General features: G+C 42.8%; 5 protein-coding genes and 1 pseudogene across 6 annotated transcripts in view; 3 read left to right on the top strand and 3 right to left on the bottom strand.

Annotated features, from left to right (window-relative positions):
- Positions 1-15,646: 15,646 nt before the first annotated feature.
- On the top strand, positions 15,647-17,785 carry LOC133890673 (protein CYSTEINE-RICH TRANSMEMBRANE MODULE 13-like). The gene is made up of 3 exons (XM_062331153.1): positions 15,647-15,834; positions 15,950-16,121; positions 17,483-17,785. Exons 1-3 carry the CDS (start codon positions 15,786-15,788, stop codon positions 17,526-17,528), a joined length of 267 nt encoding a protein of 88 aa, XP_062187137.1. The 5' UTR covers positions 15,647-15,785; the 3' UTR covers positions 17,529-17,785.
- Positions 17,786-25,526: 7,741 nt separating this feature from the next.
- Positions 25,527-40,549, bottom strand: LOC133890847 (probable amino-acid acetyltransferase NAGS2, chloroplastic). Its single transcript, XM_062331451.1, has 10 exons — positions 40,145-40,549; positions 38,262-38,349; positions 37,398-37,606; positions 28,908-29,059; positions 28,297-28,681; positions 27,618-27,715; positions 27,149-27,260; positions 26,860-27,019; positions 26,366-26,438; positions 25,527-25,953 (listed from the first exon to the last, which is right to left on the bottom strand). Exons 1-10 carry the CDS (start codon positions 40,442-40,444, stop codon positions 25,800-25,802), a joined length of 1,731 nt encoding a protein of 576 aa, XP_062187435.1. The 5' UTR covers positions 40,445-40,549; the 3' UTR covers positions 25,527-25,799.
- A 3,607-nt stretch (positions 40,550-44,156) lies between these two features.
- Positions 44,157-45,319, top strand: LOC133890848 (uncharacterized). The gene has a single exon (XM_062331453.1). The coding sequence runs from the start codon at positions 44,221-44,223 to the stop codon at positions 45,202-45,204; it is 984 nt and encodes a 327-aa protein (XP_062187437.1). The 5' UTR covers positions 44,157-44,220; the 3' UTR covers positions 45,205-45,319.
- Positions 45,320-45,629: 310 nt separating this feature from the next.
- LOC133890114 (NADH dehydrogenase [ubiquinone] iron-sulfur protein 4, mitochondrial-like) lies at positions 45,630-51,812 on the bottom strand (annotated as a pseudogene).
- Positions 51,813-67,700: 15,888 nt separating this feature from the next.
- Positions 67,701-68,829, top strand: LOC133891232 (uncharacterized). The gene has a single exon (XM_062331943.1). It carries the CDS (start codon positions 67,821-67,823, stop codon positions 68,613-68,615), a length of 795 nt encoding a protein of 264 aa, XP_062187927.1. The 5' UTR covers positions 67,701-67,820; the 3' UTR covers positions 68,616-68,829.
- Positions 68,830-70,635: 1,806 nt separating this feature from the next.
- Positions 70,636-71,892, bottom strand: part of LOC133891722 (uncharacterized) — a 3,429-nt gene continuing 2,172 nt past the window's right edge. Inside the window, exons 4-5 of one of the 2 annotated variants that reach the window (XM_062332459.1) lie at positions 71,213-71,392; positions 70,636-70,842 (exon numbers count right to left, since the gene is read on the bottom strand). In XM_062332459.1, the coding sequence (XP_062188443.1) occupies positions 70,837-70,842; positions 71,213-71,392 (186 nt within the window). In that variant the 3' untranslated portion in view covers positions 70,636-70,836. Of the gene's footprint in view, positions 70,843-71,212; positions 71,393-71,892 lie in introns of those variants that run through there. The other variant, XM_062332460.1, reaches the window with a different exon arrangement.

A 71,892-nucleotide genomic window follows, 5' to 3' on the forward strand; every position in this document is an offset into this window, starting at 1 on the left:
AGGAGAGGTGAGCCAGTTGCCCAGTGGCTGATTAAATGGGTAAATTTACCTGCAGAGGATGCTAGTTGGGAGGATGTTCTTTTTATTCAGAAGGTGTTGAAGCACTTCAAACCTTGAGGACAAGGTTGGTCTCAAGGGGAAGCATTGACATGCCTGAAGAGTTCAAACCTGTTTTCGTCAGACAACTGATGAAGTTCTAAAGCAATAGGAGCAGATAAGGAAACTGGCAGCTAACGCACTGCTTCGTCGACTTCATCTAGCATCAAGTGAAGGGTAGCAAGGACTGTTGATCTGTCATCAGACGGCCCTTGTCGATCACTTTATTTACCGCTAATTGTAATCGCGATGGGACTATTTAACCGCGCTAATTCAATCTTAAGAAAATGATCTGGAAAAACAAGCCTTGTTCGTAGGATCTACCCTCCGGCCCGACCCATGTACCCTTGCGTGGTTGAAGCGCAACTATGACCGGCCCACGCCGTCTAGCCCACAACTCAGTAGGCCTCACACGGGCCTTTTGGTGCAGGCAAGAGCACTTGAGCACCACCCGCACGCACAACACGTTCAAGGTTCAAATTCCTAGAGGCAGGCAGTCGACCGGCTGGCTAGATCGAGTCAAGAGTTCTCCACCACGCGGACACGGGTTCCATGGACTATCGCGCTTCCGCACTAGCCATGAGCCCATGAGCGTGCCACGGCATGGCGGGATATGTACGGGACGCATGAGGATAGTGCACGGCCAACCTAATGCGCGTCGGGCGCGAGTGTCGGGCCAGCGTGGTGATTTGAACTCTCAGATTTATCGAGCACTAGCCATTATTAGCTCGCCAAGTAACACTACTGATCATGCAAGTTGAGAAAAAAAGTATATTTTTTTATCTCACTACTATGTTTATGTCGCGATTTAATTTTTATTCCACAACTCAAATATTAGAAATATTTCATCCTCTTTTAAAACATTAGGTTCTTGTTCCTCGATTTGTTTCGGAATAATTTTGTACATTGATGCAGCTGACTTATCATTTATTTTCCACATGTCACTGTCACACCCAAAATTCCATTTTTGGGTTATGAGTATTTTAAAATAATAAAATAATATTTTTCTGAAATTTGAAAGCTTTTTCAAAAAAATTAGAGTTTAAAAAGAATTTATTTTGTGTGATGAAAAATATATTTATAAAATATTAGAATAGATTAAGGAATTTCAAGGATGGAAAAATCCTTATTTCATTTTTCTCATATCATCCAAAAATCCTCCGTGGATAATTTCATCTCACGTCCTTTTGATTCAACCCAACGTGTACTATCTTTCCTCAATGTTTTTCTCTCTAGTCTATGACTCCAAACCAGCAGCATGCCATCAACCTTGCATCACGTTGGATTGCCAGCAGGACGACCCACATACATGCTAAAGCCAGCAAAACTAGCTCGTTTGCATGTGCATATATCTGATCATTTCCATCCACCTCCAAACGATATCGTCCCTTCGCACGACAGCCATGACCGATCAACTAAGCTCTAGTAAGTACTCAATCAAAATACATTAACATCCATCAAGTAAGAAAAACCAGTTGTCACTCTATCCTCTTTCAATTCCCAGCAATTCAGAGTGGAAACCGCCACTTTAATGGCAATAATAGCAATTGAAGCCAGCCACCGTTACTCCTCATCACCAGCCTCGTTTTCTCACGCATTTTTGGAGTTTAATACAGCCTCAAATGCAAATCTTGACAATACCAAAGTGGTAGATCTTATCAAGAGCTTCGATTTGCACCTATGAAAGTACCCATTTGGATAATGGATCTATGAGTTATTGCCCCTGAGATCAGTGCTGCGCAGATAAGGCTGAATTCAAACAGTTTATCATGTGACCCATTTTTTGAAATCAAGATGGAGTTTACAGAAGTTCCAATGAATACTACAGTTGTAGATCTTTTCGAGTACTACAAGATAGAGTCTGAAAATGTCCAATTTGATGTTCGGACGGTGGAGATATCGTCCTCAAACCTGAGCCATCCATTTCATCTTTCACCCAGTTCATGTCGTCTTCCACCTTCGGCCGTTTCCCCTTCCCATTTCATGGCCAACCGCACCTAGGCTACAATAGGAGCTTCACACCCTCCCTTGCCCATTTCCATTCCTCCCAAATCATAGACACAGCTGCTGCCCTGCCCGTGCGCCGTCGTCGCCGCCGTTCGCCACCGTGCTGACGAGTCGTCGCCCATGGAGGAGTTGCCCCGTCGCCCCACCACCATCGATGATGTCTCTGCGCTACAGTGTGTTGTCAACACCACCGAGGATCCTCTCCGTACCCCTGCTCGCTGGACTGCGCTGCTATGCCGCTGGTGCCATCGTCGCCTCCACGGATTCTTCGTCACCGATCATCGCCGCAAGGTGAGAACCTGGACCAGCCCCATTTCCTCCTATTTTCCCCTATACAGATGCCATTTGTGAGCCCTAACTGAACCCCCAGACCAGCCAAAGCCCTGGCTGCATCACCACAATCATCGTCGTCACGGACAGCCGTGCGACCGCTGATTGGCATTGGCTTTCCCCGGCCAATCAGAGGTCAGAAGACTATGCCCTTTGACCAGCACGTGCCCCTTGATGTCCCACATGCCCTCACCAAACCGATTGGCCATTAGAGCCCTGAAGCCACCGAGATCACGATCGTCGTGCCACTGCCCCAGTCTGGAGTTCTACGCGTGCAACGCAGGTTCAGATCGCTTTCCCCGGCGAACTAGCACTCTGATCCATGATTCCTTTGTCCAATACGTGTCCCTACTAGTCATGTACATCCTGCCAAATTGGCTTGTCCATAGTTGAAATAGAGCCCCCGTTCTCGACATTGCAACCCCTGCTGCCCAGTGCCTGCAAACGTCCTGTGCACCTAGAACATCAGTCACGTTCCCTGGCGGACTAGAGCTCCAATCACCGAACCCTTTCACTGAGATGTGCCCCTGGTCGTCCTAAACAACCCCTAGAAGCAGTTTGACCAGAAGAGCATTAACACCAACGATGTTGTGGTCATTGTGCCGCTGACCCCATGTATAGGTGTGTTTGGTGCGTGCACCCAGAATTCATTCGTGTTCCGGTCAATCCAATAGTGGTTTTGATGCACCAACTACGTCACTTGTGTTACATCACATCTTCTATGCGGACTCATGAGGGTTCCCTTGGATCTATAGCGACGCCACCAGGAATGCAATCCCAACTTCCAATGTCGTTGCACAATCTTACCAAAAGTTGCAACCAATCAATCTCCTTTTCAGGTGAATTTCTATCCAAATATCCACCCTAGCATTGTGTTCCTTATATATATGAAGCTCCGTGTTCAAGTACTTTCACTGAATTCATAATATATCTTTGGGAACGTGAGCGTCTTCTTCACTATGTCTGTGCGCGACCACCACCAAACCTGAGAGGATTTGTTGCTATTTTACCGCTACCTCAGAACTCCTCTACCAAGACCAACCATAAAATCGAGCTTGCCTTCTCACGTTCTACACAATGTCTCCTCAATTTGTTGAAACTCATTGCTGCTCGACGTCGACGTCAGTGACCGTCACTGTCATGGCCCGTGTCCTCCATCGCCGGTGACTCCAAGAGCCCACCACCGGTCATCACCTTGTTCCACTCTATTCCAATTGTCAGTTAGGGTTTAATAAGATCTCACATACCATCTTGATCAGACATCCTTTTTGTGTCCTATCCAGCAAGACCCTGAAATTCCGACACATCATCACCATATCATTGTCGCATGCATCGAGCACTTCATTCTATTCCCTGCCAATATCATGTCATCGTCATAGTTAGGGTTTTCCTTCAACAAATAATCGGTCGAGAATATTTTCAGGGAATATTCTAGCCCCTTTTTCTTCAACCCTAATTTAATCTTCTGAGAACATGTTCTACTCCGTATGAACTCTGATTTGAGCTGTTCTTGTGCCCAAATTCTTCTAAAATCATATTCTATCCAACCATAGCATTTTTATGATATGTTGTCTCTGTTTGGTGTATTGTTTCTTAGTTGTTTTGTGCTTTCTCTTTTGTCGGTAGATCTTGTGAGCAGAATATGACGTTTCTTTTGATTCGATGGGCTATAAGGTCGAGACTTCGAGATATGTCAGAACTGAGTTTACGAAGATAACTGAGCAGCAGTCAGACAAGTGTCCTTGAACATGTTGTGCTTATTTTAGGATTTATATACTAGTTGTTTATCCTTCATGCATGCCAGAAGTGTGTAAGTGCTTGGCTGGCACAATAACATGGAGATTATAACCTGGTAATACCGGTGATGAAATCACGACTCGTGGGTAAAATGTGCAAACTCTATAGAGTATAAAACTGATCGATCAGTCGTACTCACGGTCAAGAACAGTTTGAACTTCTTGATTAGTTGGGATCAGGGTTCTGGTATAGATGATCGGGTAGCCAAGTAATGAGATTACCTAGTGAGTTATGGTAGCCGGATATAGAATATCTGGTGAGTTTGGTAGTCGTATGGAATCCGATGAATTGTTCATCTTATTTAAGTTGTGTCTTCACACTTAGAAAATATGATGTCTAATTCTTGGAGTTATAGATTAAGGTTGCTTAGTGCAGTAAAATAATGTCTAACTTTTTCTTGACCTAAGCCCCATGTCTTGCTTTTCCACACTTGCAGAGTATATTATGTACTCACACTTGCTATTTCTAATAATAAATACTGCTCAGATAGAGAAGACTACAAGGAGATCAAGAAAGCTGAAGGCTATAATGAAGACGAAGCGTGCTATTTCACGTTGCCCCCAGTCGATTGCTTGTAGTGTGTCCTGAAATTTTCATTGGAGTTTTCTCTTGTTCTTCCGCTACTGTTTAAAAACTCTAGTATCTATTTCAACAAAGTTATTTTATTCGATATAGATCTGTATATCACTTATTATGTTACCGTATGTATGATAAAATTCATCAGATATATATATGGAATATACGTAATTATTTTTAAAAAAAACTGGACATAACAGGCACCCATACCACCCCACCCATCCCCTCTATTCTCCCTCGTTCCTCCATCCAGTCCCTTTCTTTTCTTTCCCCTAAACCCTTCATCATTTCTTCTCACCATTTGAGCAGACATCCTGACCAGATGCCTCGAGCTTGGGCAGGATTTGGTCATCTCCTCTTCCTGTGTGTGAGAGAGAGGTGAATACTATGCAGGAGAGCTTGGGTTGGATATGGCCATCTCCTTCTCCTGTGCGTGTGTGTGCTAGACTGCTAGAGAGAGTGACCATCTTCTCCTATGTGCATGTGTGCGCGTGTATGGTAGGGTGCAGCGGCGGGATTTTGGAGCGACAGATAGGACTGGGGATCTCGTCGCATGCACGGCAGTTGTCACAGCTCTAGCAAGCATCACGACACGGTGGTGGCTCCGGTCGGTGGCGTGGTAAATACGCTTGACCCCTGTGAGGTCGCCACGGGTGACAACATGCGGCAGCTCGAGGCATTACGTGTGAACGTGAGCGTGCAGCAGCTGACAACAGCAGCAGCATGGCCTGTAGCGGGGACAGCGATGGGGACAAGGAGCCCCGAGGAGGTTGGTGAAGGGAGCACGGACCATGCATGGAGGCGTGGAGGTGGCGCGGCGCGGCGCGCGCCTAGGCCCGGTCGAAGCCACCAGAGAAGTACTTACCCTTGGCGTCCAAGATGAGTCCATCGGCACCCACGGCGAGTAGAGGTGGTAGCGGCCATGCCTCTTGATTTGGTCTTCATTTGGGGATCCAGCAATGACGAGAGAGGTTTGGGCGGCAGGTACATGGAAAAAAGAAGAGATATAGAGACAACGTGAGGGAAGGAAGAGAGGGTGAGTCAGCAACTTCGCCCACGAGGCATCTGAGTTACTGCGAACGGGCATGGTGCCCAGTGGCAGAGCTTTACGCGTGAGCCAAGCTCCCCGTCAAAAAGCCTCTCCGGAAAGGGGATTCGGTGTTAAAAAAAGACATCTGAGTTAGCACCACCACATGGTCAAAAATCACTTGGAAGGGGTTCTAAGGACAAGTATCAACGGTTTTCAGACTTAGAGGATGAAATATTTTTAATATTAAAGTTGATGATCGAAAATTAAACCACAACAGCAGTTGAAGGTCGAAAATTATACTATTTCATAAAATTGACCATCCATGCAACTTCAATGGCTTGCTACCATGCTGAATGGATCATTTGGTTAGAATATATGGACTTAGCTTATTATATTTGTATAATTCAAATAAATTTTAAAGGTCTAACTATGTGAGTGAGGTGTGTTTCTTTAGTCTCGTCTTACTAATAGATATAGATGGAGACCAACTTAAAAGGATTTCTCTTCACCACCTACTTAGACCATCTCCAACAGCTACCTCAAATTTTCATCCTCAAAATACTATTACAGCATCCCCTATCACTATTACAGCATCCCCTATCTCTAACACTGTAGCAGTACTGTATCACTGGATAGAGGATCTGTTGGAGATGAATTTTCAGTGCTACAGTAGACCTCAAATTACTGTAGCACTAGAATCCTCAAATTTGGAGACTCCGTTGGAGATGGTCTTAGCATGTGTAAATGAGAGAACTAGAAGAACAGTCATGCATGCTTGCTTGCTGGGCCATGGCCAGGGCAAAGGGCCCACGCACGTCACCTACATGAATGATCTGTCGAAATTGGGTCTAGTTGCTTGCACAGGTCCGGCTTCCTTTTGCGATTTTATTATTTTTTGCTGCGTGGGCAGACATATAAATATATGAAAATCGTGTTGGTCAAGACTCTGATTATAGCGGTGTAACTGACTTTGATCGTGGTGCATCTCAACCGCGTGGCTCTCCCTCTATATATATCTGTCAGTTGCTGCACAAAGGTGAGAAGTGAGTTGCATATTCGAAATTAGGGTTTTACCAATTTTCTCTGCTACACCGTCGATCATAGACTACTCCATTCTACTGTGTTAGTGTGCACTGACGAACATGAGAGCATGTCTCTGAAACCCGTCGCTCTTTGGATCCTGCACCAGGAGACGGCGAATAAGGTTTGTAGAAGCGCTTGCCACGACTGCTCATGATCTGCTTCCTCTACATCATCGTATGCAACTTCATCTACATTGCCACTATCTTTGTCATCTGCTACATCGAGATCAACTTCGACTACTTCATCTTTGTCATCGCCTGCTACATCGACATCACGAGGGCTTCTACATCTCATGTCACCATCAGGTATGTACACTACAATCATATTCGAGTGTTTAATCGAGTGAACTAGTCAATATACTACTTGAGTGTTTTAGTTGATACATTTCTTGAGTGAGCTAGTCAAGATCTTTTTTGAGTATCTAGTCGAGCTGATTAGGGTTGATCGAATTCTAGTCGATTCTACTCGAATCTTGTCGAGCCTCATCCGAGCTAGTCGATAATTGATTATATGCATCTATTCATGTTCATGTTATATCCGAATTGAATTAAATTAAATCTGAAAGTGCTATTATTTCCAACAATCCAAAAAACTTATTGTAGGCACTTTGATTTAATGATGGCTGGTTTTGTCGATGCACTAAGGCCGGACAAGTCTACCAGTGCACACTTTAAGAGATGGTAGGTCAAAGTCACTATGTGACTTACGACTATGAACTGCTATTGTGTTGCATCTAGCATGCCTGAAGGAACTCTTTCCTCTGATGAGGAGAAGAAGTTCGAGGAAGCCAACACACTCTTTGTAAAATGTGTTCTTAGTGCTCTTGTCAATCATCTATGTGATGTATACATGCACATAAATGACACAAAGGAGTTGTGGGACGCATTGAATGCAAAATTTGGTGTGTTAGATGCATGCAATGAATTGTATATTATGAAGCAATATCATGACTATAAGATAATCGATAATCGATCAGTAGTTGAGCAGGCTCATGAGATTTAGTGCATTGTAAAAGAGCTCGAGCTCCTAAAGTGTACCTTAACCGACAAGTTTGTGGCTCCTAAATTGCCTCCCTCATGTAGGAATTTTGCCACTGCTCTAAAACACAAGAAACAAGATATTTCTGTTGAGAGTCTGATCACGTCTCTTGATGTTGAGGAGAAAGCTCAAGCTAAGGATGTGTATAACAAAGGAGGTGATGGATAGTCTAGCACAAATGTGGTGCAATAGTCCTCTAACGGCAAGTACCAAGGGAAAAATAACAAGACCAAACAAACCACCAACTTCAAAAACAAGGAGATGAACAAAGATGATAAACCTTGCTTTATGTGCGGCGAGGTTGGCCATTAAGCCAAAAATTGCCGAGACCGCAAAGGAAGAAAGGTTAATCAAGGGAAGAACACCAAGTCTGTCGACGTGACCATTGCCAACACTGGAGATGGAACTAATGGGTATGATAATCTACCTATTGTTCTTTCAGTGAATCAGTCTACCAGTTGGTGGATTGATATTAGGACTAATGTACACTTGTGTGCTGATAATTCAATATTCTCTTCTTGTCAGATCGCTAGAGATTCTTCCGTCTTAATGGGGAATATGTCTCATGCTCCTGTTCATGGTGTTGGTACAGTAGATCTAAAATTTACTTCTGGAAAGATCGTATAGATGAGGAATGTGCAGTATGTCCGTTCAATAAACAAGAATCTAGTTATTGGTTCCCTTATCTGTAGAGACGGGTTTAAGGTGGTACTCGAGTCCAATAAAGTAGTTCTGTCAAAATATGGACTTATTATTGGTAAATGTTATGAGTGCAGAGGTTTGTTCTGCTTTTCTCTTTCTGAATTCTGCAGTAAATCTGTGAACCATATTTGTGGCAATATTAATAGAGATGAGGGTAGTGTTTGGCACTCACGGTTATATCACATAAACTTTGGTTGTATGACTCGGCTTTCTAGCTTGAATTTAATTCCAAAATTTTCTATTATCAAAGGTTCTAAGTGTCAAAGTTGTGTGCAATCTAAGCAACCTCATAAGCCTCACAAGGCAGTCGAGTAGAGAAATTTGGCAACATTAGAACTTATACATTTAGATCTTTGCGAGATGAATGGTGTGTTGACGAAGGATGAAAAAAGGTATTTCATGACTTTAATCGATGATGCATCTAGATTTTGTTGTGTGTATTTGTTGAAATCAAAATATGAGGCTCTAGACTACTTTAAGATTTATAAGGCAGAAGTTGAAAATCAATTGGAAAGGAAAATCAGAAGACTTAGGTTGCATCATAGTGGAGAGTACTTCTCGAGTGATTTTGACTTATTTTGTAAGGAACATGAAATTATTCATGGTAGAACGTCTCCCTATTCGCCCCAATCAAATGGGATAGCCGAGAGGAAGAACCGCACCCTAACTGACATGGTTAATACTATGTTGGACACTGCGGGTTTATCTAAGGCATGGTGAGGACGGCCTTGTTGACTTCGTGTCATGTTCTAAATGGAGTTCCTACCAAGAATAAAGAGAAAACCCCTATGAAGAATAGGAAGGGAGAAAACCATCACTTTCTTATTTGCGCACTTGGGGATGTTTGGCGAAAGTCAATGTACTAATAACTAAAAAGCGCAAGTTGGGATCTAAGACAGTGGATTGTGTCTTTTTGGGATGTACTCATCGGACCATTGCCTATAGGTTTTTAGTAGTTAAATCTGAGGTATCTAATATGGTAGTCGATACAATTATAGAGTCTAGAGATGACAATGTCTTTGAGAGCATATTTCCAATGAAGAATATACATAACACTTCTAGTCAAACCTCTGAGATAATTCCTAAACCTATCACACCACTCGAGTATTCTGAACAATCACTCGAGCTAAATCCTGAGCAGAATGACAGTGAAGCTCCAAGAAGGAGTAAGATACAAAGTACGATAAAATCCTTTGGTGATAATTTCACTGTATACCTTGTGAATGACATTCCCAAATCGATTTTAGAAGCATATGTATCTTCATATGCAGTCTAATGGAAGGAAGCTTTTTGGAGCAAGATATATTCCATTCTCGTCAACGGGACTTGGGAAGTCACAAATCGACCCTATGGTTGTATTCCTGTAGGTTCTAAGTGGGTGTTCAAAAGGAAGCTTAGACTTGATAGTACTATTGAAATGTATAAGGCTTGACTTGTGGCTAAGGGTTATACCCAAGAAGAAGGTGAAGATTTCTTTGGTACTTATTCACCTATCGCTCGACTGACCACGATAAGAGTACTACTTTTCTTGGCTCCCTCATATGGTCTTATCGTTCATTAGATAGACGTTAAGATAGCTTTCCTTATTGCAGAGTTGGATAAGGAAATCTATATGGATCAGTATGATGGGTTTGTAGTAGAAGGTCAAGAGGACAAGGTATGTAAGTTGCTGAAATCTTTGTATGGCCTCAAGCAAGCCCCTAAGCAATAGCATGAGAAGTTTAATAGAATGTTAACATCTGTCGGCTTTGTTATTAATGAAGCTGATACATGTGTGTATTATCACCATGGTGGGGGTGAGGGGGTTATTTTGTGCATGTATGTTGATGACATCTTGATTTTTGGAACAAATCTTGATGTGATTAATGAGTTCAAATCATATCTGTTTAGAAATTTTGATATAAAAGATCTGAGAGAGGCTGATGTGATCTTAAACATTAAGTTTATTAGAGTCAAGAATGGAATTACACTTTCACAATCCCATTATATGGAAAAGATCTTGAGCCGCTTTGGCTACATGGACAATAAGATCACTCTAACACCTTATGATCCTAGCTTAATACTTCAAAAGATTAAAAGAATTACTATGGATCAACTGAGATACTCATAGATAATCGGATCACTCATGTACCTAGCTAGTGCTATAAGGTCTGGTATCTCATTTGCTATGAGCAAATTGAGCCAGTTTACTTCCAACCTGGGTGATAATCATTGGCATGCGCTTGATCAAGTCATGCGTTACTTGCTCAGTACTATGAATTTTGGACTTCACTACACTGGGTACCCATTTGTAATGGAGGGCTATAGTGATTCAAATTGGATATCTGATATTGATAAGATCAAGGCCACAAGTGAATATGTATTCACTCTTAGCGGTGTTGCTGTTTCATAGAGGTCTTATAAACAAACCATATTGATGAGGTCAACCAAGGAAGCAAAACTCACAGTGTTAGACACAACCACTGTTGAGGTAAAATGGATGTGTGAGCTCTTGATGGATTTGCCAGTGATCGATAAACCAATACTAGCTATCCTTATGAACTATGATAGTCAAACAATTACTATCAAAGTGAACAGTTCTAAGGACAATATGAAACTATCAAGACATGTAAATAGAAGATTGAAATCTATCAGGAAATTAAGAAACTCCAAAGTGATAGCGTTGGACTATATCCAAACAGCTAAAAATCTGGTAGATCAATTTACAAAGGGACTATCATGAAATGTGATAGATAATGCATCGAGAGAGAGATGGGTATGGGGCCCATGTGAGTTATACAGTAGTGGTAATCCAACCTATATGATCGGATATCCCGTGAATTAGGACATGTGAAGAACAAGCTATTGGTTAACTAAGGAGAGTATCATATAACCCACTTGAGTAAAGATTCAAGACTCTCGAAATCTGTAAGGCATGTTGGCTATTTCCTTAATGTGTTTTGTTGGTTTGAATTAACGAAGATACTAACCTACAAGGCATTCTTTGAAGAACACACCAATATGAGCTTGACTATTGGTCACAGTCTATGAGACTTAGGTGATCTCTAATAAACTCATGAAAAGATCATAGAGTACGACTTACTCTACCACTGGGGTAACCTACTAGCAGCCAAGTATCAGTTATAACTTTAAATAAAATTTGTTTGCACAATACTTGCAATTCAAGGCTTAGTCCATTGTTCCAAGTTGTGAATGAGTGTAGCTTGATGTTCTAGGTGGATGTTCAACTTAATAATCTCCACTGAAAATTGGTATAACAAACAGTATTAAGAAAAAGGCAAATCTTCATAGGACTTTGAGATATGGTTAGGGATTGTTAGAATATATGGGCTTAGCCCATTATATTTGTATAATTCCAAATAAATCTCAAAGACCTAACCATATGAGAGAGGTGTGTTTCTTTAGTCCCACCTTGCTAGTGGATGTGAATAGAGACAAACTTAAAAGGGTTTGCCTCCTCCACCCACTTAGCATGTGTGGATGAGAGGACTAGAAGTACACACGCGCGCGTGCTCGCTCGTCAGCATGTGGCCAAAGCGACGACGAAGGGTATGGACGAACGGCACTTGCGTGAATGGTCTGTTGAAATCGGGTCCAGTTACTTGCGCAAGTTCGGCTTACTTTTGCGGTTTTATTCCTTTCTACTGCATGGGAAAACGGATAAATATAAGATTTAACTCCAATCATGGTGGCATAACCGACTCTGATCATAGTGTGTCTCAACCACGTGACTCTATCTATATATATCTGCCAGCCGCCGCACAAAGGTGAGAAGTGAGTTGCATATTCAAAATTAGAGTTTTGTCAATTTCTCTCTATTGCGCCACCACTTATAGACTAATTCATCCTACTACACCTGCGTGCACTGACGAACGGGAGAGCATGTCTCCGGAACCCGTCGCTTTTGGGATCCTGCATCGGGAGAGGGCGAATAAGGTTTTTGGGAAGCGCTCATCGCGACTGCCCAAGATCTGCTTCCGCTATATCATTGTGTGCTACTTCGTCTACATTGCCACCATCGTCACCGTTTGCTATATCGAGATCAACTTCAACTGCTTCATCTTCGTCATCGCCTACTACATCGACATCACGGGGGGTTTCTGCATCTCACGTCACCATAGGGTATGTACACTGCAATCCTACTCAAGTGTTTAATCTAGTGAGAAACCGGATAACTGTCTTGGTTAATATGTGTGATGAGTCATTGATAATGCTTGAGTTGAGTTGAACTTAGTTAGCATGTGTTTGTTGATGCTTGTTCTTGTTCATGACTAACTCGAGTTGAAGGAGAATGAAATTGGAATTATTTTCTCTGAGTCCAGGTGATTTGTTCTCACCGGGTTATCCGGTGCCGGGGAAATTGGCTTCATCGGATGATCCGGTGTGATGCTGATGTTGTCACCGGAGGTTTTCAATTTGGTGGAAAATTTGAAATACGCATCGGACGGTCCAGTGTTGGCTACTTGTGTTCACCAGACTATTTCCAGCAGAGAATGATCCAAACTGAGTTCTGGTGAGTTGTACTCACCAGACAGTCCGGTGATGTGATGTGTTAACACCGGAGAGTACATCGAACCTTTTCTATCAGAGCAATTTTTCAGTGTATGGGGGACTTTTGTGCACAGGATTGTCCGGTGGTGGACAATGTGCACATCAGAGTATATCACCGAACTAATTCTTGCAGAGAGCAAATTTTCAGTATGAAGAAAGAGCTACACTCACCGGATGGTCCAGTGTTCAGATGGTGAACAAACCGGAGCATCCGGTGTTCACGATTTCTGCATGATATGCTTTCATTTGAGGATTTTTGTTTTGAGCAAACCTGGAGATGGTTTTGGAGTGGGAGAAACATATTTTCTTGTTTCATGGTATGCAGGTGATGGATGCAACTTGACAATCGATGACGGGATGATAGGGGTCAAGCGGGTGCTTAGTGCCAGACAGTCAATGAGGTTGGGCTGAGTCGATGGTGATCCTAGCAGTACATGTGGAGGTCAAGCAAAGTATGAGATGATTGATGAAGACGTCGTGTTGATAAAGTCAAGCGAAGGGGATTCCAGTGCAAGTAACAAGGTGACCCAAGGGATCAGGAGCGGGAGAGACTTGCCGGCGATCAAGATCACAAGATGAAGGATATGCATCGACATCAGAGCGCTTGCTTGAGACCTAGAAAGTGGTGGCTAGTCACGTTTTAAAAGGCATCTAGGGTTTCATGGTTTGGCCACAAAACCGTAGAAGGACTGGAGGGTCACCTGGCATCAAGGCTTGCGTTGAAGCGAAGCTAAGTCATGAAGAAGTCGTGACTGTTCGATTGACGAAGCGAAAAATGGATCAATGTCCCGATGGTAGGTAGGAGTGTATTACCGGTGAAGGGTATTTTGGGAACAAGAAAACTTAAGGGTAAGGTACCTCCCTAGGTCTATAAATAGAGGGGTATGGCTATAAAGAGAGGTTGAGGCATCCATTTGAGAGTCTAGTGATAGTTTTTAGAGAATATAAGAGGATAGACTTAATCTTTGTAATAGGTTAGAGCTTTTACGAGAGAAACAACTATGTAATTTGCCGAAATAGGGTTAACCTCTGTGCTTAATGAAGATTATTTTCTTGCATATGCTCGTGCTCATCTCCGTCTAGCCTCCTTTTAGTTCTCTGGCCTTCCTTGCAAGTTTTTCTATTTTCATGTTGATTTTCGTTTTTACCTTTGAGCTACAATACTTTTATCTTGGGAAGTTGTTTTTCTGGTTGATAGAGGTATACAATTCACATACTCATGTATATGAGATGGTCTTGAATGAAACCTAGAGTTCATATTTCTTTCGTAGAGTCATGTTACATCGAAACATTCATTTTGAACTTTCTCTCTGTTTGGTTTTCGCTTGTGCATTTTTAGGAGTGTTAGGTAAACACGGAGTAAGCCATCTGTTTTGCAAAAAATTTGTAAGGTGTCTATTCACCTCCCCTCTAGTCCTCTATCTCGATCCTACATCGAGTGAACTAGTTGATATAATACTCGTGTGTTTTAGTCGATACATTTTTTGAGTGAGCTAGTCAATATTTTTCTCGAGTATCTAGTTGAGGCTGATTAGGGTTAGTTCTCGAATTTTATCGAAGCTCGTCCGAGCTAATCGATAATTGATTATCTATATCTATTCATATTCATATTATCAGAAATTAAATTAAATCTAAAAGTGTTATTATTACCAATATATTGTAGTAGAGAAGCAAATTAAACCGGTCATTTTCATCTTCATTTTTGCGGAGAGCACCCTCCAAAGTTGGGCGTGTCGACGACGGCCCTCGCACTCGTAGGCGCACGTACGTAGCACGAGGATTAATCGATGACGAACGTTCGTCCCTGCTGCGGCTGGCGGTTGGAGCATCTTAATCCAGCAATGGCGACGACGCGGCGAAGTAACAGAGAAACGGCAACATGGCCAGCTGAATCAGGTCCACCGGGCCAGGTTGAGCTGCCCGGTTCATAATTTTAGCATATCTCTGGTCCGATGCGTCTTTGATTGATCTGGTCCTTGCTTACGAAAATTAACTACCCTGATTTCTTTAGTCGCTTTGAACAGTACCGTTTGAATCAGGCCACCAAGCCACTCCAGGTCTCCTCTCCAGACTCTGCTGCTCTCGTTTTGTTTACACCTTGTTATATTAGCGTACTCAAATTTTGGTGGCACTCAAATTAAAAAAAAGTCATATTCTCCGGATAAGAGCGAGTATAACCCACGACAGTTTCATTCCATCCCTTGGTTTGTTGCGCGAACTCCTTAAAAAAAACCGTCACGATCACGTTCTCGCCAGAGTGTGGTGTGGGTGTTACACCACGCCCCTCGGAACACGCTGCTTTTTTCGCCAAACTCTCGTGGCCGCGCGGAGCACGCAAAGCGGCCAAACAGGAACCCGAGTCAGCACCGAACGCCCGAGGCGAACCACAAAACGGCCCACCAGCAGGGGACCAGGGCCACGTTCCCCGACGCGGTTGGGAAAACAAACGGAGAGGCGCCGCAGGAACACGCGCATTCCCGTCTATAAAAGACACCCGACCTGACCGGCGCGGTGTCCGCCCAAACCAAACCTCCTGATCCACCTCCGATCGGAAGAAGAAGAAGAAGAAGAGAAGATGAGCTACTACGGCCAGCAGCCGCCCGTCGGCGTCCCGCCGCAGCAAGGTGCGGCGGCTTATTTCTTCCCGTCTCCGTCCGGCTTCTCCTTCTGTGTTTCTTTGCTTCCTTTTTGTGATTTGTAAGGCTAAAATCTTTGGCGTGCGGATCTCGGTTTCTTCAGGCTACCCGGGGAAGGACGGCTACCCGCCGACGGGGTACCCTCCGGCCGGATACCCCCCGCCGGCGCAGGGGTACCCGCCACAGGGGTACCCCCAGCAGGGCTACCCGCCGCAGTACGCGCAGCCGCCGCCCCAGCAGCAGCAGAGCAGCGGGCCTTCCTTCATGGAGGGATGGTACGCTCCCCTTCTCATCTCCTCTACTTTTGTACAGCGCAGGCTCTTCATACGTTGCTAGATTCGATGTTTCCGAAATATTTCCTAGATTAGATCAAAAGTTTAGGGCTAGTTTAGAGTGTTAGCAACTTTGTTAGGATCACTGGTCAGATCTGTCCGGGGTCGCCACCTCCGCCACCGCTGGCGGCGAGTGCTTCCGGCCGGTCCGGGCGGGGCGGTGACCGTCGCGCTCGTGCGCACGTTGGCCGCGGTGGGGCCGTGACCTGACGCGTGAACCACCCTTGGAAAAGGAAGCCGCAAGCCTAGGGGCCTTGACTACAGCCCCGTTTGGATGGACTGCTTTTAGAGCTCTAGATCGGTTGAGAAAGCTATGGTGTCGGATGAATTTTAGTTGTTGATTTTTATAATTAAATTTTAGTTTTTAAGTATATTAAAAATAGAAAAACTCATCTTAGTATGTTTCTCATGTTTTAATTTATTTCAGTTACAAGCGTTTTCTCAGTCAACTAAAGCCACATAAATCCTATCAAAAACTAGTTTTTTAGATAGTTTTTTATTTTTCTTAGTGAAAAGCTAGAAAAAACCTATCTTACGGCCCTTTTTCGATAAGATTACTTTTTGGAAAAATTTCTACTTGAGAAAGCGGAAATGAATTTTGATTGTTGATTTTTAAATAAACTTTTAGTCTTTCTGCACAATAAAACCTAGAAAAGTTCTTCTGAGTGTGTTTCTTAGACTCAATTTAGTCGTTTTTCAACTAGTTAAAAGCCATAAAAAATCGGGACAAAAACCAGTTTTAAAATAATCTCTGATTTTTTCTAAAGAAAAGACAGAAAAGAACCTATCCAACTGGACCAGTGTCGGTCGCGACACGCAAAGGCGCACACGTACGAGTGACTGTCTCCTCCCTCCTGCTAGCGCGGGCCGTCCGATCTGAGACAGGCGGCTGGGATTGCCAGTCTCAGCGGGCACACTTTTTTCCGGGCATTTTCACATGCGCTTGGTTGTGTTCCGCACCGGTGCTGTACAAAAAAATATCCAAGGAGTAGTTGTCAGTGCGAAAGGCCGAGATTCCTTCAGAGAGAGGTCACCCAGGATAATTATATTTCTCTTCTTTTTTCCCCTACAAGGATATTATATTCTCGTTGGTAGTACTTGGTAGATGTTAGTTCTAGTGTTGTACTTAAACTATCACAATTGGAAATTGGAATATGTAGATGGATGGATGGTCATTCTGAAGGAGCATATTACTTTGCATCATCATAATGATCTTTATGTTTTGGAGAGGCACTTTTTTTTTACGTTGAATCGTAGTATTAAACTTGTGCATCGAAGTGACCTTTATATCTGTGGTGTGACAGCTTGGCCGCCCTCTGCTGCTGCTGCCTCCTGGACGCCTGCTTCTGAGGGCAACGACGCCGGATGCAAGACAGCGAGGGAAGCTACCTCATGGAAGAACTGGAACTCAACTGTGCTTGAGCTGGAGAAGAACTAGCTTTCTTGTTCTGCATCATCTCCTCTCTTTCTTTTTTTCTCCTTTATGAACCCGGTCGGTGTTGATGGGATGGCTAGCCAACTAGGCTCGTATGTGTGTATTCTGTTGATTTCTATGCTTCTGGTGGAATTCAACCCGGGATTTGTGGAATGCAAATTGGTGTTTTCTATCTGCTGTTTTGGTTGGTTTCTTCGCCATTGGTATTATCACGTTTGCGGTTTGCTTGCTTTGAAATATCTGCGCGGTAGCCGCCTGGTCTTACTCGAACCTTCTTGTTTGATCCATGGAGCATGTGGATTCTTTTTCTTTTCTCCTTGGACCCAGAAGGTCAGAATGGAGGGTGCGCTGCTACCGCTGTAGACGCCGTAACCTGGGTCGCTGCTTCCTGCTTTGACTTCGGGGTTAGCACCTTCAGTCAGTTGTTGGTTCATAGGCTGTCAATGAGCCAAGCTCCCTCGAGTTCGACAAAAGATCGAGTCTAGTTTGAGCAAGATTATGATAGTTGTTGAGCTCGAATCGAGTTGAGTTCGACAAAAAATGGAGCCTAGTTTGAGCAAGATTACGATAGTGGTCGAGCTTAGAACGAGTTGAACTCGAGTAGCTTGTAAACTTGAAGCTTTTTAACAGCTCTATTGTATAAGCTATGCTATGTTTTTTGGCACGTTCATATAGTAGGCCAGTGACCACGTCTTCTTCCAGACTTCAGAGGGGAGAGGGACAGTTGGTAGCTCACCACAAATGTGGCCGGCACACGGAAACCCAGAGCCTCCAAAGATATTGGGAATTTGGAAGACCCACGCGCGCACACAAAAAAATATGAAACCTGAAGAATGTGCAATCTGTTAGTTACATAAGTAAGCCTTAAATAAGATCATTAGCTCTAAATCAAACACTAACTTAAAGCGGAAGCGTGAACACGTACCGGAGCCTGGAGAACCCATTCGGTTCTTGATTAGTTGCTGCAGTGGCGACGATCTTCGAGTCAATTCAGCGCCCTTTAGGATCGGGAAGAGTTTTTAGGGCGTTTGGGACCTCACAGGATTTTCATACTCACCGAGAGGCGCCGGGACCCTTTATTTATATGGCGCTGCTCAACTCGGGACCGCAACCAAGAGTTGGTTGCGCCTCCGATCATGGCGCGTACGGGAATCCTAACATTTCGGTCTTGTTAGTTAGGATACGTCATCCGAGATCAATTCCAACATTCTCCCCCTTGATTGTAAGGCTACCATCATAAGCCCACTCTCAATGAAATAGTACACCAAAGCAAAAGATTATAGCGGCTAATTAAATGCCACTGAAACCAAAAACCCATAGCACACTATTTCATCTTGAAATGGAAAAATTCATTATTACTAATGGGAGTTGGTTTGCATTATGGTCCTCTTATCCAGAATCATAGGCTTTCCAATAAACTCATGCCGGCAACATGATCACAAAAAATATGGGGTGGTAAGCCTTTAGTAAGCGGATCCGCAAGTATTGACTTAGTATTTATATGCTTGACACTTAGTCTGATCCTGGATTCTATCTTTCACAACATGATACTTAATGTCGATGTGTTTGGCAGCACCACTCGACTTGTTGTTACTCATATAGAAAACTGTGGGTTGATTATCGCAGTATAATGTAAGTGGTTTTGCAATGCTGTCGACCACTCTTAGTCCTGGGATAAAGTTCTTTAGCCATACAGCCTGCCCGGTAGCCTCATAACATGCCACAAACTCAGCTTGCATCGTTGAAGATACTGTGAGTGTCTGTTTTGAGCTTTTTCACGAGATAGCTCCTCCAGCGAGAGTGAAGATATAACCTGACGTGGATTTCTTAGTGTCTACACACCCCGCAAAGTCTGCATCCGAATAACCAACGACTTCAAGGTTATCGGATTCTCTAAATATGAGCATGTGGTTTTTAGTGCCTTGCAAATAGCGAAGGACTTTCTTAACGGCTTTCCAGTGGTCCGGTCCTGGATTTGACTGATATCTGCCAAGCATCCCGGTCACAAAAGCTAAGTCAGGGCGTGTACATACTTGAGCATACATGATGCTTCCGACAGCTGAAGCATAAGGAACCGTCTTCATTTGATCAATTTCATATTGATTCCTTGGACATTGATATGGCCCAAACTTATCGCCCTTAACAATAGGAGCAGGCGTGGCAGAGCACTTATGCATATTGTATTTCTTTAGTACTCTGTCAATGTATGTCTTTTGAGACAAACCTAATACTCCTTTGGACCGATCTCGATGAATTTCAATGCCAAGAACATAAGAGGCTTCACCGAGATCCTTCATATCGAAATTAGAGGAAAAATATCTCTTGGTCTCAAACAGCATATCCTTATCACTGCTGGCCAATAAGATATCATCCACATAAAGAACTAAGATGGTGAATTTTCCCCCTTTAAACTTTATATAAATGCAGTTATCAACTTCATTTTCTTTAAAGCCAAAATTTCTGATGACTTTGTCAAACTTGAGATACCACTGCCTAAACACTTGTTTTAGACCATAAATTGATTTCTTAAGGTGACATCCCAAATGTTCGTTGTCTTTCATGACAAAACCTTCCGGCTGAGCCATGTAAACATTTTCTTCCAAGTCACCATTAAGGAATGCCGTTTTTACATCCATCTGATGCAGCTCTAAATCATAATGCGTTGTGAGCGCCATAATTATTCTGAAAGAATCTTTACTTGATACAGGAGAGAAAGTTTCATTATAATTGATTCATTCTCTTTGCGAGAAGCCTTTAGCTACGAGCCTTGCTTTGAACCTTTCGATATTCCCATTAGAGTCATGTTTAGTTTTGTAGACCCATTTACAGCCTACTGTTTTAGCTCCGTCAGGAATTTCTATTAGGTCCCATACATCATTATCGCTCATAGATTTTAATTCGTCCTTCATGGCATTAAGCCACTCAGACGAATGCTTACTCATCATGGCCTCTTTATATGAGTTGGGATCTTCTGTCTTCCCTATGTCATTAACATCCTCATTTATATAAATAACATAATCGTTCAAGATGGCAGGTTTCCTGTCACGCTGTGATCTCCTGATCGGTTCATTATGCACTACAGGACAAGGACTGGGTGCTGCAGGGGACTGCTGAGGCTCATCGTTAGGTATATTGTTAGGAATTTCAGAGACCTCAACAGGGGGTGTACTGACGTTAGTTTCTACTGAAGGTGCAACCACTTGAGGCACATGGATGTATAACTCTTGTATCAGCGGAGTAGGAACATAAACCCGTTTTTCTTCAAGATCAACTTCCCTTGGCTCCATATCCTCATTCTCAAGAAACACAGCGTGTCTTGTTTCCACGAACTTAGTGATCATATCTGGACAGTAAAAGCGATACCCCTTTGATCTTTCCGGATACCCGATAAAGTGACAACTAACTGTCTTAGGATCTAATTTCCCAATATGTGGATTAAAGACTTTAGCTTCAGCTGCACAGCCCCACACGCGTAAATACTTTAAAGAGGGTTTTCTTCCTATCCATAATTCATAGGGTATTTTTGGAACTGATTTACTAGGAACTCGATTAAGAATGTGTATGGCTGTCTTAAGTGCCTCCATCCACAGTCCAACTGGTAAACTAGAATAGTTGAGCATACTTCGCACCATGTCCATAAGCTTGCGGTTGCGTCGCTCAGCTACCCCGTTTTGCTGAGGTTCACCAGGTGTAGAATATTGGGCTACTATGCCATTCTCCTGAAGGAATCTGGCAAAAGGACCAGGGATTTACCCATATGTGGCATGCCTCCCATAATATTCTCCCCCGTGATCCGATCTCACTACTTTAATCTTTAGGTTGTGCTGATTTTCTACTTCAGCCTTAAATATCTTAAATTTATCGAGAGATTCAGATCGATCTTTAATGGGGTAGATATAGCCGTAACGGGAGAAGTCATCAGTGAATGTAATGAAAGAATCAAAACCGTCAACTGATGTCATAGGAAAAGGACCACATATGTCCGTGTGAATTAATTCTAATAATCCTGTGCTCCGAGTGGCCCCTTTCTTTATTTGCTTAACGTATTTTCCTTTAATGCAATCTATGCAGTGGTCAGAGTCGGAGAAGTCTAAGGGTTGGAGAATATCTTCCTTAATGAGACGCTCCATTCTCCCCCTCGAAATGTGGCCTAAACGACAATACCACAGTTTCGAAGAAGTCTCATTAATTGTACTTCTCTTTCTCTTATGGCTTACATCATAGACATTCATCGTCACAGAGGATTCATTAAGAGGAAGCATATAAAGTTTGTCTTGTCGGATGGCAAGACCAATAACATCTGAATTAAATTTAAGAATGCATTTATTGTTTCTGAAATTACAATTAAAAACATCATCATCTAACATCGAAACTGAAATTAGATTTCTCCTCATAGAAGGAACATAAACTACATTATTTAATCTAAGAGTGAAGCCACTATTAAGAACTAATGGAAGGGATCCGATAGCTTCAACTTGAGCTTCCTTTCCATTGGCCACTCTAAGACTTCGCTCCCCCTTTCTTAATGTTCTCGCGGTAAGGAATCCCTGTAAGGAGTTGGTAACGTGCACAGTGGCACCTGAGTCAATCCACCATGAATTAAGGAAAAATCAGCATAAAGTGATTCATCAATGAATGTTATGAAATCATTACCCTTCTTTGCAAGCCACTTCAGGAAACCAACACAGTCCTTTTGGTAGTGGTCCTTCTTGTGGCAGAAGTGGCATCCGTCATCTTTAGATTCTTGAGAGGCAGGAGCAGAAGGAGCAAATGCCTTGGGCACCCTCTGTGCTGCCTTGTCGTGTTTAGCGACGAAATGCAACTTCTTCTTAGACTTGAAATCCCCTTGGAATTTTCTTTTATTCTTGGGGCTACTTACTTGATTCACAAAATCTTTATTTTTAGCCCTCACCCTCTCTTCCTCTTGGACGCACATTGCGATCAAGTCGCTCATGCTCCATTTCTCTTTCTGAGTGTTGTAATTTATCTTAAAAGGAGTAAACTCAGGAGGGAGAGATGTCATAATAAAGTGGACAAGGAAACCCTCAGAGATTTCCATATCCATGCCCTTGAGTTTGGCAGCCATGTCTGTCATTATCATGATATGTTCTCTTATGCCATCAGACCCATAATTATACTTAGTGTTGAGGAGCTTTTGAATCAGTGTACTAGCATAAACCTTGGAGGTGCCTTTAAATTGCTCCTCCACAGATGCCAAGTACGTCTTAACTTTTTCTGAGTTTGGAATTGCTTCCCTTATAGCATCTGATATTAAGTTTCTCATTATCATAAGAGATATGCGGTTGGACCGCTCCTACTTCTCAGAAAGTGAATCATAAGTTTTCTTTAATTCATCATAATTTTTTACACCAATAGCGGGAGCAGTGGGAGCGTCTACCCTGAGTGCATAATCCAGGTCCAAAACACCAAGAACAATAGTCACCTTAGCTTTCCAAGCAGGAAAATTATTACCCGTAAGTTGCTCTATGCCGTCAATAGTGGCGGTAATAGAGGAAGCGTTAAGAGCTGGAGAGAAGAATTGGGCCAGATTAGTAAATTTAACATAAGGAAATAATTTACACGAAAATAACCCTACGTTGGTCTAATTAAAATCATGCAAAAATAAAACTCCAATCCGCATCACCGTTGGGCAGAAAATGGAAAAGAATTTAAATAAACACATAAAAATAGCACATAATTACAGTCAACTTTGGTCAGAAAGTAATTATGAACCTATATAAATTGATCGTAAAATTCTCCAAAAAAATCTTCCCGTTGGATCCAATTCAACCAGAGAATTAACAATAATATTTTATGCATTAATCATCATTAACTTTGGGCTATTTTCATTAGATATTCCAGTGCATAAATGGAAAAAACGTTAGAAATCACTGAAAATTCCAAATAAATGGAAAAGCCCAAAGCTTTATAGAAAACAGCCCAAAAAGACCTTTCGGCCTGGCTTGGCCCATCAGCACGGCCCTGGCCCAATTTGTTTTCGCGCGCACGCGCCGGCCCGCCTGAGGGCACGGCCCAGCCACCGCACTCGACCCATTTTTGCTTTCGCGCGTGCGCCGGCCCGACTGAGGGAACGGCCCAGCCACCGCGAACGGCCCAGTCTACCTTCGCGCGCGCCGGCCTGGAGCTTTTCAGCCGTTCATCGCGAGCGACGGCAGGCCGACGAAATCGCCTAGTATAAAAACCCCGTCGGCCGAAACCCTAACCCTAAAATCATTTCTCCTCTTCCCTTCCGAAAAATACGGCCGTAGCGCGAGAGAGAGAGGCGGGCGTCCGAGGGTTCCGACGCCGGAAAAAATACCACCGGAGAGAGAGAGAGAGAGAGAGAGAGAGAGAGAGAGAGAGAGAGAGAGAGAGAGATAGTGCGCCACCGTGGGTCTACCCGCCGGAGCGCACGCATGAGGAAGAAGCGCGTGCCTCCGTCGGTTAAAGCTTCGGTGGTGCGGACCATGAGGTTTTGCGCGCGGCGACCTAAGAGGAGCACGCCGGAGAGACGACGTGCAAGCACGAGCAGTGGAGACGAGAAGACGTCGCCAACCGGAAGATCCGTGCGCAACCGAAAGGAAAAGGAGGGGATCCCGCCGGAGAAGAAGCCGATGGGCAACGCCGACCAAAACGCATAAGACTCAACCTTATCCCCTCTAATTTAGTGATTGACCTGAGAATGGGGGGCGGATTAGGGGATTTAGGATTTGGATTTGGGGATTTTGAGTCTCGGATTTGGGGATTTTGAGTCGGATTTGGGGGGAATGGGGATGTTCATTAGGATGTGTGTTAGAGTTTCCCCAATCCCCTCCTTCTTAATGCTACCCGAGCTCAAAACCTATCTATTTGCCCCAAACAAAGCTCCAAAACACACAAGCATGCACATAAACATGATCAAATCGGAAGAATTTAACTTTAAAACATGAATGAGTGTATAATCCGAGACTAATTTGGACTAATTCATATAATTTAAGCTTTAAACAGAAGCAATCAAGGCCTAAACTTGCTTAATTGAGAATAACAGTGCTAAAACTTAATAAAAATGGCCCTAATTAACATTAGCCGAACCAAATTGACATCAATTATACTTAGACATGATCATTCAGGACTAATTGGTCATCAATAAACATAATTAAGTCTAATAGGGGTCTGATTAGGGCTAAAGACGGCTCTGATGCCATTGTTAGTTGCATAAGTAAGCCTTAAACAAGATCATTAGCCCTAAATCAAACACCAACTTAAAGCGGAAGTGTGAACGCGTACCAGAGCCTGGAGAACCCATTCGGTTCTTGATCAGTTGCTGCAGTGGCGACGATCTTCGAGTCGATTTAGTGCCCTTTAGGATCGGGAAGAGTTTTTAGGGTATTTGGGACCTCACGGGATTTTCATACTCACCGAGAGGCGCCGGGACCATTTATTTATATGGCGCTGCTCGACTCGGGACCGCAACCAAGAGTTGGTTGCGCCTCCGATCATAGCGCGTACGGAAATCCTAACATTTCAGTATTATTAGTTAGAATACGTCAGCCGAGATCAATTCCAACACAATCCAGATCAGCTCTCATAGAAAAAGCATCGCCTCTGATTTCATCATCTCATACTCGGTAACCAATATTCTCCTTGATCTGCTCGCGGTACCAGGTAACGCAGAAAAGCCTTGCCTCTGATGTCAGCAGAAGAAAGTCATTATCGGAATAATCAGCTCCACTTTTCAAGCTTTAAAAAACTCAAGGTCTTAGTTGGCAGCAATACAAGAAAACCTGTAGATCTAGCTGGTAGGTAACAAATTTGCAAACTCTTTGCGGACCCACACACACACACAAAGAAGCACTCTCCTTCACTAGTTCTTTCACAAAAAGAACCCATGGTTTCACTAGTTTTTTCTTAGGAAAAGCCGGAGAGGTAGTCAATTCCGACTGCATTCCTCTACTCGGTGTTGTTCACATAATCATATTGCTTGTTAATAAGGTTTACGTATAATTTTAATCAGCTATTTGTTCTCTGCCTCAATTTGTGAAACGAATTTCCTTTACACACGTAAACATAAAGATAATTATCACTCAAGTACACTGTCAGCAAAAGTTATGTTTCTTTCTGAAATTATGCCTTCGGGCAAGGAGCAAAATTGATGTACTCAGAGTTGCTATCTTGTTACGTTTGCACCAAGGTTAGTGACTGTTGTGTCATCTGATGACAAAATTGTTGGTGGTAACTCCAGCATGCTTTGGCTGGAGCTGCTTTACATAATACTTGGATCCACGTGAGAGATTGATACGTTTTCTCCTCTGCTCGGGAATAGATTCAATTGAGCACTCTGAAAAGCCACGCCGCACAAACCTGCAACATTTCAAAATAAAGCACAATGTGGAAGCACACCAAAAGCCAAAAATCAAAGCATAGCTACTATCTGCACATCGCTCCAATAATTTTTTGGACACCAATATTGTTTTTCCCATGTGATGATCGTACTTCAATATTTAGTAATTGCAACAGGTCCTAAAACCATGTGAAAGCAGCATTCCAGATGCTCAGGTAGATTCTCAAAAAAAAAAGAGAAAGGGTAACCAGAGAAGACCAACCTAGACATTACACTACGCATGATATAGCCATCATGCTCTACTAACATTTTAAGTTAATAGACCCAGATAGTAACAGAGAAACATGGTGATTGAACAGAACCATTTAGTCATTAATAATCAAGGCTTCGGCCCTCAATATAATGAGTAGAGAGAAGAATGAAGGTAAATACCAGTCTGCTGTCCGTGTAGTAAGCAAGAATAATTTCTCAAGACCAAGGGATAATGCCACCTTCTCAACGTAATCTGAACATAACCATAACCATGAGTAGAAGAAAAATTAACGAGTATAGCATATTCTAGTAGAAATGAGACAAAACTGAAAGTCTTATAACAAGAGAGAGAGAAGACTTGGACTGCAAAATTGAGGAATAGAAAAAAGGTTACGCCCTAAAACCCTAGAGCAGGTAGTAGGGGCTTCCCCTACTGTATTTCCCTCAAAAGAAAAAACGAGAGCAGGAAATCCCTCTCTAAAGCCACTTTCTTGGTTGGTGGATTCTGCTGCCTCTATTTTTTAGTTTTTAGGGATTGTGTGTGCATGTGAGAAAGTGGGTACAGAAACATGTGTCCATGTGTTGGGGAAATGGTTGTGGCGACAAGGGAGAGGTGTTGCAATGACCAATCAAGAAATAACAGATTCTGTTTATCCATGTAGCAATGAACATACCAAGCAACTTATCCCCTTGACCCCTTCCTCGGCATTCTTCAGATACAGCAATTGCAGCAACTTCTCCAGATTTTTCCTCAGGAAACGGAAAAAGAGCAGCACAAGCGATGATTGATCCATCTCTTTCTACAACATAGAACGACTCCAACGCTTCAAGAAGCTGAAGAGAATAGAAAAGAAATATCCATTTTTAGCAGTAGTAGGCATGAAGAGAAAACTAAATTAAAGCATAGCTCAAGGTCCGATACAAAAGAACATTAGAATAAAACTACTTTAGCAGTTAGCACACCTCTTTATCTGTTCTCCGCACCAAAACATCAGAATCTTCCAGCGGGCGAATAATTTTTCTTATGCCAGAAAGATCTTCCTCTGTAGCCATCCTTGTTCCTTCATAAACATCCCTGAAAACATATGGTAGGGAATAAATCACAATTTCCATGACAACTTGAAGATGCTAAATTCCAAAAGATGTTTATTTCTACACAAAATAGGTAGTGAACATTTGTTGCACAACCACAGTTTCAGCCAAGGATATCACCAGACTCGAAATATATCATGATGAACAGTTATTAGAGGCTTTTTTTTCTTATATACAAACGTTTCTTTTAGCAATTAAGGACAACAAAAGGCAAGATATTATTTATGTTAGGAGACACATCTAGAATTGATAAAAGGATAAAGCAGGCACTGGAGCAAATGTATGAGCATTAAAGAAACAAATTTGAGCAAAAACTGGTAGAAGAAGAGCTTTAGAACACCTAGCTATCATTGTTCCTGCACCATCTCTTGTAAACAGTTCTAATAGCAGCGATCCATCTACAGTTCCATCTATGATATGAACTCTTTGAACGCCACCCTGGCATTTAGAAGAAACAAATGGATAGTCAAGCCTAAGAAATAGAGAGCTTCACGCAAATTGCATGCTTAACCCTCATAAACAATATGGTTTGACTGCTCAAACATGCATGCAAAGAAAGAGCAAAGGTAAAGATCACAGCGCATGTCGCCTCCAACCTCAAACTATGCTCAAGCTCTAATCTCCAGGGGGACTTCGGATTGCTATATGCATTGTACTGTAGCCTTGAGCAAGAACATATAAAATAAAAACAAAATAATGATACAATAAGGTAAGAAGCTGCATATGTACTCCAAAATGCCACCTTTCTTGCATAGGAAAACACTACAGGTAGCATGAGCATTACATGATCGATTTCTGTCAGCACTTCAAACATGCATGCAGGTCAGCACATGACAAGATTATACTAATTAATAGCCCTAAAGGAAGGTAGCGATTTCAGAAGATAATTTTGCTACTTTGTAGATGATAACACTTACAAAAGAAAGATTATAATGTAATGTTCGGAAACTATTGATCCCGAACCAGAACTGTAGATTTTAACAGAACAAAGAATGCCGTGTGAAAGGTGAAACATTTACATGGCACACATATGCTGCTGCAGCCAACTCAGAAAGATAGCCATTTGATCTGCTTAAACGCTCTTCACCACCAATAGCAAACCCTTGCCCACCAGAATAAATACCATTTCCATTGTTAAAACCCAAACCATTTTTAAAGGAAGCAGAATATCCGTTAACATGAGCTCCGCCATTCAATGATGGTTCATGGTCCTCATCCACAACCTTAACATAATTGGCGGCAATATCACTTTGCTTAACACGCTTTCTGATCAACATATCAGCTTCCTCAATAGACATGAAATGAATGACTCGTCCATGCTCATCGAATATCTGACCGTCTACAATGCAGATAAGCTTATCTGCCTCTATGGCTAAAGCACATGCGGTAGCCACCTCATAAGTGCTGAATGTTTCCAAACAAGGCAAAACAATTTAGTTTAGAATGCTAACTGTAATATACACAAATAAGTAGGTAGTGATGTACTTTTTAGGAACTTTTCAGGTAGGGCATTTGCAAATATTTTTCATATTATATTCGTGCATAGTTTAGCAATAAGAATAACATTATAAAAATGTGACATATAATCATAAACATGGAAATTATGCAGAAATAGAGAAAAATAACATACTTGCAATTTAACACTTCTCCTGAGCTCGAATATCCCATATTGCTCACAACCACTATGCTATCACTTTCAAGCCTTTCTCTTATCCGTGAAACATCTATTTTCTTAACTTCACCAGTGAATCCATAATCAATACCATTAACTACCCCTCTTCTCTGTCAAAGGAAGATAGTTACATAAAATCAGTATTGCAGGACCCCTCAACCAAGTAAAGTTCAGCAGAATTTATTAACGACAAAACAAAGCGAGGAAATAAACATAAATAACACGTGTGCTCTCAACTTTGTGAATCTGCAGTCAATGCCTTTTTCTTTTCTTTTTTTTCTTTTTTTTTTTTTGAATGGCTATTGTAGGGCAGAAACCCTACAGTCGAGAGCTTTATTAAACCAAATAAAACGCCAAAAAGGAAAGAACTATACAAGCAAGAAGGCAAGAGCGAAACCCCTATACAAAGGCCTTCTCAAAGTCCAACTTGATGATCACCAATTGCTGCATGGACTGCTGGCACTGATGAATGTATTCAAAGGCTCAGTCCAAACAGTCTTGTATGGCTCTACCCCTGATAAAACCATACTGATTGGTGTGAACCTGGTCCGTGATTCTGGCTTGAAGCCGATTGGCCAGCAACTTAGTGATAAGTTTGACAGTTGTGTTTAGGAGACATTGGTCTAAAGTCATTTGTTGACTATGGGTTATTCTTCTTCAGAACCAAGGTGATGAAAGAGTTGTTTAGGGCCTGGATGCTGAGATTCCCCTCTTGGAATTCTTTGAACAACGAATAAAAATCGTCTTTGATAATGGACTAGCACTACTTTAAGAACAAAACATTGAAACCATCCGGCCCCGAGATCTTATCATTGGGAAGATTTTTTACCACCGCATCAATTTCCTCTCTAGAGAAAGGTTTAGAGAGATGCTCCAGGTTCTCTCTGCGTGGGACAAGCTCCTGAAGGTTAAACACCATTGCAATGTCACCACTGATCCCCATTCTGTTCTTATACACATTCCAAAACATTGCCGCTTTCTCAGCGTGACCCGAGACAACTCTACCATCTTTCGTTTGGATACTAATAATAGTATTTATTCTATATCTCTCCGTTGCCACGGCATGGAAGAATTTAGTATCTTCATCACCTAGCTTGACCCATCTGATGGTGTAACGTTTCCTCCAATAATCATTCTTAGCTTTTAATAGTCTAAGAATGCGAGACTTAAGGATTGTCCTGAAATTTCTCTCCTGCACGTGCAGGGGCCTAAGCTCCTCCAATTTATCCATGACTTCTAGGGTTGTATTGCTCTCCTTGATGATGCTATTGAGATGAGATATGGACTTGCTCCATCTTTTCAAGTTTCTTCTGAGTAACTTGAGTTTTGTTGTTATTCTCGAGGCACTATTACTGACCGTCAGATTGGAGCTCCAAGAATTTTGTACCACCTCCATAAACCCGGGCTAATCAACCCAGAAGTTCTCAAACCTAAAATGCTTAGCTTTTGAGATAGGTGTGCCTATCTGAACATAGCAGGGGATATGGTCAGAGGTTGGCTTTGACATCGGAATCAGAAGGGTGTTGGGGTAGGAGAAGATCCAGTTCGCAGAGGTGAAACACCGATCCAACTGCTCAAGTAACAGATCATCTTGCATATTGCTCCAAGTGAAATTTCTGCCTTTAAGCGGGATTTCCAAGAGCCCCGGTTTGCTAATAATATCATTGAAGATGAACATATCCTACAGACTTCCCTTGGCCTACTTCTGTCACTCGGACTTCTGTAAAGATTAGAATCCCTAATCAACATCCAATCCACCTGGGCCTGAATATCCAGATTGTTCATCCAGTCAATGAAATCCTCCTTAGGCTGCTCAGTACATGGCCCACAAACAAGTGAAAGCTTCCAAGAGGCACCATTACGAATAGAGAAGCTGATGGTAATGGCATGTCTCGGGATATGCTCAGTAGATCCAACGAGAATAGAACCATTCCACCCCACCAGAATACCACCTGAAGAGCCCAAAGAGGAGGCAAAAGCAAACTGATTAAAAAACTTTGGCGCAAAATTTCTGATGTAGGCACTATCAATGAACTCCCTCTTGGTTTCCTAGAGACAAAAAACCGCGCAGGCGCTTTCTTCTATTTTAGCTCTAATTGCCCTCCTTTTTTCCTCATTATTGATTCCTCTAACATTCCAGTTCATAATATTCCAATTTCTCGAGGTCATATTCATTTCAAACCAATATAAAAGTATACCTAACCCCCGGCGATAATCCGGGCAAAGGAGCACAACGCAGTTCGCCAGCAGCAAAACTGCTGCAACATCCGACAACACAAGCAGCTATTGTCGGAAGAACAACAGATACGAAAATAGAACAAACCGGCACAGCAAGATCCAGGAACATTGCCACCAGTCACAGAGGAAGACAAAAAAACACTAATGGACCTAGGGATCATGCAAGAGGAAACAAAAGGATAGGAAGGATTGTTACACTTGCTAAGAGCCAAGAGGAACAAGAGAGGAGGGGGAAATGGGGGAGGTGGGTTGGTTAACGCTTGAGGCAAGGGAAACTAGGCTAGGATTAAAGAGAGCTTAGCCCAGCTAAATAGGTTTAGGCATCCACTTCCGCGAACTCCTTAGCTTGAGCTTAATGCACGAGTGCACTGTGTGACAATAGGCAAAACATCCTCGACATCTGATCTCATTGTGGCAAATCGCTGAACTGTGGCCCCAAGCAAGGCACCTGGAGCAAGTCTGCTGGAAAACAAGATGTGTGCGGAGCAAGGCAACTGAGAAAGAAGACTGCCTTTCCACCCTACTCCAGAACTCCAGGGCTCTTTGAGGTTTTCAAGATAGTGCCTCGAGGCTCCATCCTTCTTGCCTTGGGAAGGACATGGCATGATATCTCTAGCTACCAATCGTACTCCTTTCTCCCCTCAACTTTCTCAGAGGCACCAGGCCTAGCCATAGGGTAGTCCACACATCTCACCGACTTCTGACTGACATGACAAATCCCACCGGAGGTCAGAGAGGATTTCAAATGGGAAAACGCTAACTGACAGGGACCGAAGATGAAGCAGGCGAGAAGGAGAAGGACAACAACAACAACAACAAAGCCTTTCAGTCCCAAACAAGTTGGGGTAGGCTAGAGATGAAACCCATAAGATCTTGCAAGTCTAGTCATGGCTCTGGCACGTGGATAGCTAACTTCCACGCACCTCTGTCCATGGCTAGTTCTTTGGTGATATTCCAGTCTTTCAGATCCCTCTTTACAGACTCCTCCCATGTCAAGTTTGGTCTACCTCGACCTCTCTTGACATTATCCGCACGCTTTATTCTTCCGCTATGTACAGGCTCTTCTGAGGGCCTGCGTTGTATATGCCCAAACCATCTCAAACGATGTTGGACAAGCTTCTCTTCAATTGGTGCTACACCAACTCTATCACGTATGTCCTCATTCCGAACCCGATCCTTTCTTGTGTGGCCACACATCCATCTCAGCATGCGCATCTCCGCTACACTCAACCGTTGGACATGTTGCCTTTTAGTTGGCCAACATTCTGCGCCATACAACATCGCAGGTCTAATTGCCGTCCTATAGAACCTGCCTTTTAGCTTCTGTGGTACTCTCTTGTCGCAGAGGACGCCGGAAGCTTGGCGCCACTTCATCCACCCGGCTTTGATTCGATGGCTCACATCTTCATCGATTTCACCATCCTTCTGCAGCATCGACCCCAAATATCGAAAGGTATCCTTCTGAGGTATCACCTGCCCGTCAAGGCAAACCTCATCTTCCTCGTGCCTAGTAGTACTAAAATCGCACCTCATGTACTCAGTTTTAGTTCTACTAAGCCTAAAACCCTTCGACTCCAAGGTCTGTCTCCACAGCTCCAACTTTCCATTTACCCCCGTCCGACTATCGTCGACTAGCACCACATCATCTGCAAAGAGCATACACCATGGGATATCACCTTGTATATCCCTTGTGACCTCATCCATCACCAAAGCAAAAAGATAAGGGCTCAAAGCTGACCCTTGGTGCAGTCCTATTCTAATTGGAAAATCATCGGTGTCACCATCGCTTGTCCGAACACTTGTCACAACATTATCGTACATATCCTTGATAAGGGTAATATACTTTGTTGGGACTTTGTGCTTCTCCAAGGCCCACCACATAACATTCCGCGGTATCTTATCGTAGGCCTTCTCTAAGTCAATGAACACCATATGCAAGTCCTTCTTTTGCTCCCTGTATCTCTCCATAAGTTGTCGTACCAAGAAGATAGCTTCCATGGTCGACCTCCCAGGCATGAAACCAAACTGATTTTTGGTCACGCTTGTCATCCTTCGTAAGCGGTGTTCAATGACTCTTTCCCATAGCTTCATCGTATGGCTCATCAGCTTAATCCCACGGTAATTAGTACAACTTTGAATATCCCCCTTATTCTTGAAGATTGGTACTAATATACTCCGCCTCCATTCTTCGGGCATCTTGTTTGCCCAAAAAATAAGGTTGAAAAGCTTAGTTAGCCATACAATTGCTATGTCTTCAAGGCATCTCCACACCTCAATAGGGATACCATCAGGGCCCATTGCCTTGCCTCCTTTCATCCTTTTTAAAGCCTCCTTGACCTCAAACTCTTGAATCCTTCGTACAAAACGCCTGTTGGCATCATCAAAGGAGTCGTCCAGCTCAATGGAAGAGCTCTCACCTCCTCCATTGAACAGCTGGTCGAAGTACTCTCGCCATCTATTCTTAATCTCATCTTCCTTCACCAGAAGTCGATCTGTCCCATCCTTGATGCATTTGACTTGGTTGACATCCCTCGTCTTCCTCTCACGGATCTTGGCCATCTTATAGATGTCCCTTTCCCCTTCCTTCGTGTTTAACCGCTGGTAGAGGTCCTCATACGCCCGACCTCTTGCTTCACTCACTGCTCGCTTTGCGGTCTTCTTCGCCACCTTGTACTTCTCTACGTTGTCAACACTCCTGTCCAAGTGTAGGCGTTTGAAACATTCTTTCTTCTCCTTGATAGCCTTCTGGACATCCTCGTTCCACCACCAGGTATCTTTCGCTTCGCTTCTACTTCCCCTCGTCACCCCAAACTCCTCGGAAGCCACCTTCCGAATGCAAGTCGCCATCTTTATCCACATATTGTTTGCATCACCTCCTTCCTCCCAAGAGCCCTCCTTAATTACCCTCTCCTTGAAAGCTTGAGCCGCTTCCCCCCTGAGCTTCCACCACTTCGTTCTAGCGACTTTAGCGCGCTTATCCCGCTGGACACGTATCCGAAAGCGGAAGTCAGCCACCAAAAGCTTATGTTGAGGGACAACACTCTCTCCAGGTATCACCTTACAATCTAGGCAGGCACGCCTGTCTTCTCTTCTCGAGAGGACGAAATCGATCTGGCTAGAGTGTTGGCCACTACTAAAGGTCACTAGATGGGATTCCCTTTTTTTAAAGAGGGTGTTAGCTACGATCATGTCGTAGGCTAGAGCAAAGCTTAAGACATCCTCTCCTTCTTGATTCCTGCTTCCATACCCAAAGCCCCCATGCACCCCCTCGAAACCTGTGTTAGATGTACCCACGTGGCCATTGAGGTCTCCTCCTATGAAGAGCTTCTCGCCAATAGGTACACTCCTAACCATGTCCTCCAGGCCTTCCCAGAACTCTCTCTTGGTGCTCTCATTGTGGCCTACTTGAGGGGCATACGCGCTGATAACATTGAGAACTAAGTCCCCAACGACCAGCTTGACCAGGATAATCCGGTCCCCTTGCCTCTTGACGTATACCACTCCATACTTGAGGCTCTTGTCGATCAAGATGCCTACTCCATTTTTATTTGTAGTTGTCCCCGTGTACCACAGCTTGAAGCCGGTATCCTCCACCTCCTTCGCCTTCTGTCCTTTCCATTTGGTTTCTTGGACGCATAGGATATTAACCCGTCTCCTCACCGCTGTATCAACTAACTCCCGTAGCTTACCAGTCAGGGACCCTACGTTCCAGCTACCTAAGCGGATCCTACTTGGCTCGGCTAGCTTCCTTACCCTTCGCACTCGTCGAGTCAAATGCGAAGACCCTTGCTCATTTTTCACTACACCCGGGCGCCGATGTAGCGCGCCACTAAGGATGCGACGACCCGATCCTTGCCCACTTATCACCGTATCCAGATCAAGATACGGCGCGCCACTAAGGGGGTGACGGCCCGGCCCTTGCTCATTTAACACCACATCCGGGTTCCAATGTAGCGCGTCGCTAAGAGGGTTACGCCCCAACGATTTTCTTTCAGGTTTCATCTCCATAAGAGTGGCTGAGTTTTATGTTGGCTCGCCAAGCCTAACACAACCCTCCTCCTTTACCCGGGCTTGGGACCGGCTATGTCGAGACAACATAGGCGGAGTTAGAAGGAGAAGGACCTTCCAACAAAAGAATAGGGAAGAACAGGATGAACAATACGAGGGTGAGGAAAGGGGCAGGAGAGCAGTCCGACACTGATCGAAGCTTCACGGCCTACCGAAGCAACTCGATGAGGACAATGAGAGGGTGACGACAAAAGCCTTGGAGAAGAAGCAAAGGAGACACGTTTATGAGACGAATTGGCTTTAGGTTTCTTCCTATGGGAAACCAGGGTCTATTGACTACCTCCCTAGACCAGTGTCTGCATTCCCGGATCCAGTCCGCACCCCCATCTCTCCAGAGATGGAAGTACACATCAATAAGAAGCCCAACATGCTTAGAAGCAACTGAAAAACGGAAATGCCTATCCGATTCAAGATGAACGTGAAAACCAATTTGAGGTTCCACCCAAAACAAAGTGGAGAGCCCAACTCACGGAGGAGACCGTGAGCCTGAAAGTGTACCATCTGGAGACTGCAAGCATGAAGAAGCTGCCATTGATGGAGGAAGAGGGGTGGTGCACCGCTAAACCAAAGCAAGCTAGGACCTCCACCTAGAATTTCCTTCCCTGCGAGAAGTCCCAGTCCTCCAAGGAGGCCGACGGACGATCTCCCATGTCGGCTGCGCACTAGCGAGGTGGTAGGAGGGCTGAGCAGAGGGAGCATTTGTGGCGATGTGGTGGCAGCGTCGGCGCGAGGGCGAGGGAGAGGGCGAGAACGAGGCATTGCTACTGGGGTGAATATGGGCTATGTGAGAGTTGTTTGCCCATTATCAAACAAGATCTTATGGTGGCTGTGAACGTGATGCATAATGGGGATACTAGGAAGCGTGGGATGCTCAACTCGTAGTCAATGCCATTAACCACTCTTTATTCTCTGAAAGGAAAATAGTCACATAAATTCAGTATTGCAAGACCTCCAGCCAACTAATGTTTACCAGAACTTATGAAGGACAGAAAAAAGGGCATAATGAGCATGGGGTGTTCAGGTTAAGGCCATTACTGTTGTTCCAGTTCAATATATTACTTGTGAAACAGCATGCGGATCATTTTGCTCCCATTTAAGACCATTACTTTTGATCCTAGAATCGTACATGGTGTTCTGGAGACTTCAGTGTACAAGCAAGTAATTCCAGTTCACCCAAATACTCAAAATGCCCACCAACAATTGATTCTTCAAATGATAGTTGAAGTGTATTCTCGTAAACATGGAAAATTAGTCTTCAATGGGAAGTTAGATGATAGTGCAACTATGGTGGCAAAAAGTTATCTAGAAAGGTGATGCATAAAAGTTTCAAGTGACTCGAGCATGGTATTACTGTTAGCAGGAAACGACTAATAGTGCACGATCAAGTGAACAATGTATTGTCCACTTGTCATTCCAACCAAAGCCAGCTTAAATATCTGCCTGACTGCATCCATAATCATAAGAGCATAACATGAAGCAAAATAGTCTGAAAAGGGTGAAACGGATCATTTTAAATATAAGACTAGAAAAAATGAAAATATATATTTTTGTGTCTTTAATAAAAAAAAATCACCGCTATTTCAAAGTACATGTAGTCAAATAGGCATGATTGAAATAGACCAGGTTAATGACTAGTTTAGTAAGAAATTATTGTGGAATTGTCCAGTTTGATAAAATCTGTTCATCGGGGAAAAAAGAATTAGATGAAGAGAATAGTATTTTTACTAATGATTTTCACTTTGGATTAGATGTCTTTCTTAATTTCCAAACTTCAATGAAAAGTTCCAGTAAACAAGTGACTGGTTAAGTGAGTATCACCAATTAAATAACCATTCAAGGATCTCGTCATCTCCTCTTACAAGGAACTTTGTTTCTTTCTCCAGAGCAATTACCCTGAAGTCTCATTATAAAGACCATATGTATTATTATCTAAATTAGAACTCCAGAATTTATTCTGATGTAATAAAAGGAATGAAAGAAATGCATGGCTTTCACAGGAATGAAAGAAATGCATGGCTTTCTTTCATGTGAACAGCTATTTACAGGCACAAAAATTGCATCAAGGATATGCAGCACCAAATTTATAAAGCAATTTTTTTGAAAACTAGATATTTGGAAGCTCAGATAATTATACTTAGTCACCTTAGCACCAAGGAAGTTGCCGCTTGCAACGTTATCCACAAGACCATGCCAACGTCCAATAACACCATGTCTACGGAGATTCAACATTGGGGGACCAGGCGAAAGTTTGGCCTCTATTGTTAACCGTATTCTACCGGCTGCCTCCATTGCAGACTCTAACGAATCAGAATCAGTAACTCGGTACTGACCGACATACTTGGCCTTCCTTCCTACAGGAAACTTCATAAATTGAGCAGACGCACTACCAGGAGAATATTAGAAATATAGTTGCAGTAAAAAAAACAAACAAACCAAAGTTAGCAAAAGCTAAGGACAAAGAATTGTACAGAAAAGAATTATTTTTCATGTAACCAGAAACGGCTGAAGGCCTAATGAAGTTTTCAGCTCTTGACTAATGTGCTTCACCAAATTCTAATAAAAAGCTCACAGTTATGGCCAAGATAATATGCAAATCATATAGGATATAGTTTCCTGGAAACTTTGCAGGTGAAGTGGAGCAGTCAATAATGAGCTAAAAGGTGCACTTCCTAAACAGAAGAAACTCAGTAACAATGTCTCATGGAGCTGTTGCAGAGTTATTCCAGCTGTACTTCTTGTCAAGTTTCCGTGCAGCATAGCTATATGCTGCAGAAGATAAATGATTGTCTAAGATTTGTTATTGCAGTTTCACATAGATGCTGAATAGCCCTCCTATATGTTGTGCTGTAAAGTCTTGTGGATATAAACACACATGAAGATTAAGAATCAAATTACAAACTTTTCAATGGAATAGGCACTTTTATTAGCACATGCATGTGCAAACACGAGTGCTGGATCAAGAATGAATTGTGACGATGCCCAACAAGGGTGTTGCACAGAACTGACCTCTTTCTGACAAGAGCTTATCAATTTGAACATGTGTTCCTGGAACAAGAACGAATTTAATCCCCAGACCATGCAGAAGTGAGATGTCCTGCATATCAAGGAAAATAAAATGTAGTTGACAATGACTAATGAGGACTCAGTAACAACTGCTAATTTTGATGACAACAAAAGAATATACATCTCAATAGAAAAATCCTAACAACTTAAGCTTCAGAGTAAGACCATCACCGTACTAATTCCTAACAGGAAAACAGATGTTCCATATTCATTTTTCCTTTGTAATGCTGACAGCACTTAGGGTCGCCAATTCAACCTGTTATGAGGCCTGGAGAACCTCGATTGTCCTACCTACCATACCAAGCAAACATGGTTACTGTTTAACTTCAATATGATCCTCCATTGTCATCCCAATTAATCAAGTCTAACAAACCATTTGGATTAGCCCATGCAGCAGAATATATCATAATCTCTTGATGGTAATGACTTAGTTACTTTGTTTAGATTGTTTTTTGTACATTAAAAAATGTTACGATGGACCTTGGTTCGAAAGGGGGAAAAACTAAAATGGACATTTAGTACAGATCAGCTAAGAGCATCTCCAAGAGACTCTAAAATCCACCCCTTATATCCTCATATAGGGAGCCATACCTAAAAGATTCCCTCCCTAAATTTTCTCGTTCTCCAACAGACTCTATTTCTTGCCCCTATACTCTAACAGGCTGGTATTTGTCTTTGCACCTGAGTTGCAACCAGCCCATCTATAGGTTCGCCCATGTGCTGCAGTACCCGTTCATCTTCTTCCTCCTCTCCTCATTACTTTGATCGGTCAGGTAGCACAATGCCAGCCATGATGGCAGCACTGTGCAGGCCAACCGGCGGTGAACAGCGGAGAAACCCGTCAGGTGGTCAGCAGCAGCAGCTCCAACGCGTCAACACAAACTCGATGGCGGGGTTCCTGGGCGGTGGGCCGGCCAGAGCATGGCCGGCGGTAGGAGTACAGAGGCGACGGCGCACGGCGTGCGAAGGGCTCCTTGTCGACATCGGGTCGGACCCTAGGCGACGCACGCAAAAGACCCTACGGAATACTGTGAAGCTCACCTCGCTATCAAATTGGAGAGAGGGTCTGCAGAGGGGCGACGCGACGGTGAGGGGTGGGGGTGTCGCCAGACTCGGGGAAAAAGGAACGATGGAGTGCTCGGTCGGGCGGGAGACAGCGAAATCGAACGAGGATAGGCTTGAAGTGGTTTGGCCCTCACAGATCCATGCTTGGCAGCTCGGAATCAAGCGGCGACACGTTAGCTCCCATGGCGGCGGTGCTCTACTCGGTCACTGAGTCTGGCTCGACAGAGGGAAATAGGAGGGAGAGACTGAAAGGAGAGGGGGGGGGGGGCTGGGAGAGGATAAGGCCGAGGGGCGCCGAGTTGTGGTTGGCCGACGTGGGCGGTGGCCAGGCCACGTGGCGACTCGGCTCTATCCAGGCAACAGGAAGGGGAGGAAGGCGTGAGTGGGGGCGCGGGCAGGCGTGGGCGGGCTGGCATGGGAGCGGGAAGACAACGTGGGAGCAGCATGGAGGATAGGGAGTCGACTCCCTCTCCCCAAAAGTAGAGAGCGGAAGCGGATGGATAGGGAGTTGGTAAAAATAGGAAGGTAGATACAGAGTCTGTTAGAGAATGATTTTAACTCATAAATGCTCAAATTTGGCTATAGGGAGCCAAATAAAGAGGCTCTTAGAGATACTCAGTCAAATTCAAGGCTCAACCCCAGGACCCAATTGGAGGTCCAATGTACTCTATGAACAATTTTTTCAACGTATTTTAGTATAAATAATCAGATGAATGCTGAATATACGATAAATCCAAAAGCACGGGCAACCATCCCAATACCTGCAGAACGCCGTCCAAGTGCGGCCCGGACACGACCTCGCTTGAGATGACGACCACGAAGGTGCTCCCGTGGTGGCCCCGGATGTACGGCCACGCCTCCCGGAAGAAGCCCACGAACTCCTCCCGCGGTGCCATGCCGCCGCCGGAGCTCCCAACCGCGCAGCACCGGATGCCGCGCCGCAGCCGGCGTGGCTGGGGTAGCCGCAGGCTCCTGGGGGGAAGTCCCCTGGTGGCGGCTAACCGGGACGCATGCTGCGAGACCTCGCCGGCGAGGCGCGCCGCGGCCGTCGACGTGGCCATGTAGAAGCTTCGAACCCTACTCCCCTAGGGGATCAGTTGGAGACGGAAGGTCATGTGATTCTGCTGCGACTAGGCCGTTGTTTTGGGAAGCGGGCCTGACTGATTCCACAGCTGCTTCGAGGGGGGAGGGGGGCGGGGGGAAAATCAACATAAAAACCATATTTATTAAAATAGATATCATATCATCGTATTTATAATTTTAATATTCATATTCGGTATTTTATTTACCAAAAATTAGCTTTACACTACCGTGCATAAACAGTAACATCAACGCATTTGAATTTTATTTTCTCTCTTTTTCAAAACGGTGATCTTCTGTTACTCCAAAAAAAATTTAAAAAAAATTACGTGTTCCATAATCTATGTGCAACCCATTTTAATTAGATTCACCAAAAAATCCTTTGTATATTTAAAACTAAAATTCTCCAAAAAAAAGACTACTTTTATAAATTGTAATAATTGTTAGTGTCTCAAATAAATTCCCAAAAATCTAAAAAAATTCACTAATATTCTTCTTATATGATGTAATAATTTCTAAAATTATTTTTAGCCCTAGTTTATATGGTGAAAAAGTAAGTTTCTTTGTAATGCTTCATTTACATGAAATAATAAAAATGCATATAAATGAAGCATTACAAAGGAACTCACTTTTTCATCATATAAAGTAGGGCTGGAAATAATTTTAGAAATTATTCCATCATATAAGAAGAATATTAGTGAATTTTTCTAGATTTTTGAGAATTTATTTGAGACACTAACAATTATTACAAGTTATAAAAGTAGTCTTTTTTGGAAAATTTTAGTTTTAAATATACAAAAGATTTTTCGGTCAATCCAATTAAAATAGGTTTCACATAGATTATGAAACACGTAAAAAAATTGTAAATTTTTTGGAGTAACAGAAGACCACCGTTTTGAAAAAGAGGGAAAACGAAATTCAAACACACTGCTGTCACTGTTCATAACCGGTACTGTTCAGTTTCGTCGCATGGTATGTCGAAAATGGTACGGTGCTATAGTACTATTTTTGACACACCGTGTGCCGGATATTTTCGGTGTACGGTGTACCGACAGTTAATTTTCGGTAAACGAGGTGCCGAATACAAATGCTAAAATGTAAATACGACGATACGTTGTCTATTTCGATAAATACGGTCGCGTATATTATCTAATTTTATATTTTTGCCCTGCTTTGAGAGCTCGTCTAATTTAAATTCTTTTTTAAAAATAATTCTATATGAAAAATAATTTTTTAACTAAATTTTATAAAAAATGATCATAAGAGAATCTAGTTTATTTTGAAAAATCATTTCTAATTATACAGCATGAGTTAAATTGGGCCTTTTGTCTATTGAGCCCAATTCATTTTTGCCCATGATATGTACGTAGGCTCGACTTAATCGATTCATCCGTGTTGGCCCAAACGTTCTCTTTGGGTTTTTTTAGGCCTGAACGTGCTCTTTGTTTCTTCCTGCTGATACAAACAATACATATTGTGATATTACGAACAAACGGTCACAATATAAAATTTAATTTTCATATTTTATAAATTAAATTATACTATAAAATATCACTATTCATAATTTAATAAGAAAAGGTTCCATAAATTTTACAGGCTAAACTGCTCGTAATCTAAATCTAAATCTAACCAAACAAACCTTACCCGCCAACAGCTCGCATTAACTGTGCCGTCGCTTACTCGCCAACAGCTGTAGCGCAGCGCGCGCAGGCGGCAGGAGCCGCACCAGATCGTATTCGTACCCCATATACGCATGCAGCCTGCGTCGTTGCAGCCCCGCGCCTCCTCGCGACGCGCGCCGCGCGCCCTGACCCGCCACTCCGCCGGGCGGGAGCGCTGCATGCGTCGAGGCCACGCGCTGCCGCCGCGCTCGCTCCCCGCGCGCCCGCCCGCCAATCGCAGCGCGGCCACTCGTCGTGCCGCCTTCCTGTCCGCTCGCCACGGCGCACGGCACATGCCGCGCATGCAGCGGAAAACGATTAAAGAAACCGCGCCGGTAGCATCCAAAAGGATCGGTTCGCTTCTCGCCGGCCCCGGCTCGTCTCGTGCGGCTAGCAAGCTAGGCCCGTGGTTGGGTTGCAGTAGGAGATGCGACATGCATGCAGGCATGCATGCTCCACGTGTGTCGTTTCGTGTACAAGGAGTGTGTACGTATCGGCCTTACGTGTCCGTGAATGTGATACCAGCTGCGTATCCATCTCCTTCTCTAGGAGAAGTAACTGTAAGTACCGTAGTTACTGCTCCACTGACTCCCTGTAGATTTGAACTTGAACTTTGGATAGGGAGTACTCCTCCCGTTTCCCTAGAAAACAGTAAGCTTGAGCTTGGCTAGAGAAGGGAAGATGCATGCATCGGACACGACGTATGCAAGCGTTCCAATCTGGCTTGCTCACGCCACGCGCTCAACAGCTCAAGACTGTTCGTCACAACTTTTAATTCATCGAAGGGTGGTGCTTTGTCACTGCAGCTATATCAACAGATTTTTCTCGAAATTTTGGATCCATGTGTACAGTCTGTACGTGCTGTCATCATCACAGCACGTGCAGATATATCAAAGTCAGACGGTTTGCGTTGGTTGTGGGCGGGCAAGCTGAGTGCTCTCAACTAGATCGATGCTGAAAACCAACTCAGAAGTAGTGGTGCAGATTAGAACAAGCCTGCTAAATTTGGTCCAAAACAAGTTCCTGAAAATAAAGAACTCAGTAACAAAGTATTTCTCTCGTATCAAAATAAATGATGTTTTAAATTAGATATAAGTATTAAGGTAAACAGATAAAATAAACATCTTATCTATTATTAATATTATTTATTGTATGAGAAATAAGATTTGTATTGAAAAACAAGTTACTTAATAGAGGATAAGACTGAAAAACTTGAATTAAAGTTATCTCGAAATCGTAGAACATCTTCCGTCTCAAAATAAATGATGTTTTAGAGTTAGACATAAGTATTAAGTTGAAATATAAAATGAACACCTTACCTACTATTAACATTATTTATTGTATGAGAAATAAGATTCATATTAAAAAATAAGTTACTTAATGAAAAAGTAAGACTGAAAAATTTAGATTATAGTTATCTCAAAATCGTAGAACGTTAGTATATATTTTGAACATTATAAAAAATAATAAAACATCATCTATTTTAAGATAGAAGAAGTACTAAGCATCTACTAATGCCTATGTACTTAGCACAAGTCTATTCTTACAGAGAAGAGGAGTGTAGTGCCCGCACTTACTGGAGTACATACGTCGCTGGTTGGTGGGCAATGCCGCAATATCTGCCAATGAGACCTAACAACGCCTACACGCGGGCCGCGGCCACGCCCCATCAATGGCGCGCGCGCCTGCCAGCCAGCCAGTGCCAGCGGCCGGAACGAGCCACGGGGGACGAGGCGCCCGAGGCGGCGCGGCATGGCGAACGCGAGGGGTGAGCCGAAGCGTTCAAGCGACCCGCATGCAGCGCCTCACCCCGTCGCACGCCCAGCCCCCTCCTCCCACAGGAATCCACCCAACCCAACCCTCCAAAGCGACCCGGCTTCGCCTACGTGTCGACCGCATCCCCGCCCGGGCGCCCACGTACCCCGGCCCGCGCTCCCACGTGCCCCTTCGTCTGCGCGCGTCCGATTGGCTGCCCCGCCTTCTTAAGCCGCGCCTGCCCTGGGTCCCAATGCCGTGCTCCGGTCCGTCTCGCTCCCTCGAGTGATCGGGTCAGTGGACCTGACCCCGAGCCTCGTGAGCCCGCCGTGCAGCTCGCCATGGCCATGGTACAGCAGGCGGACATGGCCGTCAAGGCCAACGAGATCCTGGCGCGGTTCCGGCCCATCGCGCCCAAGCCCGCACTGGCGGGGGCGTCGCCGGCGCATGCGGCCGATGGCGTGGTGGCCGCGAACCGCGTGCTCTACCAGCTACAGAGCAGGCCGTGCCGTGCGCGAAAACGCAGCCGCCCGACCGTCGTGCCGGTGTCCCCGATGTCGGCGGCGCAGCCGGCTGCCAAGAGGAAGAGGGCGGCGGCGACGTACACGCCGCTCCGGTGCGCGGCGGCCACCGAAGCTGTGGACACGGCAACGAGGGCGCATGTGTCCTTTGTCGTCCCGGGTAGTGCATGCCTTCCTGTGGCATCGCTCCCGCCGGCGAGCGTGGGTGACGAGGACCTGGCGAGGCTCTCGCCGAAGGCTGCGGCGGAGGCCGAGAGGGACGTCCCCGTGGAGCGCGATCTGCTGCGTAAGCTGCTGGAGCCCAAAGTCATCTCGCCGCGGGCGTTGCGCCCCGTGGGCTCTATCATCCACGTCGAGTCCATCCACCGCACCGACTCGACCTGCACCGCCGTCGCCTCGAAGACTGCGGCAGAGGTGGAGGACGAGTTGGAGGCCGACGCGCTCCCGGCGGCGGTCTCGGACTCGAGCAACCGCGTCCGGCTGGTGAACGACGCGTACAAAGAGATGGTGGGGCAGCCCGAGTGCCCGTGGCTCGACGCCGTGGCCGCCGCATCGAAGAGGATCAGCGGCGAGGTGGTGCTGGTGGTGGCCGAGCCCGTGTCGCTGCCGAAGACCTACGGGGTGTTCACATACACGGCCAAGATCGAGTGGGAGTACGACGGCAAGTGCACCTCCATCTCTGCACCGTGCGACGTCAGCCGGCTGCAGTGCGACTCCAGAGACTACCTCTTCACCTGGAGGTTTCGCACCGCCGACGCCGGTCCAACCGTCAGCCACCGCTCCGGCGAGATGAGTGAGAGCTAGGATAAGTTTGTACCGCATCCTGTGTGTGTGACACACTGCCGTGTGCGAAACCCAAGTGCATAGGCCAAGCTGCATCTTAAACTAGATCAGGTTCTTCTTTTGCAGAGTCCATAGAATGTAGACCCAGTTCTCAAATCTGAAGTACATAAGATGTTGACTGAAGAAAATATGACTTGTACTTGCATGAAACGGCCCGTGTTAATTTCTACCTCGTTTCTCTCTCTAAAAAGGATCTTCACAATTTGCCAATTTGGCAACGACAGGTTGCGCATGGACATGCAGGATTGGTCGTGCATGGCAGTTCATGCGTAGAACTGGGCTAAAGCGTAGACATCAGCCTGACACGTTTAACCCTGGCTCAGCTGAAATATTATTTAACATGGGAATGGCATGATGTCTTCTTTCGACTACCAACCACACAGGATAGAAACACAAATGCATCCATGGACACACACTTTGGGAGGACATGTATTTTGTTTGACTGCAGCTCGTGCTTATTACAAGTCTGATAGACATGTTCGACATTGTACTTTCACAACGGATACTGATGAAAGCAAAAGCGGTGCAGGAGGAAAACATCTCATGAATGTCGGCTCAGACTAGAGCTCATGCTTGCTCCGTCTTCAGGGCACCTCTCCACTTGAAGTTTTCTGCATACGCCTTGGGCTGCATGGTCGAGAAATAATGCGATTAATCACAAACAAGCAAATTCCTTCATCAACACAGCCTGAACGGCAAGTGTTAATTCGAAATTTGCGCAAATAAAATTATTCCAGTACCACAGAAGTGCATGTGTAACAGAACACACGCGAAAAATGGAAGGTAACACCTGAGAAATCAATGCGCATAAGAATTTTAAGAAACATGAAACAGAGCAATAGCAAGCTAATCTTTTCTCCAGTAGAAGCGATTTAAATGGGTAGAGTACATTGAAATTGTCCCGAAGGTGGTCTAATATTTCTTCAAAGTTAGCTTAATTCCGGCTACTGTACTGCCTTAAACTAGCATCTGTTTCTAAGATGACGAAACTGAGTTGACAGAGCTGTAAAGTCCAACTCGCTCTTGGCTGCCGTACTAAAAGTCCAGTCATGTAAAGACTGCTGGTAATGAGCCAGTTCCATCACCTGATTGGACCTGCACGGTCACTGCGAAACGAATAACATGAACATTCCATAAAATAAATGTATTAGACGAGTACGGCTCCCGACGAGTACAGAAATAGCTAGGAAGAAGGATTATTAGGCCTTACCGTCAAACTCTGGATATTTCAGAAACATGCAAATATTTAACTTTAACACACTATCAGCCGTATTTATGTTATGATGTACTAGTAATTCACTCACTGCATATCAGTCTAGAGTTTTGCAAACTTTACTACTGTATGAGCCGTATTTGTGTTCTGCTGTACTAATTCACTCACTGCATGTCAGTCTAGAGCTTTGCATAATATACCTCAAAAGCTTAGGCAAAATAGCTAGGGTTAGGGATAACAAGCCTAATTCTTAGCAGGACATATGTAAGAATGCATGCACCGTGAAAAAGACTGCTAAAATAGTAGTCACATTGCATCAATAGACACATTATTTCAACCTCTATGGCAGCTAGCAGGCCAGCTTGTCCTTATCCATATCCTGCTAACAAACGATAGGACTTAAGAGTCGATGAGGATGCTACCAACTCTGGCAATTATTCATTGTTCACACACATTCAACGTACCTCCAAAGCTGATGCCAAGTTTGGCTTTTCTTTGGCAACTCAGTTCTGACAAATATCGAAGGACTCGACCTACTTTTCTTGAAGAGTCAAACACAGCGAACATGCAAAATGTGAACATCAAGAAATCAGTCAAGTGCTACCATCATCAGTTGATCCTTTAGCCGCCATACTCTTCTCCACCTCTCCGTTCCCAAGTACATAATCTTTTATCCTCCCTCCTCCCTTGTTCATTAAAGATGCATGGTAACATTCCACATGTGCTATACTGATATCATGTCTAAGGCAGATCATTTTATGTTCGGCATGTGCAAACATGCTGACATGCCAACACAAAAGTAACACTATTTATTTGTAGAATTGAACAAAACATGAAGTAGTTGAGGAAAATAAGTTGTGTAGTAGTTAGCAACCTGGGAACATTTGAGTGATTTTGATAAACAAAATTACAAAAGGCTTTCTGGAAAGGGAAAAACAAGGTAATTTAAGCTACAAATCTTCAATAAACAAACAAACTAAATTCCCATCACTATTTGGTTGCTGAATTTTCATGATCTAACTGATTTCTCATCCTACAGTTCAACCAAAGCAAATAGCAAATTAAGCATTAACCTATCCAACTTAGACTTGGAGTTCAGTTGTTTCTACTTGCTAGCGCTGAACATAGCTATTGAAGCCAAACCGGCAATTGAACCGGTCAGGCCCTTGGTTCACAGTTCTTTGGTCTAACCAGGTTGGACCGTCGGTTTGACAATGTATCAGAGAACTCAGGGACGGCCCTGGGTCTGGGCGAAAGGGGTGACGACCTCAGTCCCATGAAAGGTAGGGGCCCCGGCCCAGGTATACCAGCTGTGTATATACTAGATGGCCTTGTACATATTGCGCGCTGGGCTACGTAGCCAACAAACTACAAAGCAAATGTGTTGTGGCCCAATTTGGCAAGGAGAATAAAGGCCTAAGGACAACAACAGCCTAGCCAACGAAGTCCAACAGGCCCTAGCTCATTTCACTCCGCAGAGACAAACGTCACCGTCGCCGATTCTTCTTTTTTTCTCCATGCCCTAATCCACTTGATCTCTTCTCTTTTCCCCAAAGCAGCACCTGCAGCCATCTCAACAGTTAACATCTATTGATCTACAGCAAACAAACCCCACTAATTTATCATTTTTAAATTTTGGTTTCATTTGGTTCATAAGATGTACATACTAAATTCACATGAGCCGACATGTGACAAAGAAGGCTAGAAGGGCCTGGCTGGCTAATTGCCATTTCAAGTTCATAATAAGATCCATTATCTGAGTTATATCTTCTAATTTTCTAAGTATGATATGCTTATATATTTTTAGGGCCCTTCTACATATTATATTGGTTTCCATTCAAACATCAAATTCCAGGTGCTTTGTTCCTTTTTTTTTTTTGCATAAGCTAATCTTATACCACTATACCTTTCAGTGGTGAGATGTACATGTAGAGAGTTTCTACAAGTGAAATGAAGAAAGGAAAAGGAGAATAATTGCATGAATTGATAGAATCCCCCAAGGTGAGCCATATATGATTTCTTTTCAGAATTTGTGATGTGCGTTTTGAGTCTAGAGGCTAAAATCGTCCATAATGTATTAAAAAATGATAGCAAGTACTATTGCATGATTGTGTTGGAATAAAGGGCCTCCATTCTTATGTCGCCCTAGGGCCCCAAAAGTATCAGGACCGGCCCTGAGAGGACGGTATGTTCATGTTAGACACACAACACAAATACACAGCGGTCAAGTGGCTTGGTGGAACTAGTAGGTCGCGAGTTTGATCCCCACCTCCACCTATATTTATTCCTGCGTGCTAGTGGTGCCCAGACAGGCCACCCAGCCACGATCAGCCCCACGTCATTGCAGGCCAGCCCCTGGTTTCAAGTGGTTTTCCTGTAAAACCGAGCTGTCTAACCAGTTTTTCTCCAGTTCAGAAGTGGTTCGATTACAAATGCAGTCTTTTAGCAAACTAGTTACAGTTTTTTTGCTGCATGGTTAACTATCTCGCATAAACATATAAAAAGTTCAAAAGTAATAAGTGTTTCATAAACACACACTCTTTTACTGCAGGGTCTACTCCCCTCATCAACATTTTTTTACTTCACGGTTCTAATTTGACAATGTTAACAGCTTCCTATGACTATATTGCATCCACTGAAACATGCACAAACATACTTGAAATTGTATATTCTAAACTCAGAATATGAAATGTTTCAGCACAGATAGAAGACATAATCGTAAGGATTGGTGCTGAACTGGAGAAAGAGATTATTGCTTCATGCAAACATTTGGTATCCATATCAGTGATAAGTCAAAAAAAATGCATGCACTGTTAACAATATCATGGAGTGGCAAGACAAACATTACAAGAAGAAGCACAAATCAACATTGCAAAAGTTACATGCATGGTTTAAAAAAACGTTGATGGAAGTCAAATGAAGAAATGAAGGGACCAAGACAGACCTTCAAAAGAGGCGTATGGTGTTTCCGAACCTGCAGAAAAGTAAATGATGTAAGTATAGAGTTCCGATGTCTAAGAAACTTGGGGAGAAACATTCTAATAAATCTAAAGGATTACAAGTTATTGAATACCTCAACAGTAGCTAAAAAGCGATCCTACTCAACAGTAAGTTTTGCTCCACAAATATGGAATCGCAGATGTCTGGAGGGGCTTCAGTTTAGTTCAAAAATAAAATTAAACTTCATAACATCAAAACACAAGTGCCAGTAAATTTGCAAGCAGTACACTAGTACAGTGAGTTTTTGAGATAGTAATATCTCAAATGAAATTTAATGTTGACAAGTGCAAAAGATAGAACTCTAAGGCGAGGGACATAGATCACAAGATCAAATGGATGCAAGCTAATTTGCACCCAAAGAAAAAAAAGAATCTCAGTGGAGACTAAACTGAGCTTTGGACAAAATGCAACCTCAGACTAAATATTGTAATGAACCATGGGCTTTTCTCCATTGACCAATATCAATATGTGATGATGCTATTGAGGAAATAGTATATAACAGCTAACCAGTAACTAATATTTGGAAATTAACTATCACCAAAACAAAAGAATTGCTATAACTGGAAATTTGAACCATATACAAGGACCAACTTGAGGTCCATCTCCATTTGTACTTTGGTAGATGAACAAATCTAGTTTGTCTACCACCACTACTATGTTTAGACACTTAAGATCTGAACACTTAGATACAACAATGAAGAGTTGAAACATCCTACATGTTCAGAAGGTTATGCAATTTAAGTCCTGCTTCAATCTTACCAAATAGTTGAATTGAGTATCTAATTTGCCAACTCAATGTCAGCTACCAGAGAGAGAAAAAGAAGACCCACCACATAATTCCATCCATGTTTTTCAGCAAATGCCTTTGCTGACTCCGCACTGTCAAATGTAAGTCCCGCTTCACCAACATTAGCATATGGATCCCCACTAGATGTCCATCCCATTAACGGGTTCTCCCACCTATCATACATTCAAATGATAACAATTTCTCAGGAGAGGGGGCAAAGAAATTCAATAAGCAGCAGGAGTAGTAGTTATACCTGATTATATACTAGTTTACTAACCAAAAACCTATGGTACAATAATCAACACGAACTCCAAACATCCAGCACATGTGAGTACAAATTGCATCATTCATGGTTTTCAATTTGCTAGCTGCTGCACCAACAAGAACCAACAAAGCACAGTAATTATCATACTTTTGGGTTGATACAAAGTTGATTTTTCACCTCCCGACTTTGCCTGAACCTTGCTGGGATGCAGTCCTAGCTGGTGAATAAATTACAACCTGCTAATTCACACGGATAAGCTGACCAGTTGTGAAGAAAAAGGAAAGCATCCCAAGTAGGTAGCTAAGATGCGTAAACTAAAACAACAATAGATCAGATATACCAATAGTTCACATCATCCCTCGGTACCCTTTTGTTTCAAACTAAGTTCCCTAGTCGTTGGGAAACTTTAACATTCAGCAAAATTGGTGGTACATATCAAAAGCTGGAAGATAACAGTGTTATATACCCAAATGTCTCATTAATTTATTATAAAAAATATAGGTCAAAGGCCAACCGAACCATAGTGCTTATTCAGTGAAAACTTCTTCATATTAAATCTAACCCCAGATTTTGATATTTTCTCATCCTTGATTTCATAAGTTCACATGTTACATCTTAATGCTACTAAACCTGCAAGTATTTAGAACCTATCCTACTGAAAATTGGACAACTAGTATCCATACCAGCATACACTAAGCTCTGAAGATGCTCCGTTTCTTAACCCAGAACTGTCAAACTTCATTAGCAATACTTTTACTTCTAGAGCAAGCATACAGTGCACATTCCTCTTTGTCACAGAAGGCCCTGGAAAGGAATCGCATTGGGTTGACATCATATATGTGGGGAAACCCAATCTACCACACATTCCTCCAGGCCACAGTTCGAATTCGAGACCAATCTATAACAAAATACGATTAACAATTTCGCATCTCTATCCAGTATCCATTCCAAACTCCAAACACAACCGGCACATCGATCCCACCCCAGCGCCTCCGTCGTGAATCCAAAACATCTCTCAATATGCCCACATGGATCCACGAGAACTAGCATCACCCAGCTAAAAACACGAGAGCGAAGGGATGCGGAATGTTACCTTACGGCGGAGGTGCTCCTCGGGGATGCCGGAGACCATCCCGATCTCCCCGGGCTTGATCTCGACGAGGGCGTCGGAGGCCGCCGCGGGGAGCATCCGCGCCGGCGCCGGCGTCAGAAGCGTGCGGCCGAGGGAGGGGAGGCGCCGCCGGAGCGGGGCTGCCATCTCGTCGGGGCCGTACACCGGAGAGGAGACGGAAGAGGAGCTTGAGGGCGCAGGCTGCGAGTCTGCGAACCGAACGATCTTGTTGGATCCAGAAGATTTTTTTAAAGGGAAAATGCAAAAAAAAACATCCAAAATTTATTTGGATTTTGACTCTCCTCTAAAAATTGTTTTGCTAAAAAATCTCCTAAAAATTTGATTTTGTTGAAAAAAACCTAAAAAATCAAAAAAATCAAAAAATCAAAAAAAATTCTAAAAAAAACTAGAAACAAATCTAAAACCTTCTATGAAATTTATTTTCAAAAATAATATCTTTTACATCATATTTCATGAAGAGCAAGTTTGGAAAAAAAAATGTGCAGCTCATTTATTAACTCATGTTATTTTAACTTTGTTATGTCTACTATTATTTTTTCTACACAAATAATTGTTTAAGTAAACTAATAAAATTGGTTTCACTAATTTTGGGTGTTATAGATTAGTTATGAATTAATCTATCTGCAACACATTTACTCAATCCTGCATGTTACAATTACTATTTCAAAAATTTATATATTTTTAGAAGATAAAAGATCATGTAAGAAGATTAAAAAATTTGTTTAATGATTTTTTGATTAGTAAATAATTAACTATGCATTTAACTCGAATTAAAAAATGAGCTATAAGTTTTTCTTTTTTTTCAAACTTACTCTCCATGAAATATGATGCAAAGGATATTATTTTTGAAATTTTTTTCATAAAAGGTCTTAAAATTGTCTCTAGTTTTTTTAAAAAAATTTGTGATTTTTTGTGATTTTTTTATTTTTAAGGGTGTTTTTCAATAAAACTAAACCTTTAGGAGTTTTTCTAAATAAAATAATTTTTTAAGAAAGTTAAAATTTAAGTGACTTGTGAGGGGTTTTTATATTTTTCCTTTCTTTTAATAACTAGTATGATGCACGTACATTGCACGGAGCGCGCGTGAAACTGCATGAGAGCACGGGACTTAGAGGAGAGGTCACGGGACCCACATCTGGTTGCTTTTTTTAATACGTGAATGTTTTAGAAATCACTTATTTTTCAATTTTTAATAAAATAATGTTATTTTAAAAATCAGCAAAAGGTAAGGCTGATTTGGTCTTGTGGAGTAAAAAGGCAAGTTCTGTTTTGATGCATTGTGCAGGGAGTCATTTGGACGTGATGGCACATGGCCGAGATTGCTAGGCGCGCAGCTACGGTCCAGCTGGCTCGGGCGTGTGGCCAGCGGCAGCCTGCGGCCCTGGCTTTGGTGCAATGTGGCTCGGCGGATGCATGCGGCCTGACCAGATGGGCCAAGAGGACGATTGTGACGTCGTGGCCCTGGAGTAAGCCGGCCCAAATAGCCTAGGCGGACGGCTCGCGCGCGGGAGGCGCTCGGTGGCCGAAATTTTTTATTTTTACATTTCCTAACTTAAAAATTAAATAAATAGATTCTAGATAAAAAAAAATTAAAAAATAAACGTCTACCGTACCTTTAAAGGATACCACGATGGTAAGAGTAGGCCTTACCGCCCTTTAACCAAGGTTCCATTTACCGACCGGAGCTCGGTTGCCGAGCTCCGGCGGTAACCGAAAATGCGCGATAACCGCGGTTACCGGTCAAAAATTCAAAAAAATTCAGAGAAAATTTATTTGGCAAAATTTGAATTTTGGAAAAAAAATTGCGATTTTAGCTGTTCGGTAACTGCTCGGTTTTGGTCGGTTACCGAGCGGTTTGGGTCGGTTACCGAGCGATTTTCTCGCATTTTTGAATTGGTCGGTTACCGAGCGGTTTGGGTCGGTAACCGCTCGGTTTTCTCGATTTATCGAGCGGTTTTATCGAATTTCAGCGTAGTTCAACAAAAAACCCAAAAAAGGGCTCAACCTTGTAAAATCAATAACTAATTCATCTGAGCTTCAAATCAAGTGAAACAAATTTTGTTGGCTTCCTTGTAACATGATCTACATGATAAAAGTATTTATACTCATAAAAAAGTTCAAAATTTTCTGTGATAAATTGTATTTGTTAAACCAAGTTAAATGCATAGTTTACTCTTTGCTAATCCAAAAATCATGAAACTAATTTTGTTAGTCTTATTACATGATCCTATGTCTTTTAAAAATACATGAACTCATGAATTAGTTATTGTAACATGCATGATTGTGTAAATGTGTTACGACTAGATTAATTCATAACTGACCCATCACACCTCAAAAATTAGTGAAACCACTTTCATTAGCTTATTTATACTATGATTTACGTAGAAAAAATAATAATAGACATGAAAAAGTTAATTACAGTGATGTTTCTTAACATATTCACTTTATGCTTGTGAACTTTGTAAAAATCATAGAGAATTTAATAAAACTCTAAATAAAGTGAAATCAATTTTAAAGATTCTCTTAAAATACTTTTTATACAAGAAAAATATGTGTTTGTATGTTACACTTTTCCTTAACGTGAGTTAATAACTGAGCCGCACGTTTCAATTTTTTTCATTTTTTTCAAACTTTCTCCCTATAGAATATGATGCAAACGATATTATTTTTGAAAACTTTTTTCACAGAAGGTCTTAGAATTGTGTCTAGTTTTTTTTAAGATTTTTTTGAATTTTTAGAATTTTTTATTTTTTTTTATTTTTTCGAATTTTTTAAATTCAAATTTCGGTTACCGTTCGGTTTCTCAAACCGGACCGGGCCGAGAAGGTCGGTAACCGCGATTTTTGGGCGGTTACCAACGGTTTTTTAACCCTGCCTTTAACAGGGTGGTTAGCCCTTGCAGCAAGTCGGTTAGGCTACTGTTCCCGCAATGAACAGTATTTAGCCTCTTAATTTTCTCTTTTCATCTTTTTTTTTTTAAAAAAAATGGTCTTTTGTTACTCTAAAAATTCTAAATTTTTACATATTTTATAATACATGTGCAACCCATTTTATTTGGATTCAACTAAAAATCATGTCTAGAATTTAAATAAAATTCTCTAAAAAAAGGTTACTTTTATAAATTCTAGAAATTGTTAGGGCATCAAATAAATTCCTCAAAATCTAAAAAAATTCACTAATATTTTTATTATATGATAGACTAATTTCTAAAATTATTTTCAACCCTAGATTATATGCTGAAAAAGTGAGTTCCTTTCTAATGCTTCATTTATATGTATTTTTATAATTTCATGTGATATTCTTCTTTTAACTCTATTTGAATTCAAACATATACAAACCTAGGGCTGAAAATAATTTTGGAAATTATTTAATCATATAATAAGAATATTAGTGAATTTTTCTAAATTTTTGGAATTTATTTGATGGCCTAATAATTTCTATAAGTTATAAAAGTACCTTTTTTAAGAGAATTTTAGTTTAAATTCTACCCATAATTTTTAGTTGAATCCAATTAGAATGAGTTGCACATAGATTATGAAACATGTACAAATATTTTTAGGATTTTTTGAGTAACAGAAGACCATTTTTTAACAGAGGAGATTAAAAGAGAAAATTGAGCGGCTGAATACTGTTCACTATGAGTTGCGTGCAAGGGTCTGAGGGGGCGGTAAAGCCTGCGCTTACCGTGGCATCCTTACCGCTCTCTGAAAGGGTTGTAGTTCTTTGAGTGGATGGTAGATGTCTATTTTGTAAATTTTTTATCTAGAATCTATATATTAAATTTTTTAAGTTAAAAAATAAAAAAATAAAAAAACACCTCGGTGGCCTGGCAGAACATGGGAGGGGTGGAGTCAAATAATATGAAGGCTTCTAGAATCAATTCGTATTTTTTAAGTAACTAGTTATTGGGCTCGTTCATATGTGGATGTCAGCTAGGAGCTGTGAGAGGCGGTCGATGTGTATGTCGTGTAGCGCGCGAGCCAGAGGCGAAATGCGGGAGCGCCATTTTCGGGAGCGAAACACATGCAAGCGGAGTAGTAGAGATTGAGTGGCATAAGATGGGTAATTTCTGCGAAGTTTAGGGATAGTCTGTAGGACTAGAGGCAGGAGGTCCTGCTTGGTGCGAGAATCACTACGTATTTTTTAAGTAGTACTAATAAAGATAAAGATATTATTTTATTGATAAATTATAAAATAATAGCTAAATTTATAAATTTGTAAGAATAGGTAAATGTCGGCAAACGGAGTACTAATAGGACAGTCGACGTGGTACTGGGCTCGGCGACCTGTCGGTACACGGAATGTGGATAAAAGTTATGTCAGCATTTCGTGTACCAATAGGCCTACGGGCACACACCGATAAGGGTGTCGCTATAGCTGACAGCTGACAAGCCTATTGACACGTCGTATACCGACAAACCCTATTTTACTTAATTTTTTTAATAATTTAGAAAATATTATGTAATTATTATTGAGACATCATCAGAGCTCATTGTACATCATATAAAAGGAGTCCAATTCTATTGAAAATATCAATTACGGCTACATGAAGGCTGAGACAATAAGATGTGCGGATGTTGAACAACCAAAAATATTTGTTGTATAAATAGTTATCCAAACGGCACCATAAACAATAGTAGTAGTGAAGCACAATTATCATAGAACCCAGAACGAATGAAGACAACAAATATTGACATGTACAGTATATCTAAAGACTAACATAATAGTTTATCGATGCTAAATCTAACATACTTTAAGGAATGAAAATAGATCGAGTTACAATTGATGCTCTTTACTGAGTGCATTTTGGATACTTGCCTTTCATGAGAGCATCGGGGCCTGCCGCCTTAGTGCGACGGGACCTCTCCCACTTCATTTCCCTCTCAGCTTCGCTTGCATCTACCGCGGCGAGCTCATTCGCTGTCTTTCACATGTGCTCCTTCTCCTGAAACTTCAGTCGTAGTTTCTCCTGCTATTGCTCGTACTTTCGGTGTTCGTAAGCTTGCCTCCTCCACCACATGCTTATGTCGGCCCATCGTTTCTGGTCCTCGATTTGCTCCATGTCCAGCCATCCCATGAAGTCACAAATAGGTGAAGAAGACTAGACAAATGAAATAAGAGGGAAGATTAATAAGACGGTGCATGAAATCGTATGAAAACTACCAGAGGAGTGATTTATGTCGCTATATCGGTGGGTAGTCAAATGGTCCATATCGCGACGGGTCGTACTGATAGTTGGCACATATGAAGAAGCTTCTGTTATATGTGTAGGGGATGTCCTAGGACTCGCGAAGACTACAAGGGTTGTCACAGAAACACATCGGCGGTTTGACCCCCTAGTGGATGAAAATCTCCATGTTTCTTAGGTGGGCTTGGTGGAGATGAAGAAGACATTACAATTGAGAGAGCTGAGGAAAGAGTGATGTATCTATGGGTGAGTGTAGGGTTATTTATGGTGTCTGGGGGCAGGTGCATAGACTGAGTGTATGGGTATGGTTGGGGACTGAAGCATGTGAATATTGTGCACAAGTACAAATAGGCAGGGATTCATTGTGAAAGCTGAAAAAGTTATTGCATTGATGCTTGATTGAGATTCTCTGTGAAAGCTGTTGCTTGAATGATCATTTCATTATGCAAAAGTTCATTAAGGTATTATTTTTGCCTCAGTATGGAAGTAGGGAATCCTATGCGAGTATTGGGATTAGAAAAAACGTATTGGTAGAATGATAAATCTCTGTCATTTCATCGATAAAATTAAAGTACATCACATGTAGTATACAATCTACAACAAGTTACCATGTAGTACTCCATCGCTAAATGATACACACGGAGTGATGACTTTTCATCGCAGCAGGGATAAGGTTAAAGGTCCGTGTTCCGTCACCAAATTTGTGAGTTAAAAAAGGTTTGTAGAATAACGGCCAATGATAATTCATTCGAGTATGGTTACATAACACACTAGGATACTGCACACATAGAAAAGTTACATTTTTGTGACGTTAGGTATCATGGTCAATACAAAAGGTAAGCATAATATGTAGACACGTCTTAGGGAAAGTAAATCGTTGGCATATAGTGGAGTAGCATCATAGTTAATCCTCGTCACTTTATGCTTCTTTCTTACGCGCTTGTGCGTAGGCTTCTTTCTCGCACCTCAAATTTAGCTCGTCGTCATCCCACTTCTTCCTTTGATCCACCTATTCCTAGTCCTTGGGGGATATGAAGTCATCGATTCAATGGTGAAATGCACACACCCCGTTTAGTGGTTTGATGCAATTTGTTGCCTGCGGACGAGAAGTGTTAGTACATGAAGTAAATGGAAAATTGTGTCATTTCAAAGTAATTACCTAAGAAGATTCGCTCTCTTTGGAAAGTGCATCTATGTTCGAACAACATAAGTAGCTCCTCCCGAAGGTATCCAAGTCATATGAACATCGAACACTGCGTGTCTATCCACAATGGCATTCGGGCATCGACATACCTTTTGGTATTCAGTGGTTTTCGAACGCGTCCCTTCTTGGATCATTTGGTGGATGGCCTTCAAATTTTTTGCATGGCCCTTCTCCATCTACCTCTTCCCGTCATGCTTAGTGTTAGTTGTGTTCAGATGGTCGAGATGGAGGTGCCTTCTATGGACGAAGTACATCAGATACTCTAGTAAGGTCATAATCGAGCGTCACTGCAGAGGCAGGGAAAACCCTATGCATGAGTCAATGTTGCAGGTCTGCAGTGTATTTCAGTGGTACCCCTAATAGGACGGTGCAGTCTAACGAATAGAGTTTTCAGTGCTACCCCTAATAGACCAATGCAGTCTAGGCAATAAACTTTTCAGTGCTACCACATCTATCCACTATCACCGAAACTTCTTGTATATAAAGAAAACCCAATCGAATATCTGATCACACATCTCTTAACCTCGAATTGAATCTAGACAATGGCGTATACTCATCCTCTTGATGGCCCTATCGATCCACTGTCTCCACACCCCCATTTAGACGTCTATGTTTGAGATTACTATGGAAATGACAATGCTCTTTCTTGCCCATTTTGGCCGCTATGCCAGCATAGAGATGACGTTGTAGTCCAAGTTTATGAGCATTTCGGTGACGCAGGCCGTCAATTCTTCCGATGTCCACATTTCAAAGTACGAACAAATAATACTCACTTTCTTTGTGATTTTCTCCACACCTACTTATCTCATAAACCATTTTTTTCCAGACAGGTGATTGTGGTTTTTAGTACTGGATTAACCCACGGATAGAACCACACATTTAAGGACACATCTGTCACATGTACGTCATTATCGCGGAACTACATGAACAATTGCACTAAGAGAGAGCCAGCAATATCAGAAGCCGCTATATTCCGCCTCGCATGGTAGGTCAGAGGAACAACTGAAAGTAATATAGATGTGTTCTAGTAGTCGACCAAGGATTTGATTTTGTATAGGAGCCACCAAAATTTTGGTCCTCCTCCTCCTCCACAACCCTCGTTGCACTATGGTCAAGAAGGATGTTGGGAGTAAGGAAAGTCCTCATAGTTCATTCTTAGTCAGTATGACTAGAAGAAATGTATCACGATATATTGCCTTAGCCTTATGTAATGTTTCATTGTACCATGTTGTCTGTAATTGAGTAAACTGTACCCTGTCATGTAACGTTGAATTTTGTTTGCACGTGTACTAGTAGTACTAGGGTTCGTAATGCGAACAGTTTTGGTGTGGAAAATTGGAAGTCAACGATTTATTGCCCGACAGGCTGGCACGTAGATACGTTCGAAAGCGGATAAGATTGCACGATAGTAGAGCTTTGTGATGGAATGAGAACATAGGTAATAAAAACATGGCTGATAACATAGTATCGAAATAAACATCCTATATAACATGACAACCACATACTAGAAATAACATAAATATGTCCAAGTCATGTCTAATGGCGCAGTCAAGGAGTGTCACCATGGCCACGGGCATGCTTGTTGCACACACCCTCCGCCTGCCTGCCACTCTGTGATGCACCAGGTTGGTGAAGAATGTAAAGGGGTCACGCGGAGGGTGCTGAGGCCGTGCAGCATCTGTAAGGGTGGCAGGGTCGGGCTACGATGGCTGTGTCAGTGGAGGCACCCCTACCGTCTACGATGGGACCTCCTCGTCGGCTGTGAACTGCAACCAGTCATCTGGTACAGAGTGCATCGAGCCGGACACTACGTCGAAGGAGGCTGGAACTGTTGCATGCAACAATTATGTCAAAGGTCATGCATCACATTATAATTGAATTGAAAGGTGCAATACTAAGTGCTAACATTAATAGTGACGGACCTGGAACTCCACCAAAGCAAAAAGCGGGAGTCGGCATGTACCGTAATGGTGGTGGCCGAGACGACAAACTTGATTCTGTGTATAAGCGTGGCAGCGTAGCCCGAGCGCATGACGGTGACCTCATTTGTCTGGTAGCCTCAACGACATCCGGTAACCTCTGGCACGAAGCACGTCGAAACCCATCGAGGCAATACCATGCCAGCTGATGTAGACCGGTCATCAGCTCGCCCAGGTCAACCCGCGGTGGGACTGACTCCCAGTGGTCCACAAAGTTTAGTAGCTCCATGCCGACATCCCTGCACGTGTTCGAGAGGCGCGCGCGTCATGAGCGACCCATGGTCGTAAGGTGTCCAGCACACCATGTCCGTCTACAGCTTGTTGAATGCGGCAATGAACTAAGGATATGAAGCGCGTGTTGTCGCCGTCGCCCACCTTGGCTGCAAGAAAAAGAAAAATGTCATGCATATAAGCGTAATGAAAGAACAATACTTATAGAAATATGTTAACTTGTATTACATACATCGCGCTTGCACTAGAGCGAACCTATCACAGGGCCATCCAGTGCGTCGTGAAGGACGAACTCATCGAGGAAGTAGAAATAATTGTCGTACTCATCGTACGAGCTTAGATGCAGCCTCCCTATGTCAAATCGCTCGTACGACCACAAGGTCAAGAGCAACGGACAACCTGTGATCAACGCAGTCGCTCCTCCTGTTGCAAGTCTCATACAAGGCCCTGTACGTAGCAGGTTGTTTGAAAATATCATATAGTACAACAAATTATGAGTACTTCCAAAAGTTCGTAATATTACAACAAACAGTCAGGTAGTGCGAATATATCATAACTCAAACGGTCTAAACCCCACTACAGTCGACATCCTTGATTCAAAATACAATATCAATATTTCATCAGCTGAATTAACTCTAATTACCTTACCTATTATACTAACTATATAAAGCTAAAAAATATTGTGTCCAACTACCTAAATATTCCAACCGATAAATCTAATTTTAAACATACCACATATTCCTATATACTCTCTATATTCTATACCTATAATTTTCACCAACATCTAGTACCTACTGCAAACATTCTCCTCAGTTTTCTAAATTGCCCTACTGTAATCCTTGATTTCTACTAAATCGAAATGGAGTACTACTACATAATAAATTTTAAATAATTTCAACATTTTGAACACACTCCATTGCAACTATTCTACTTTATATATTCTACATTTCCTCTATTGTAGTCTATATTCTACTATGAATATACCAAACTTTCCTAAATTAGACCCACACTATTTCATATTCTACATGTACCGTAAAATTCTAAACATTCTACTAAAAAATATATACATATTCTAGCTACAAATTCTAGTCTAAAGATTCTTAACATTCAACTATAAACATTCTATCTATATTGCAGACATCCTACTGTAAATTTTCTATCCATACCGCAAAAATCCTACACTAAAATTTCTAACCACTCTAAATATCATACTCTAAATTTTCTATCTATTATTCTACACGACTATATCTCTAACCTAATTTTAATCTACCCGAATTTGTCTCCATTTTATCTATATTTTTTCTATTCTACCTACTACTATTCCTATTCCAATCTAAATACAAAAGAAAAAAAATACCAACAAATTAGTTGTACAGTGTTGCCGGTTCCTCACTCGCGTGCCGCCGCACTGTAGCTCGCCCCTGCGTGTCTGCGTGTATGTGGGGAAGACGGAACACCGAGAGAGATCAGCGGCTGCCTAATTATTATAGGCTTGTCAGCATTCCGCATACCGACAAGCCTGAGCAGTCACCTATCGGCATGAGGAATGCCGATAGGTGATGAGGTGTCACCTGTCGACACGCGGAATGCCGACATGCCACTATGCTGCATGAAAAAACTATGTGCCACCCCCTTTAGTCGGACCCACCACCTATCGGCTTACAGCGTGCCGACATGCATCGGGCCCAGTGCCACGTAGGATGTCAGCATTCAGAGTACAAAAGGTGACCTAACATGTCGGTACTCCGCATATCGATATGTACCTATTCTTACAGTTTTATAAATTTAGCTATTATTTTTACAACTTTCTAATAAAATAATATTATTAAAAAAATCAAATCCAGAATATAAAAGCGGGGATTTTTTATATTTTTTAAATCAAATTTTTTAGATATTGAAATTTGTCTTTTTTTTCTCATTGTACTACCTCCGGTCATAAATGCATGTTGTTTTGGATAAGAAATGGTCTCTAGTGTATAACTTTGATCACTATTCTCTATTAGAATATATTTATAATATTAATTGAATTTGTGATATTATAAAATATTTTTAAAAAACAAATATATACATATGATTTTAAGGTTTCAAAACTAAATATTTTAAAAGTTATTATTAGTCAAACTTGTAAAAGTTTGATCGAATATTTTTTAAAATAATATGTATTTATGTATGGAGAAAGTACAAGTAATTGTTTGAGTTGATTTTTTTAAAGCTAGATGATAATATCTTCTACACCACGTAATTTTTTTAGAATTTTTTATAACTATTTTGATAGTATTTTGAATTTGAGAGTATTGGACCGCAACATTTTATTTTTAAATTTGTTATGGTGACAGGCACAACAGTGGTCTAAATTTGCAATTTTTCAAAACGGGCGTATAAAAGTAATTAAAAACTGACTGAGGGCGTCTTCGTATTGGGCCTTATGGCCCAGCACGGTTGGAGACTCGGTTTATTGAATCGGGCTAGGCCTTAGAGACTTATGCAGGCCAATACGGACTTGGGCCATTTGGGCTAATGGATGTCACCTTACACAATATGGGCCGGTTAAAAAATCGGCCTGCATGTCCGGTTGTGTTGGAGGGTCCGTGTCTCCGACTCTCCGTGAATAAGCAAAACGGAAGGGCTCTACCGTGAACTAGCAACGCAACGAGATTATTCCTTAGTCTTTTCTTATGATTCCTGGCAGTATTACAAAAGGCAACGGAATTACAATGTCTTGTGGTTGCCGATCAGCGGTGGAGCTTCAGGAGGGCGGGAGGGGCTCAAAAGCCTCCTACCCGCGGTCACTTTCCTATGGCCCAAGCCTTCTCTTTATTTTTTGCATGAGAAGGAGAAAATGAGGAAGATGAGAAGGAAGAGAAAGAAGATCAGTCATCTCTGTGACTTCGTTGTGTCCGTTAATGTTGCACTCTCCATAAGCCTTTAATTAGTGAAACGATGAACTACGAGGGCAGAAAGACATGGTTTAGATACACATGCATGTTGCTTTGGTGATGACTCGAGCCGTGTCTACGTCACTTTTCTTCGTAGGAGTGTAGGACTAAGCTGTATCTTGCATGAGAGACATGGCTTGACAAACAATTGTATGGAGTTGTTTCTGGGCATTGCAAATCCTGCTGCAACGCCGTGTATCAAGTATCAACTAGCAGTTAATTGGAAAAAATTACGAAAGCGACTTCATTCGTTGCCGCTACATTCCGATAATGATCGATCGTATGGTGCTATGGGTGGAAGAAGTGATACCAATCTTGTCTGCATTATCTCCGCACTCGTGAGCCGTGATGGCACAGACCGTGCATCCAGAAGGTTTGAAACTTAATCCAACAAGGAGCTGAAAGAACCAGGAGGCAGGATCCTCCTGCTAATTAATTAACTCGTAGCAACCGGGTAACAGACTCATGTTAATCTAGATCCTCACGGGTAGCAAGTAACAACCATAAGCCGATGTGACAGCCTTGTTAACTCGTTTGCACATCTAACTCAGCTGCTCAATTTTTAAAAAAAATATCTATTACTTAAAAAGTATGTAGTGGTTCTCGCAACAGACAAGACGTCTTGCCTTCCACTAGCTGCCCTCGCACCCCCGAAAAAATCAAAGTACTCATCGGCTTTCATAGCAAATTACCCGCCCCTGCCCCTACCTTACCCCCTCGCACCTCCGACGCCCCTCATTCTCTCCCATCTCTCCTGTGCGGGAACCCTAGCCGCCGCCAAAGACCAGCCTCCGACTGCAGTCTCCTCTCTCCCCGACGCGGATCCGATGCGGCTACCCTCACAGGCATGGCGCCCAACATAGCTACCCTCCCAGGCGGCGGTTACCGTTAGCGCCCAGGACGCGGATGGCAACGGCGCTTGCTCCTGTCTGGTCGCAGTGCAGGAGCCGATGCGGTGGCTCTCCACCGAGCAAGATACCATGACATAGTGGAGGAGCCCCCCCCCCTGGTCGACACTTGCCATCGCCCATCCCCAACATTCCTCCTCTTGGGTGCTCCGTAGCCTGTCCGTTCACCTCTCTCTTCGAAGTTGCCCCTCCTTCCACCAACCACCAGTGACCGGACCTCTCCTCCACCGACACTACCTACTCTCTCCTGTCCGTTTTCCTCACCTCCCTGAGGAGCCTTTTGGCATCTGTTGCCATGGAGGGGTGCGGCCGCCGGTGGCAACAGCGGCGTCCTGGAGAAGAAGTCTCCAAGCGCCGCGACCTCATCTTTCTCACCACGACGTCCGTCCATTGCCATCACGGTGGTCGTCTGATCTCCTCCCACAACCCCAGCCCCAACCCAAGCCCTAATCTAACCCCCCCCCCCCACTGGGATTGTGGAGACAACAACCCGAGAGATCTTGACATGGAGATGTTGCAGATGTGCACGTTCCTCTCTAGATCCCGCAGGATCAGCATCGTCTTAGGAGAACGCCGATGCAACACCATGCCATTTAGGAGTCAAATCTGCTTGCCTTCCTCGACTCCGCTCCAGCTAAACAAGTACTTCTTCTATTGCGTTGAACATGTTCAATAAAATGCTTGAATGCCTAACATATGTGCATTATCATTCACATTTTGCTCTGCCCACATAGTTATTTATTGATCTAAATCTTTATGTGTTACATGATCTTAATTTGCATGTAGGTATATCTTGCGACACCTTCATCTTTGACCGATCTGTACCATATCTTTACACCCAGATAATACCAAAGTAACATGTGCTAGCTACATGCTCAATGAAATGCTTCGATATCTTACCTGATCCTTCTATTTCCAATTATATATTGTTCTTTCTCAAATTTTATCATGCAGAATTCTTATATGCCTTCCACGCTGCTAATTTGGGTCTCATAGGATTATTTTCCTACCATTGTTCTTCAAATCTGTCAATTTAATTGACATGAAAAGAGATCTCATATAAGCCAACTATTTTCTCGCTCCCCCATTTGTCCAATCAAAACCCATAGAAACTTCATTGATCGGTAGAGTAGCTAACCCCAGTTTCGATTTTCCATGTAATTCGCTTCCTAGCATATGTCGAGCTAATTATTTTTGAAGTGAAATTTTTTGGCTCTTCGTTGCAACGCACGAGCAACTAACTAGTTTAATTCTAAAAGGAATAGTACATGCATATGTGATTGTGTTAAGCGGTCAAAGCGTGTTCACGTTACGTGATGTTATGTCTCCAATCTATTTAGACGTATACTAGGATGCACTCATATAGATGTTTGTTGATGTGAGTATGATATGTGTATGTGAGTATATGTGTTCGTCTGATTTGAACTTAAAAAACTCTTTTACCCAGTGAATTTTCTTTCCGTGTTGCATACCTGCGCACGCTGCTGTTTAGTCGCCATTGTTCGTTCTTCAGTAACTGTCACCGCTTTCGTGCGGGATTTCCCATTGTTCTTCAGATAGATAAATTGCATCCAATCCATTGACCTAGTCGAATGGATCGGCGCAGAAAATGACAGAATTCGTTAACCTGAGTACTCAAAGTGTAATGTAGTAGATAGCTTTGATCTAATCCACTCCATGGCTGCATGCACATGCAAGTGGAGACTAGTAAATGAAGAAAACGTCCGGTCCAATGGACCACTATAAAATTGTTTCCTATCGGCATTGAGATGGATGCTTTTTATTTGAACTGCCGCAAAGATTCCAATGTTACTCGTTGTCTAGTTGACAAACGTATTCTACAAAGTTGTCTAAAGATGGCCCAACGCTTGTACTCGTGAGAAATGATTTGATGAAAGCATTAGGGCCTCTGATTGGGATTGGTTTCAGACCTCTTCCTGATGGAAGAGAGAGAGAGAGAGAGAGAGAGAGAGAGAGAGAGAGAGAGAGAGAGAGAGAGAGAGAGAGAGAGAGAATAAATTGCAGATAAGGATGTGGCTTTTTCATTGCGTATGCGTTTCCCAAATACAAAGCCATCATCTAACCTCGAAGTTTTAAGCTTATTGGGAGGTGGTTTTGGTAGGTTCTCGTGTTAGATCAAACCCTATTGTCACTGAATCTGGACAACCTTAATTTAAACCTTCAAAAGCCATAATACATCAATTTCAAATTTAAAGTTATAAAATTTGGAGCTTTCAAATATTTGAAGTCCAAATAAAAAATTAAAATTATCAATTTGGGAGCCTCCCCTATGCTGGATGTACGAGTGCCACAACGCCACCATGGTACGGAATGACTGCTAATTGGCCTAGAGTGCTCAATTTTGCTCAGTTCCTCGGTCTCCTTGTCGTCCAATCCTCTGTTCCTCGACCCCTTATCGTCCAATCTTCAGTTCCTCGGTTCCCTTGTCGTCCGTCCAATCCTAGTTCTGCCTTGAACCTAACCACACGGAAAAATCTAAAGCGCTTCTTTTTTCCAGCTCTGAACTCTGGTTTAATCATTCAAGATGGGCAGCCTTGCAGTGTACAAAATAGAAAAGTAGATGGAGAAGGATGGAAGGTTACTACTTATCTTCTTCATTTGACTTGACGCCAAATATAATACTGGCATACCGCATGGAAGAATTGTGCCTTTGATTCGTTCAAGCACACACGTATTTACGATGCAATATAATCTAGCCAGGCTCCTCCAGAAGTCCACGCCTTGGGCAGCAATCAAACCTGGCTAGCTGCAGGTCAACAGCTCGGTCACGATGGCTGCAGAGACGCGACATCCTAACCCTGGAGAGAAGATTCGGTGAGTAGTCACTAATCAGCACCGAAATATGGAAAATGATGATGAACTCTCGTGCCGCTCGTGAATCAAACCAGCGCAACCAACCAGTGGCCACTTCCAGTTCGGTCTAGATGATAAAATCGATGCATCCGTGCATGATCAATCTAGTCTAACTGCACGCACACTTCCGTTAATTGCTGCTTATGTCAGACCAGATCATCGGTTGGGTGTTAATCAGAGCGTCGAATTTAACCAACACTGAAGGTAGGTCCGCATCAACAAGAGGCGCCCGGCACGGTGAGGTCGACGGGGAACAGACAAGATTGATGCCACAAGATGCAGAATCGTAAGAAGTTCATATGAACAGACAGCACTCTTGCTCTCAAACTCCTGCATCGAGAAAAGATTTACAAGTCAGATTATCTCCAACAGATACTCTAAAATTTTATTTTTATAATAATATTACAACATCCTCTAAAACTATTACATCATTCTCAATTTTTTTTATCTCCAACAGCTACCCTATTTACTACCTGATACGGGCTCTGTTGGAGTGGGTTGCAGGAGGCAGTGATCAGCAAAGTGCAACAGGATTCGTCAGCACAGTGATACAGGAGACAAAAGCCGGCTCCGTTGGAGTTGACCTCAAACGTGGGCACGTGGCAAACAAGCCATGAGATTGTGATTGAATAGTGTTTCGCGCCCCTCCATGCCTGACCAGACCCAGAACGAGCTGCCCTGCGGCCTTCATCGTATGGCCTGGTCGTCACGGATACCAGACTCCGAAGAACGACTGAAACTATAGTACCGGGGCAGGAAGACATGTACCACAAGCAGCTTTGAGCTTGCAGTGCAAGTGCGCAACAGGCAGCTGGCCTCTATAAAAGGTCTTGGTCCCCGACCGGAAAGTCGTGAACGGTATGCGAGAAATGATGTTCTGCTGTGCGGGCGACTTCAAGGACGTCGACAAGGAGGAGGGCGCGGGCGGCGGCGGCGCGAAGGCGAAGCCGGCCGCGACCAAGGCGGCGAAGATCAAGAAGGGGAAGGACAACCCGTATGCGGCGCGGGGGCTCGACAAGTTCTCCACCGTGCTGTACGAGCTCGAGTCCCGGCGGGAGAGGATCCTGCGGCGCGTCGGCCCGGACGTCGACGCCGACCACCTCATGGTCCGGTTCGTGCAGTCCGAGGCCAAGGGATGGGTACCCATCGTCGTCAAGCTCCCGCTGGAGGAGCAGCAGGCCGCGGGCGCCAAGAAAAGCAAAAAGACTACTGCGCCGACGACGCGGCCCTCGACGCCGCCCACGGAGCCTGCCAGCCCGAAAGAGGAAGACGCTGATAAGCACGTCCCCGCGACGAAGGCAGCGGTGCCGGTGGATAAGAAGAAGGCAGGCGGCGAGCGGTGGTCGTGGTCCTGGGGGAGGATGGTGAGACCGCGACATTACCTGCCGCTGGCCGTGGCGCTGCTGCTGCTGAGCCTGGTCGTGTTCGGGAGGGTGTTCGCCATCTGCTGCACTTCCATTTGGTGGTACATCTTGCCGATCTTGAGTGGGGAGGAAGCGCAGGGCGCATCAAGATCACCGGCAGCGAAGTCCCGCAAGGATCTTGGAAACAAGGCGAGCGACAAGGTTGCTCCTTCACATGGCAAGAAGAGTAGCTCTGGCGCTGCTCATGAGGTGATTTCACCGAGAAGCCATGCACATCGCAAGAAAGGATAATTTACATGGATTCACCACACTTTGCAGGATTATCTTGTGTTGTAGTTTGTAAATTTTTGCGTAGTTGGGTGGCCAGAAAGATCAAGTTTTCCAGGTTATCTTTCCTCCCTTTTTTAAGTTGATTTATTTTTTGCGTGCCTGTAAATGTGCATCAGCCCCTTTTATGTGTGGCTACCCCAAAAGTGTTTATAAAGCATCGACCATTCGGAATAAATATCAATTACTCCCGATACTAGTATAATAGAAATACACACAAAGTTCTTAAATTGTGATTTTATCCTGTGTCATCGATCTTTGTTAGAATTCTAGTAGGTAATGACAATTTATCTGTGTGTTTTGGATATATGTTCCTTTTCCTACTCATTCATCTGCGGTTTTACATATAATGCGCCTAAGAAGAACTTGTACATTCAGGCATGCGAGGGAAAAGCCTTTCTCCTACTAGTGGTGCCTCCACTTAAAAGGTGGCAACGAGTCAGGTTGAGACTTTATAGAGCGAGAACGCATCCGATCTAAAACTCAAAACATCAAATCTGATCTGGTCCCGAAATTTATACCAGTGCAAAACCACCTTAACACCAGCTGGGACTAGGACCCCATGGAGAACCCAAAACCCAACAGTACATGAACCTCTATGTTCCAGGCATGTGAATCAGTGCATCAACATCAGAAAGTGCACATGAAACAAAAGTCATGCACGTGTACTTCTGGATGCTTGAAAATGCACTCGGTTGACATTCTAGACGAGAAGATTTCATGCAAGGTCGATGCATATGCGCCTGCTACATCGATACCATCATTTCACAACAAACGATGTTAACGCCAATAACATGTTACAAACTTCAGTCAAAACCTATCACAGGGTCAGCAAGCATCTCATCCTCTACAAAGAAAAGAGGTTATCCAAGCCAGAAAGACGGTAGTTCTGGTATCTAGAAAGCTCCGCGTGGGCGATGGCCTAGGGACCCCAAAAGTTTGAGGCCCCGATCTAAGTATATATGTAATACATAGTCTTGTATATGTATAGATGTAAAGACAACCATACAAAGAAAGATTATGGTCTAACCCAAGCCCTCAGTAGGAGTTGATGCCTTTGCTTGTGCTCTTCGCTTATCAAGCCATTACAACCAAAGAACGAGAGAAGACGGGTAGCTCTTGCAGCCATGCCAATCCCCTCTAAATTCCTCCTCTCTTACCCAAATTCGAATGTCACAGCAATCACTTCATATTCTTCACCTTATGTTACAACAATTAATAGAGAAGATTTTAATTTCATGGATTTCTAACCTACTCGGCTTCGATTACTTTGATTTGCAATGACTCTGCACCATAATCCATCAATTAACCGTTACATACAATATACTATTTCTTACCCTTCCTACTTGAGACTTGATTATCACCAATTCACCTCTTCAGTACTTCATCGATCATCAGAGTCCAGAGTGAAGATGGAACCATAGAATGAAAGGCTAGAACCACTTAGCAAGAAGGGAATTGTCAATTGTCGTTGCAACTTGAGAGTTACGATTTCATGGCAAGTTTTTCTTAGTTGTTTATTTTGATTACCCTAATTATAGTCTTACACTAATTTTTTGAAGACAATTTGATTTTCGTTTTTTAATCATTCTCCAACTATGAAATAACCCACGCTTGAAGTCTCTATCTTCCAATCACTCGAGGCATTTTTGTTTCTTATCTAATTCTTGTAGGGTTATATTTCCTATCTTATGGTAACATATCATCTCGAAAGCATTGTCCTTAGTAATCAAATGCTATAACTTTGCTTCTTAATGTATTACTATAGTCACCAAAGAACGTTGTTTTTTTTATAAACTTCTAAATGTACCAATATTTAATTTTCAATTAAAATATATTTTTTAATGAAGGCCTCCAATTTTTGTTTTGCCCCATAGCCACCGAGATGTCAAGGCTGGCCCTGGCATGGGTTGAGGTGCCAATGCTCAATGGCTGAGAATTCTTTGACAAGAGAAACCAGTTTGGTTTTGTTGTGCTCTCTAGGTATCAACCAGGACAATATTAATAGTGATAGCTACAAATCAGTAACTATCAGAATGATTTTTCTGTTAGGTTAATTGAGAACTGAAAGGAGGAAAAAGGTAACTTGAAATCTGAGAACGAAACAATACAATTGTGGTACAATGCAATCGTTTCCCCTCTCCTCAGAACATAGCAATATCGCTGGTACCAAGAGCTTCTGTCATCAATCCTGAATTACAACGAAGGGATGCTGCAGATTAGAAAATTTAAGAACATCTAGACTTAAGGAAGAAATACATCATACGTGCCAAAGGAACTCAATGAAATTGGCAAGATAAACCCATGGAAATGCCTAATATCCTAATATACTGACCGAGAATTGAAAAGGAAAAAAATTACGGACAAATAACAAAACGGATCAAAAAACCAAAGCTATAATATCTATTCAAGGGGTGACGATTTTACTAAAATCCTGAAAAGTTAATTCTGATCATAAACTTGGCAGCTATCATGCACGAATGTTTCACTGAAGCATGAAGCTTAAGCATACCACAAGAAGACTTAACACTGTTAGTAGAAGTATTGATATGGTAACTTACCCTAAATCTCTTCCTATGATCTGACTCAATTCGTGAACTGTAATGTTTCTTCCGGCCATGAACTGATGCTGATGCATCCCTCTCTTCTAAATTGCTCCGAGCAGGCTCATATTGTGCAATATGAAAGAAACTTTCACGGTCCCAAGTCACTTCATAGTCTACTTTCAACCGTGATCCTTCCTTCAAAAACAAAATAAAGTCAGCTTTCATTATGTTTTCTAAAACATTACAAACAATCATTAGATGAATTCAAATAATTATAAAACAAAACGTATTGTAAACATGTGTCTATCCAAGTGTAAAAAAAAAACTGAAATTGTCACTTCAAATGTGTGTTAAGGTGGAATACAAGGTACGCAGGTCTAGGGAAGGCTGCCTCAGTTACAACTTACCAGAGCTGTATATGCAAGGAAATGAGCAATTACTGATAATGCTTGCGGCCCTCAAACATCATAGAAGTTATGCACTTCTAACAACTGGTTATAATACATACAAGCATTTTGAGCTTCTTGCAACGTTGTTGTCCTTAGCTACTTCTATCCCATTTATCCCTAGTCAATCCATATCAGCTAACTTATGATCCCTGTGCCCCAATCAGTACACGCTACTGGGGCTCAATAGGTTCTCAGTCCTTGCACTACAAACTTAGTCATTTTTAAGACCATGAAATGGTTCTCTGC

The sequence above is a fragment of the Phragmites australis genome, chromosome 14 (genome assembly GCF_958298935.1).
Source record: "Phragmites australis chromosome 14, lpPhrAust1.1, whole genome shotgun sequence".
NCBI classification, from domain to species: domain Eukaryota; kingdom Viridiplantae; phylum Streptophyta; class Magnoliopsida; order Poales; family Poaceae; genus Phragmites; species Phragmites australis.

Excerpts from the sequence above, each read along its gene's own strand:
- LOC133890673 (XM_062331153.1), top strand. The coding sequence starts at position 15,786 with ATGAGCTACTACGGCCAGCAGCCGCCCGTCGGCGTCCCGCCGCAGCAA. Across the intron at positions 15,835-15,949 it reads CGGCGTCCCGCCGCAGCAAG|GCTACCCGGGGAAGGACGGC; the intron begins GTGCGGCGGCTT and ends CGGTTTCTTCAG. Across the intron at positions 16,122-17,482 it reads CCTTCCTTCATGGAGGGATG|CTTGGCCGCCCTCTGCTGCT; the intron begins GTACGCTCCCCT and ends GTGGTGTGACAG.
- LOC133890848 (XM_062331453.1), top strand. The coding sequence starts at position 44,221 with ATGGCCATGGTACAGCAGGCGGACATGGCCGTCAAGGCCAACGAGATC.
- LOC133890847 (XM_062331451.1), bottom strand. The coding sequence starts at position 40,444 with ATGGCCACGTCGACGGCCGCGGCGCGCCTCGCCGGCGAGGTCTCGCAG. Across the intron at positions 28,682-28,907 it reads GGAGAAGTGTTAAATTGCAA|CACTTATGAGGTGGCTACCG; the intron begins GTATGTTATTTT and ends GGAAACATTCAG. Across the intron at positions 26,439-26,859 it reads TCAAGGGGATAAGTTGCTTG|ATTACGTTGAGAAGGTGGCA; the intron begins GTATGTTCATTG and ends GGTTATGTTCAG.
- LOC133891232 (XM_062331943.1), top strand. The coding sequence starts at position 67,821 with ATGCGAGAAATGATGTTCTGCTGTGCGGGCGACTTCAAGGACGTCGAC.